Source organism: Lissotriton vulgaris, chromosome 8 (assembly GCF_964263255.1).
Source record: "Lissotriton vulgaris chromosome 8, aLisVul1.2, whole genome shotgun sequence".
NCBI classification, from domain to species: Eukaryota; Metazoa; Chordata; class Amphibia; order Caudata; family Salamandridae; genus Lissotriton; species Lissotriton vulgaris.
In genome coordinates, this window is record NC_141696.1 from 1,150,646,367 (window position 1) to 1,150,718,455 (window position 72,089).

A 72,089-nucleotide genomic window follows, 5' to 3' on the forward strand; every position below is an offset into this window, starting at 1 on the left:
GATTCTTATCAGGAAAAATATCCGTTCTTTCAAGTCTGTATATAGAGGACAGGACTATTTCATGTTGCAGAATAGCATCTTTATTATTTAATGTGGAACATGGACAGCCGACACGTGTTTCGCCCCCTCTTGGCGAATTGCGCCGGGGCTTTCTCAAGGCTGTAGGGGAAGATGAATAGATTGTTTAGATGTGAGATGAGATAGCAGTTGACCCCAAGAGGAAAGAGAAAGTCACCTAGAGTTGAAAAACTATTGGAATATTTTGTGAAAATATTTTAGCGTGAAGGCCTTATCTAAACCGTGCAGTGACAGTGTGTCTTGCCTCAAGTCAGTAGGTTATGACTTACATTCGTAGTGAGTCGAGACAGAAACAGGAGGTGCAAAGGAAAGTGCGAAACATGAAAAGAAAGATCAAGTGATTAAAAACAATTAAAAAAAGAGTGCGCTTAAGGAAATGTCTCGATGTTCAGTGTTCTTTTAGCAACCCGGAAAGTGGCCAAAAGTGCCAGACCAGAATGATGTGATAGGACATAACCAAGAAATAACAGCATAATCAACAATACAAAGTAATCATACCTAATTTAACATGTGTAGGGTATATAATTATGGTTCCCAATTTTTGCAAAATCCAAAATTCAGGGAGTATAATACTCCTGGAGCAGAGGTTCTTCTTTAAGTTCTGATACAAGAATTATATATACAAAATGCTTATAACCAAATTTTGTGTCATAGCATATCATACAGATCATACAAAATAACACAAACAAAATCATTAAAACCTCACAGGTTGTTGTATTAAAAAGGGGAATTATCAAATGGATTCTTTTCCAAGTTAAGCATTTCAAAGTAATCATAATTAACATGGAGGTACGTGTCTTTTTTCTTTTTTCATGTGTATATTCATCTATTGATAAAATAGCGTATGGTCGCATTATGGGCACCCACCTGGTTATGGGTAATTCTCATGTCAAAACGAGAACTGTTTGGGCAAAAAACAGCTATTTAAAGGAACACATCAAATGCAAGACCGGCAGTAACAGACATATCGTCAACTCGTAGTATTCATATCTGTGAAGCCTACATGGGAACATCCGGGTTGCCGGTGTGTTCGGGTCCCACAAAACGGAACCAAAAATAATGCGTGACCTGAGATAAAAACCACCATGGTTCGCGAGAACAAGACGGGACATCCTTGTAGTTCAAATCGTACTTAGCCAAAGACAGATGCATTTAGAACAAGACACTGGTATATTCAAATCAACATGCTTTCTGTCTCGAGCGAGTGGAACGGACCGTAACTTATTCCTCTCTCGACACGCTTATCAAGATATCCAACATACTTTTACTCACATATACGGCTTTATTCCGCGTTCAGTCCCTGCCCATTGCATCTTGCAATTTGTTGCCTAATGTGGTCTATGCTATTGTGATTCACGCCTGACATGATTTAGGTATCCTATATTTTAAGTTACAGGATCTAGGTCTCAGTTCAGTATTTCACCAGTAGTTACTGGTTTTGCTCGACATTTACTACTTGTGCTACATTTACAATTGGTGCTTTGTGATGTTTTGACAGTGGCCCCATTGACCCTGTCGTGTGTAAATAGTCCACTGTAAATACTGCCTGGTGCCCGTTGGCACAGTGTACATTATGTGATTATGATTTAATGTGTTTATTATAATACAAAGGATATTTATATATATAACCTTGTGTGGAGTTCCTTTTGTGGTGTGCCTAGTGTGTTGTTGCTGTGTGTCTGTGTGTTGCAAAAACGCTTTACACATTGCCTCCGGGATAAGCCTGACTGCTTGTGCCAAAGTACCAAGGGGGTGAGCAGGGGTTATCTTTGGCGTGTAACTCCCTTGCCCTGACTAGAGTGGTGCCTGGCTTTGGCGCAAGCCTTAGCCAACCAGAGATCCCATTTCTAACAAATTGTATAAGGCGGTGTCGGCCATTGAGTGAGATCCCCTTGGTGACTTCGCAACAATATGTTCACATGCTGTCATCTATCGTCAGCTCTAGGTCAGCCTACCAATCAAGCCTAGCCTTACTGTAAGTGTATCTCAGCAGCTCCATATACTAGAGTAAATTAGGGATACCAGTTGCTTCGGGGTTCTAGCTCGAATTAAATTTGTGAAGGAGTGTACCTCTGGGGGTTCCTGTAGGTCATCTCTGAGCAATCCCCGCAGTGCACTGCGGGCCCAGAAGTAATGGAAGGTGGTTAAACTGATGGTGAGGGCTCAACCTGTAAAAATCTGTCACCATCCCTACTCACCCCATCCTCAAAGAAGTCACTAATAGTATCCAGTCCCAGGGAATGTAGTGCTGTCACCATTTCTGGGGCAGTGAGGGTCGGGAGCCATTCACCCCAAGCAATAGGGGGGGCCGGGGAGTATAGTATTTGAAAGTGCTTGTCGATCAAAAAGATTATGCCAAGCATGCGTAGTGGCGTTTATCGAGTCTAAGACTCCTGTTGTGCGGCGCGATGCATGGAACAGTGCAGTTGCCAAGTGGGCGGGGCTGGAGACAGTTGCTCTATGAGCAGATGCGGGGTTGCCTGTTGTTGTAGTGAGTAATATGCGTGTGAGGCCTGGGCTGCCTGATAATTTAAATCAAGGTCGGGAGCACCCAGCCCTCCCATAGAGTATGGTAAAGTGAGGACCTTCCAGCTTGCCCGCGGCTGTTTGTCAGCCCAAGCTAATCTAATTAGCAGTGTTCGCAGAGTTTTAAAGAACTGTGCAGGTAATTCCATCGGTATATTTAGAAACAGAAATAAAAATCCGGGAAGAACTACCATTTTCATGAGGGATATTCTGCCCAAGAGGGAGAGGGGTAGGCAGATTCACCTCGCAATATCTTCCTCAAGCTTAGTGATGGCCTGGCCATCATTTTCTCAGAAAACTTGGTCCGGGTCTGTGTGGACCTGAATACCCAAATAGTGTACTGGGTCCGTGATCCATTGTAGAGGAAAGTCTAGTTCATCAGAAAGCATTGCTGGGGTTAGAGGAAATATAACCAATTTCTCCCAATTAATTTTCAGCCCAGAAAGTTCGCCAAATCTCACTACCTTGCGGAGAACAGGAAACACATTTTGGGCAGTGTCGCGAATATAGAGCAATGTATCGTCCACGTACGCGGATATAATGAGATTATATCCTGAGAACCTGATCCCTCTGTGACTATGATATTTGTGCATTGCACAGGCTAACGGCTCCGCCACCAGTGCATATAGTAGTGGGGAGAGTGGGCATCCTTGTCTGTTACCTCGGGATATCTGCAGGGGGAAAGTGACAACATGTCCCACCCGCACTCGGGTCATCGGGTCTGTGTATAATGTGCTGATCAGGTGTATGAAAACTCCTCCCAACCCCATTCTCTCCAGGGTCAATAACATAAAATTCAACTCTACAGAATCAAATGCTTTTTCAGCATCTAGAAAGATTGCAGAGTCCTTGGTGTCCGATTCCAAAGACTGTAGGTAGATTGTGTGTGAGAGTATGTCCTGGTATGAAGCCGGCCTGCTCAGCGCTCACAAGAGTCGGCATTAGGGGACTCAGTCTATTTGCTAGTATTTTATTGAAGATATTCGTGTCCACAGTTTCCCAGGTTTCAGTAGAACGACCAGGAGCGTCTCCCTCATCGAGGGGGGCATAATGCCCTCCTCAGCCATATCCTCGAACAGGAAGAGTAAGTGGGGGGTCAGGAGGTCCTTAAATTCCTTGTATAAACCTACAGTGAGCCCGTCTTGATATTCCTCTTTTTTCTTTTTTTTTCCACAGCATAATCAAAGCAAAAGTACATAATTCTTACTTCATACATGTACATTCATATAATCAACAAAAGGCCCCCATATGTCCATACCAATCTTGCATTTCCTCACCCCTTTTTCCGCATGTAGGCTGAACTCAAGATTAAATAAACTAAACATTCTATTCCTTCATTAAAAGAAAGATGGAGGTTCCACTTGTAGCCAATCAGCAGCAATACATAACTTTGCTACGGTCATAGCAATAAATATTAAGTGACGATGTTTGAAGCAAGGACCACCCCTCCTAAATTGCACATCCGACCCCAACAACATAGTTGCAGAAGATATAGCAATCGGTTTACCAATATTATCACTTAAGAATTTTCCAAGATTAGCTATAAAGATTCTCAACTGGCCACAGCTGAAAAAAATATGTAACATATCTGCATCATCAGCGCTACATCGAAAACATTTCCCATCATGTCCAGTTTTCCACTTAGCCATATATGCCGGGGTATAATATAAATTAAAAAAAGTTTTATAACATTGAACACGCAGATTGGCCGAGAGTAACGATTCCTTTGATAGTGTGATAACATAATCTAATGATAAATTCTCAACCCCCAGAGTTTCAGACCATTTATCAGCTTTTTTATGTAAGTCATCTTTTCTATATGCCAGCAGTAACTGGTACACCTCCCCAATTTTTGCCTGGCGTTGTGTGGTGTTTATAACTGAATTGGAAATAAATACAATCCTTTGCCGCATCATAAAATCGCGCATTTACAAATATTTAAAGAATTGTTGTTTCTGCAAATTAAACAATCGGGACAAATCAACATAAGACATTAATACACCATCTGTTCCTATAAAATCCCCCAATTGCCCAATCCCTTGTACACGCCACCTTACTGCCACCACATCCCAAAAAATAGGAGGTAATAGTTTAATAGCATTAGTTGGGGTGTACAAAGATATTTTCACACATTAAACGCTGAGATTAGAACCTTGAACTTGGTGCGTTTAAAGTAGCTTCCATCTACTTCTTTAAATAATGATTGTTTCGCCCCTGATCCCAACAGCATTTGATAAATTGAAGGAGCTTCTGCCTCTTTAAGTATATCTTCTCCAGTCAACATTATCCGCATCCTTAGCAAAAAACATGTATAAAAATACAGAACAAAATCAGGCAGAGCTAACCCCCCGCTCAATCGGTAAAGTTAGGATTTGCATGGCCCTTCTTGGTTTCCCCGGGGCCCAGATGAATTTTGAACAGATAGACTGTAATTGTTGGAGTTGGAGTGTGGCAAATTCTGAAGGTACTGCTCTGAATGAATACAACACCTTGGCTAACATATTCATCTTAATTACATTCACCCTACCTATGAGTGTAAGGTGTAATTTTGACCATTTGTCCAATGAATTCCGAATATTACCAACCAATGACCCCCAATTAGCATCCAATGTTTCCTGTGTAGATGATCGAATTTTTATACCTAAATATGTCACTTCCTTTTCCACTCGAACATCGTTCATTGTAATGGTCTCCGAAATTAGTATTTGTGTTTTCGTTGCGTTTAATTTATATCCTGAGGCTTGACCAAAAATTATCGACAGTCGTTCTATCTCTTGTAATGCCAGATGGGGATCTGAGGAGGATATCGCAACATCATCCGCATAAGCGAATACTGAATATGGGATATTCTGCACTAAAAAAGGTTTGATCAGAACATTATTAGCCAGTAACTCAATAAACGGATTAATATAAAGTGCAAATAATAATGGTGAACCGGGGCACCCTTGTCTGGTGCCCCTGGTAATGTTGACTGTTTCAGATATTAGAACCATCATGCAAATTGTAGCTACTGGTAAGGTGTATAACACCTGAATGGCTGTGAGAAAGCGCTGACCAACACCTGAGAGTCAAATTAATTCCCGCAAGCATGTCCATTTATTTATTTATTTATTTTGTCAATTTATAGGGCGCAACAGCTACCCAAAAAGGGTTTCCCGGCGCCTAGACACAGCTAGAGACGAAAGACAGAAACGGAGGGAGATTATGAGGGATTATTGTTCGTACAGCCAGGTCTTTACAAGCTTTCTGAAGCTATGGTAGTTATCTTCCTTCCGAATGTTTGGAGGAAGCGTGTTCCACAGGGAGGGTCCAAGATAGGCAAAAGATCTGCCCCCTGATCTTGCACGTTTGAACCTTGGTATACAGAACCATGCTGCTGTCTGGGACCGGAGGTTTCTCTTTGGTGTGTAGAGGCAAGCAAGGGATTGGAGGTATTTTGGGGCTCCTCCTGTTTTTATTTTGAACATGTAGTTCAAGGCCTTGAAGCGAACTCTGTTCTCTATCCTGAGCCAGTGAAGGTCCCGGCGGTGGTTCGAGACTCCAGCGTTCCTAGGAATCTTACACAGGAGTCTGACCGCAGCGTTTTGCGCCACTTGTAGTCGTCCAATGACAGATTTATTTGCGCCTAAATATAGGATGTTGCCGTAGTCAAGCCTTGATGTGATAAGGGCATTGACTACGGTCTTCTGAGTTGACATAGGCAACATCCACAGGATTTTCCTCAACCATCTGGTTATGGTGAGACACAATCCAGTAACTTTACTGGCCTGCTTATCCATGGATAAGGCGTTGTCTAGTACAAAACCCAGATTTCGAGCATGGGACACCGGGGTAGGAAGGATGCCCATCTGTTCTGGCCAATGCGCGGGGTTCCAGAGATCTTTGTCTTTTCCCAAAATCAGAATTTCCGTCTTGTCCCCGTTCAGTTTTAGCTGGTTTGCTGTCATCCAGTTCAGTATTTTTAGTAATCCTTCCTTGAGTAGTGACGGGGAGTGGGGACAAGAATTAGACAAGGAAAAAATGATTTGGGTGTCGTCCGCGTAGTTCATGAGCGTGAGCCCTAGCTTCTCAACAAGTTCTACCATTCCACACGATCAAACGCTTTCTCTGCGTCCAATAGGATCAAACCCAGATCACGTTTCTCAACTTGTGCGATGTCAAATAATGTCACTACCTTATTGATTTGCGAAGTAGTGCTACGACCTGATATAAAACCATGTTGCATTCGCGACACCAATGAAGTAATAACTCTAGAAAGACAAGAGGCCAATATTTTTTAATAGATATTGCTGTCACAATTCAATAATGAAATTGGCCTGTATGACCCTACTAACTCTGGATCTTTACCTTTTTATGAAATATTACTATGGTAGCTTCAGCCCATGACTTTGGTGCCCGTCCCGTTTGTGCAGCCCTAAAAGTATCTAACATATCAATGTTAATCATGCCCCAAAAACCCTTGTAAATCTCCCCGGGTAATCTGTCTGGCCTGAGAGCTTTTCCTGGAGCTAGATCTTTAACCGCTATCTCTAGCTCTTCCATAGAGATTGGCTCTTCCAGTAGTAATATATCGTTGGGGTCTAGGTGTTTCAAAATCCCTTCCACTAGATTGAAAAAATATCTATGATCTTGTGCTTGTCCAGTATATAAATCAGAATAAAATCTATGAAACATTGATAGGATCCCTTCAGGTTCTTGACACGTCACCCCATCTCTATCTTTCAAAGCTTTGATCTTACCCATTGCTTCTTTCCTATGTAACTTCCATGCCAAACAGCGACCCACCGATTCCCCATACTCATGCATTTGTTTTTTATTAACTAAATATTTACGTGCGTTTTCAATATTCCAGATCCCTTGAATTTGAACCCTACCCCGTTCAGCAAATTTTTCACACTCCTCCATATTGCTTGTCCCTAATCTAACACCTTGGACTAGTTTTTCCTCAGCCTCCTTAAGCTTTACATATATCGCCAGATTATCCACCTTTTTCATTCGATTTTGCCCATAGACAAAACTTAACACTTCCCCCCTAAAACTTGCTTTAAATGAATCCCAAACAGTGGAGCAGTGAGTTGAATTTCTATTATTAATAAAAAATTCACTAACCCATCGGGCCAACTGTTCCTTAAAACACTCATTTGCCCAGAGTTTACGGTCAAATGAAAACGGCCTTATAGATGGGCATTGAATTTCAACCTTTAATGTCATTAAGATCGGAGAATGGTCAGACGTGATTCTCGGTAAAACTTGAATTGAAGCCTCATCTTTCAAAAAAGAAGACAAAAAAAATAATCTAAACAAGCAAATTTCTTGTGGGGATACGAATAATAGGTGAACCCAGGAATTACTGGGTTTAAATTGCTCCATAGATCAATAAAAGCATGATCGTTAATGAAATCATAAAGAGCTTTAACCCTTTCGATGCTCATGACAGAACGGTTCCGTCATGAGCATCGGTTGGGCTGTGCTCATGACGGAACCGTTCCGTCATGACCACACCCATTAACATTGGGCCACAGCACTGGCGGTAAACCGGGGCAGCACAAATGAGGTTAAAGACACGAGGTTTCCGCCCTTTATACCTTCGTGGACCTCCTTGCAAATCTAAATTAGTTAAATTAATATTCATATCACCACAAAGTATAAGCGGCGCACCCCATGATGCTAATTCCAAATTTAACTCTTCCAGAATAGGAGCTTCGTCCAAATTGGTTCCATATACAGCACAGATTGTGAACCTAACCCGCCAGAATAATCATTCCGCGATAGCCCACCTTCCACATTTGTCTGTTAGACATCGTGTCATTGTTACCCTATTCTTTTTAACTAAAATTGCTACTCCTCTAATCATAGATGATTGTTGGGAAGCGACTATTAATGAGTAGCCCAGGGTTTCTAGAAGTGCCCTATGTGTCCAGGATATATGTGTCTCCTGGAGACAAAGCACATCAGGTTGGATATTACGAAGCTCAGCTGTCACACTATTACTTTTACTCCAACTGTTTAGACCAGAAACATTCCAAGTACACATTTTTACCCCAGTAACTGGCATGTTAATTAAATAAACAAAATTAATGTGGAGGCCATCTCCCAATATTGAAGGCAGCCAAAACCAAAATGATATATTTGCGTTTGCCAACTATTCGTTTTATTCATTTCTTGATTAGCTGTGGATTTTTCCCCCTTTTTCCCCCACCCTAGTGACCCATCAACCAATCCCACCCACCCTTCTTGACCAGACCCTCCCTTTCCCCCCCCCTCAAACAAGGCTTTAGGACTGATAGTCCTGTAGATGGAGACTAGCGTGTACCCCCTCGCTTATTCCCACGACTCTAACTATATACAGGAGTACAATGGCATACAGAACCAACAAACAACAATAGAATATAGACCGAGGGATAAGCTGTATACCAATGCACACCTATACCTATATAGTCATACACAATATTTTGTTGCAGCCACATAGCACGCCTATTACCCCTCACTACATAGATTGTAGAAAATGTTTAGCTGACCCCTCAGTAGTAAAGAAGTGTGTACGTTCTTTGTAGATTACTTTCAGTTTTGCCGGGTTCAGCAAAAAAGACTGTGCACCCTTGCCTTGAAATTGTAAATGTAAATGTATTGCGACTTATATAGCGCACGTATCACCCGAAGGCATCAAGGCGCTTGCCTTGGGAACCCGTCCTGGCTTTTTCCCTGTGAGATAAACCCTACTGGGCATCCCCAAGGTGAAAGCCAGGTATCCCGCAGTGGGTGGGCCGCCGTAGTGGAGATTAAGCAAGCTATTGCCCAGAGTTGCAGCGTGGGACCCCATGATTAGAGTAGGCACCAAGACGAGAATTATCGAGTCCGTGGACATTTTTGGGCTCAGGACTCTGCCGCGTCGGGAATTGAACCCTGGTCCCGGGCCAGACCTCTGCATCAGGGTCTGCCGCTCTAATCAGTGAGCCACACTCCTCCACTTGCACAAATTGAGCAATTAATTCGCGTAGCTGCCATCTCAATTCCAAAGTGTATCTACAAAAATCAGGTTGAACAAAAAATTCAAAATCCCCCCCAGACCTTTTCTTATAGGGGCGAGCAAGCTGAAGGACCTCTTCCTTTGCCAAGAAGCTATTAAGTGATATAAGAAAAGCCCTGGGTTTTTCCTTTGAAGGATCTGCATTAGGGAGAATACGTCTAAAGAAGAGAAAACGGTGTGCCCTTTCCACCTCACGGTCCCAATCCCATTTTGAGAGTTCCGGGAAAGCTTTTAATAGTTCCACGATGAAGCGACGAGGATCTTGTTCTTCTTTTCCTTCTGGGATCTGCAGGATGCGCAAATTGTCCCGTCTTGCCCGATTCTCTATATCCGCCAACTTCCAAGCTGAATCATCCCTCACGGCCTGCAGAGCGGCGGTTACTGTTTTTTGTTGAAGCAAATCATCCTCTAAAGAGGAAATCTGCGTCTCAACCTCATTGGCCCGAGCAACAAAATCAGCTTGAAATTTTGACATTCTGCGCACTGCCTTCTGAAGTTTCCTACAGATATTCTGTTTTCTTTGATTCTCCTCCCTCATTTCAGTGCGAAATGACATAATGGACTGATAAATTAGGGAGAGAGAAATATCTTCTTCAGAGATTGTGGAATTTGATATCTGACCCAAACCTTCTACATTTGATCCGCCCTCCATCAGTGTCAAATCCAGTTTCCTACGGACAGTGTCAGTTTGATCAGTTTGGTCAGCTAGATCTTCCAGTAGCATGCTACTATGATCACTTCCTTCATTCATACTCATTTGGGCAGTGTACTGGTGTACTAAATCCTCGCATGATGACATAGACTGCTCGGATAATGAATAATAATCCCCGGAGTCTGCATCATGCAATTGAGTCCCAGTCATATTTATTAAATTGCCTCCTGTCCCCTCTATATTAAACAGAGATACTGCAGTTCCATCTTGCCTATCTTGCCTGCTCGTCGCTTGCTCCAAAGAAGCTGAAACTAGTATCTCCTCCAGAGGAGTGTCTGCCTCTTTTACCACTTGGCTTGAAATTTAAGCAACTGCCTGAGCGTTTTGAATTGCAGTTATGTTTTTGGCAACAGGTGGTGGGAGCACGGTCCCTTGCATATGTGTAGCCGAGCCTTCCTCTAGAGGTAGTGGAGGTAAGGACGGAGGTAAGGACAGGAGGGGCTGCTGCTGTTTACCACGTCGTCTCTCTTTACAATAGAGAAAATAGCTGGTATTTTCTTCGCCTATTGCGCGGCTTTCCCCTTTTCAGTATCATCAACAGCTTTACCCTGTTCAGCATTTACAGGAAGTTTTTTTACAGTCCGTTTTGCTCACCTCTGAACTGCCAGCACTGCCAGCACCCCTGCCTGCTCCAACTCCCCTGCTCTCCTCCACGGTCGTTACGCCAGCTGCAACACCTGGCTCTTGAGGAGGAGCCGAATTCTCCGGAGCACGGGATCTCCCTCGTCCACCCTTTGGTGGCATGTTGCTCGTGGCTCGTCACTCCACTCTGCGCTCTGCAGTTGCGACCGCTCGAACTTTCCGAAAAAAAGTCCTTCTTGGATCCCGTGTCCACCTCCTGTACTAATAGTCTTCCTCCCAACAATACTCACTCCACCGCAGCCACCAGGAGCCAAGAAAGGACGCTGAGAATCTCAATCCCAAGTCTCGGAGCGGAAGCTCGGGAGAGGTCGACAAAGTTTGAGGAAGGAAAAAAACACGCCGCCAAAACGCCACAACTCCCGATCTCAAAGCGGGTCTTTGAAAAAAAGAGAACAGGATACAGAGACTTTACACTGCGGTAAGCACACTGGTACATTATACAGCTCGGCTGTCGAGGCAGCAACATTGTATCCACAGGAATCGCTAGATGGGAGCAGCAAGAAACGCCGTCTTACACGTCCGCGGGCGCCATCTTGCCTCTCATCTCTTGATATTCCTCATGTGTTTCTTTAAGAGTAGCCTGCAGTAAGGGGTCATCGGAATCTCGCATGTCTCTCTCAATATCCAAGAGTTTTTATTCTAAGAGTGTTAACAGCACTCTAATTGATTTCAGAACCCCTGAGTGTTTTGAGATGGCCATGCAATAGACATACACATTGAAGGTCTCTCAGATGTAGCAAAGCGCATAACATAGCCCAGGTTTGCTGTAAAAAGGGTCTCCATTGTCTCCACCATTTCTGCCTTAAAGGCTTCATCTAATAACGCGTATGGGGAAAGCGCCATGTATATGGGGGCCGCCTGTCAGAGGTAGCCAATGTGAATAACAAAGAGGAATGATCCGAGTAAGTGCGTGGGAAGACCTCACATTCACGTATTTGTTGTCTAAGAGAGTCAGCCACAAACCAATAATCTATCCGGGTGTGGAGATTGTTGGGTGTCGAGTAATGTGTAAACCCACCTGTTACCCCTGACCGGGTGCGCCAAAGTCCAATTAAAATCTCCCCCATAATTGCGGGATGTTAGGCAGACACCGAGTCAATGTTAGCAAGTCGCGAAAGAACTGAGGACAATTGTGATTGGGACTGTACACATTAACTATTATGCAGTCCAAACCCCACCCCGTACACCTGGACACCACATACCTGCCATTAGTGTCTGTGTGTAACTCTTTGTGTGTGAGGCGGGCCTTGGGGCTGATCCAGGTGAGGACCCCAGTGCATGTGAGGTGAAGCCTGTGGCATGGGTCATGCCACGGATTTTGCCTCTGGTTTTTGGGAGATGTGTCATCGGGAGATGTGTTTCCTGTAAGAGAACGATATCTATAGTGTGTCTAATGAGATACAACATAACTTTCCTTATCTTACGGTGGTCATTGAAGCCTCTAATGTTCCAGGACAAAAATCTTAATTTAGTCTCCATCTCCTATGGTGGTGCAGTAGCGCTGAAGCAGTCCGGAATTTGCGCATATATCTGCAACTTACTTGGTGTTTAATGTGTGGATCCAGTGGGCGAGCTGCCTGGGAACCCATCTGCACAAAGGGCGGGGCAGACCAACCAACCCAGCAGGGCAACTGAGCAAGAGATACAAACATTGAGGAATTATAGGTCAAGATTATACAGAGTGGAAGCATCTTTGTCTGAATATTCTAGTCATTGTTCTCGAGGGAACCTCCTTGTGCACCTTCCACCAACGTCGTTGTGTGCTCTAGTGCAGCCTCCTGCCTTGATTTCTTGAGTATGTTCTTCATGGCCTTTTTCACAGTTTTTGGGTCCGTGAAGATGCGAGAAGAGCCATCTACGTTCACTCTCAGCTTTGCCAGATACAGCATAGTATAGGAGACGTTATGGTCTTGGAGTTGTCTCTTGAGGGGATTGATGAGTCTGCGAGCTCCCTGGTCCTTGGCGGTAAAGTCGGGGTAAAGTGAAATCACTGAGCCTTCATATTGGAGCTCCCCCAGTTCCCTGGTTCATCACAGGGCTGAGTCATGGTCACAATAATTCAAAAGCCTTGCTATCACTGGGCGTGGTGGAGCGTCCGGAGGCGGACGCGGGCCAAGCGAACGGTGCGCTCTTTCAATCACAAAGAGATCTGAGAAAGTGTTGCAACCCAGTAAGGAAATGAGCAGTTTTTTGGTGAATTGTTCAGTGTTGCCCATTGGAGTGGACTCTGGCAGGCCCGTTATACGTATGTTACTATGGCGGGGTCGGCCTCCAAGTCCTTTGCCTTGTCCTGAAGCGCCGCAAGGGTTTTAGCCATTTGTTTTTGCACCTGGTCTGTCTCGGTCTGGGCTTCCTCGACCTGAGTGAGCCTGCATTCGGCCATGTCTGTGCGTTCCGCCTGCTTATCAAGGCGCTCAGACACTAAGGAGTCAATTTTTCCATCCATTGCCAGCAGACTTTTTTGGATGGTGGCGAACATTTGTTTGACCTCAGTGGGATCATCTTCTGAGTGGTCTGCACCAGAATCTGCAGAGCACACCCTCTCTGTCTCTTTAGATTTAGTGCCTTTGAATCGAACGGGAGATGAGTTTGTGTTTTATTAACCCTACCCATGCTGGAAGTTCAGTTGCGAAAAAAGGAAGTTTGAAGAAGTCCACTCAGAGTAATTTTGATGAGCTGGCCATTTCAGCAAGGCGAGCGCCACCAACTCAGCGACACCAGGGGTCAGCGGCTTTTCAGAGAATGACCAGGGATTAGGCGATCAAGCCTCTTGAGGGGGGACCACAGTGTCATCACGCACCACAGACCAGAAGTAGTTAAAATACAGAGCGCACGCCCCAGTCAGGTCTTGCTCCTCCACTACAGGGGAAGTCTCCACCCAGGCTACAGCAGCTCCCCCGGTCAGGCGTGTTCCACGGGACACCGACACCAGGCCAGACACAGCAGGGGAGTCAGTGGTGGGTACAGATATAGGCAATGTTGTAAGGTGGCAGCCCGTTAAGTCCCCTCCTCTGCCCTCCAGCAAAGGCACAAAAATGAATGCATCCTTGTGTAATGTAACTGGTGTTCATATAAAGCACTCCAATACCTTCGGGTCGAGTTAAGGCTATATAAATCTACAAAGGAACAAAAAGACAGTGTGGCTCATTCACCTTCTAAACTCCTGCATGGTTTTGGGGGGAGAGGGCTCCAGGACCCTTGCACGCCTGCTTCCAGCACCTATATCACCAATTTCCCCTCTCAAATTCCTGTGTTTTTTTCTGTTGTCAGTAGAAAATTAAGGGCTTCTGATGATCCACCTTTCTGTTTATTGTCTGCCTTCTCTTACTGGAATGGGCCCTTTGGTGTTTAGTTTTTCTAAACTGAATTAAAAATGAAAAAAGATGGTCCTTCCCTCATGCACATGCCGAATAACTTAAGGTGCTTGCTGTTTCCTCTGACAGGAGATAATCAGCAGTTTTGTTTGATTAAATTTCATCCCAGGTGTTCCTTTCATCTGTGTGTTAATTCAGCCACCACGTTTATTTTTATTTTTTTGAGTTTAGAAAGCTTTATTGAAACATGCAAAAGAGCAGGGTACAGAATTATAATAATAGTCATAAAAAACAGATACAGAGGACAATAAAAAATATACATGAGAAACAAAGGATGAAAGCATGATATATCATACATTATCAAGAACAAATACCAATGTTAAGAGCAGAAGAAGACAAAAGTGTACCATAATAAATTAGCATTTTTACTTCAATTTTTTTAAAAGATTAGAGAGGGAATAAAAGAAAAGAAAAGAAGGAAGAAAGAAAGAAGAGATAAAAAGAAAGAGTGGAAGGAATAAAGAGAAAGGAAGAAGGAAGATAAAAATATCAATAACCTTATCAAATATTGTAATAAAACTTTCCATCTACAAACAATCTAAAATCGCAATAACAATATATTGTCAATAAAATATGAACAGTTGTAAAAAAATGAATGCAGTACTGTTAGAATGAAAGACGAAGCAGTAATCCTTTAAGGTTGTTTATTCAGAATAAACATAGAAGCACAGGCGGAGCCAGGAACACATCTCACAGCAAGGCAGCCAGATAGTAACTGACTCACATAAGAGAACACTGTAGGAGTATGAGCAAACATTCTAGAGGCTCGCTCCAACACGAGCCTTAAAGCTACACATAAAGAATATTCACAACATAACAAGTACTCACGGCGGTTGAAAAACAAACGTAATATTATTGGTACGTAATGCCAAGGAGGATAGGTAATTGGTAAGAGGAGACCAAAAGGCTTCTTTTTAAAGAAGTTGCTGTGGGGTGGTTACCAAGGCTCTATCGAGCCTGTGATGATGGCATAAAAGATTCCACCAAGGCGAAAAAGGGACCTTGGAGGCACCATTCCAATTGAATGGAATTACTTGAATAGCAATTGCAATGGACAAATCAACAAATGAGCCCAATTTGCGAGCACCAAACCAATATCTCACGTTTATTTTAAGCTATTGCCGGCCAGTGCTGCTTGAGTATCTTGTGGGTTATCTGTTGTATCATTGCTTATTTTCACCTGCATCTGCTCGTTCCTAAGCATGGGCGAATTTTGCGAATCTCGCGTTTGCGAATTTTGCGGATTTGCGAACTCGCAATTCGCAAAATCTGCGAATTCTCGCGAATTTGCGGATTTTTTTTTTTTTGTGTTCGCGCGGGTTTCTGCCAGTTCGCGAGGGTTTTGTACAATTTTGCAAACGCGAACTTACCTGTCGGGTCGCAAGTTTTGCGAACTTGTTGTTTCTACGTGTCCAGCCTGTTTGGGACACTCTTCTCCATCACTGCCACTCTCTGTCACCACTGCCACTCTCTGACTACTCATGCCACCCTCTGGCCCACCCATGCCACCCTCTGTTTCATCACAGCACCCTCTGGTTGTCCAGTCAGTGTACATTATTGTGGCAAAGCAAAGCACACCTTCCCTGCCTCAAGTGACCTGAATTAATTTGGGGCTGATTAATGTGTCACAGAATATTTTTTTAGCTGGCACCTGCTTCCTTAGTGCTTCCTGATTAGTGATCTTTTGCACTTGCTAAGTGCTTTCATTGTTGCAAAATTAGTTACAACACCTGCCCTGCCCCAACTGACAATAATGAATTAGGGGCTGATTAATGGATTTGAACTTCCAGCCTGGCTCCTGCTTGTCTCCCTTAGCTGTAATTCAGGACCTTTGTGGCATATGTGTAAGTATTCTGAGGTTCAGAGCAGGGTCACATAATAGTTGCTAGTAGGCAACTGAACTCTGGAGGGGCCCCTCAGGAAGCACTACAGGAAATGGCTACTAATGATGAGCCTGAACTTTTGAACCTGGTAAGTAGTTTCAGTTTTGCTAAGATCGTATTTCTGCAATTTAGCGCTTATTCGCGGGGCGCGAAGTTGTACTGGGAAGCCGCGAACTCACGCGAACAGTGCGAGCAAGCCATAAAATCCGCTGCTCGCGGATTTGCGGGAGATTCGCGAATCTCGCGGATTGTGAATTTACCGAAAATCCGCAAAATCTGCGAGCGAAACGGATTTTCCGCCCATGCTTACTCGTTCCTGACGTAAACAATCAATGGGTAGGCACTACAAGCACATTTTGAGTGTTCTTATACAGTGGCATAACGTAACATGACACCCCCCCCCCCCACACACACACACAGAATGTGAACAGAGGCCCCAGAGTCTCCAATATCTCACAGCTATTCATTGGTCTTGAGGTAGAAGGGGCATCCCCTTGAAGAATTTGGTGGCCCTTGAAAGGTTGGGCCGCCCTGCGCCACAGGGGAGGCAGATGCCTGTGTGATGTCCCTGCTCTCATATAACAAATGTGCTTCAACAGAAGTCTGGAGGATTAGTTTGTTCAGTTTGAGCACTGCTCATGTGTGTGTGACATTCTTAAGTAATTACGTTTCTGTTAATTTATGAATCACAAAAGCACTGTCCACAGAATTAGTCTGTGTCAAAACAGTCTACATCCAGAGGACTGGCCCATAATATTGCGATGCCTAAACTGCTACCAGGGACAAGAGGCTTAAATGTGGTAAAGGACCACTATAACAACATTTTACGTTCATGCTTTTGTTAATTATTGGTATTACCTTTTCTAAAGTGTAGAATTCGCCAGTGGTAAGGTTTTACAAGTGCTACAAATTCCAATTAGACTTTTTAGTATGGTTTCTGAGAATTGTTCCACATGAAATAGGAGACAAGTTGGCACATTAATCTGAACAAACGCTTGCCAAAATCGAGACACTTGCTTCTGCACAAAAGGGACCACAGGGCTTGTACAGTATTTTATTGATTATGATATATAAATGTGTTGTTCCTTTTTGGATTCATTTATGCTTTGTCGAGTGGCACACTTTATTAATTTGCAAAGCACAACATTCTAGTTAGCATGTTTGTCCAAGCCTTTTGTTACATATGCTACACTTGTCGTAAATTATTTTTGGTTACTCCTGCATCGCAAGGCCCCTTTTAGAGTTCCTCCACCTTTTTATCCCAAATAATGCCCTGGTCCAGAGGCAAGACCATACCAGAACTTTCAAGCTTCCCAGCTCATCGAGTCCCAGATTTCACCTTTTGCATTCTCTGAGCTATAGTCCAAATCTTATAAGTATATCAACAGAACTACAAATCACTGAAAGCAAAAGGGAAAGCCTGGACTGAATGAGCTGCTCGCGCATGGAACTGGGAAACACGCAAACTTTGCCTTTCTGCAGTCAACCAACTTCAGTCATTGTAAAGTTCACACATTTGTTCTTTCAAAGTCTGATGTGTCACATAATTCTAAATTTGTTAGAAGTTCATTTTTTAGTTTCTTCTAATCCAAGCTATAACACATTAACATTTTTGTGAAAGAAGATATGTTTTTCATGTTACTAATTTAATTATCCCTTGGCATGCTCAGCACAGACTCTGAATGTGCCAGACTGGCACCGAGCCTCTCTTTGTGCCTTAGTCTGAGTTCTTAGGGTGAACACAGTCAACAAGGTATCTCAGAAACAGTCCTGAGTGCTCGAAGGACAGTCCTCTGGAGTATGGGTCTGGAAGCGAGACATCCCGAGGATGGCTCCCTCCTAGATGGCTACTCACTCTAAGTGTGTCTCACTCTCGGACACTGTCTTACAGATTGCTTTGTCACATTTTCTCAGAATGCCCTATTCTGAGTACTTGGGATCCCACACACACTCACCAGGCAAAGTTCTTTGGATGTCTCTCTCAGACACAGCCCTGATGGGCTGGTCTGTCTGGTAAGACAGTCTCTATGGGAATCCACGTATGAGTTATCAGAATGCCTCATGCATAATCACCAGTGTTTCTTGGAAACAGATATGGATGCCTCATGTGCAGTCATCCTCCAAATGTCTCACTCCCAGGCAACCCTCCCGGCATCTCGTTTTCAGACAGACATTTGATGTCTTAGTTTGAGCCCTTGGGTGCCTAAGACACAATTACCAAGGTGTCACAGAAACAGTGTTTGAGTGTCTCAGACACAGTGCCTCTGGGTGGCCCATTATGACTCATCTAGGTGTCTAAGATGCAGTCATCAGTGTATCTTTGAAGCTGCAATTGGTGTCTTTTGTTTCCTGGATGACTCACTCCCGAAAACAATCCTCTGGAAGTCATTCACTCAGCCTCAGGCCCAGTCCCCTGTTTTGGGTGAGGATATGAATTCTTTGGGTGCCTCAGATACGATTACCTCTGGGACTCGAAAACAGCCCTAGATTTCTCAAGCACAGTCATCCTCTGGGTTCCTCTCTGAGGCACTGTACTTTGGGTAACATTCTCATGCTTTCCCTGGTCTTAGTTGGCAAGGGAAAGGGCCAGGTAGTTCCATAGGAAGATTTCCTCAGAATGACTTGCAACCCCTTTCGGCCCTTCAAAGTTGCCTAGGGGCAGCTGTGCTCTGTCATGCAGGCATATTCAGGAATTGATCTTATTACTCACCACCTTTAACGTTCCCCAGCCATCACTGCAACAAGCCCATTGGGTTCAGTGTGGTAAGGAGTGGAGAACTTGTAGGTTACCCTGACATGAAGTTGGTACCCCGGTTAGATACCACCTCCTGGGGGAACCCACCCAGGTGAAGATCCCCATCAGTGCCCTGGCAACGGCAGGCGCAGTCACAGTCCTTAGAGGAATAGCTTCCAGGTACCGGGGGGCTTGGTCCACCAAGAAAAGAAGTAATCTGTTGTCTGGCTAGCTTGGGGTCCAGGGTCCCAATAATGTTGATGCCCACCCTCTCAAAGGGGGTGCTAATGACAGGAAAATGTTCCAGGGGGGCCTAGTACTCCCCCCTGACTTGCCCCTCACCTAGCAGGTAGGACAGGACCCACAGAACGCTTCTCAGGCCTTCCTCATTTGAGGCTCGTAAAAGTGGCTAACAAGCCTGTCAAAGTTCTTGTCTTGCCCTAAGTGACCTGCTAGGGGTACATCCTGAGCCAGCAACAGTAGCAAGGCCCTTTAGTACTGTAGGGCCACCAATACACAGATTGCACCAGGCTCAGGTGCCTTGGGCTAACTATACAGGAGACCATCCTCACAGTAAATCAGGGGTTTTCCAGAGGCGTCACCAGCTGCCTGGGTCTCAGTGTGCTGCTGAAGTCCCATAAGGTAGGTAATTCCCTCTATTTCTTGCGGAACTCCTCCCTGGTGGGACCCCATTTCTGCTGCCAGTTGGACAGCTCTGGTACGTCCCCCAGTTAAGTCACATCCTCCCCTGTATGTTCCAGGACGTCCCCCTCAAGGCCAGTCTCCTCCTGGACCATTGGAGTTTCAGGAGCGGGTTTCCCAAGCCTCTTGCCCTTTCTCTTTTTGGCAGGCACCTGGGCCATTCTTCCAGGCTCAAAATCCTCTTGACAACCCTATTGGGCTGCCATGAACGGTGTGTTCAGTCACACCCACTTAGGTAACACTAACATCTCCAAGTTTGACCTGAGCTTCAACTCCTTCCAGGCGGTATGTTCCAGGTCATTGCAATGCAGACAATCCATGGGCATAGATGGACTCACAGCTACCCTCAAGGAACCTGAGACCCCCCCATTCAAAGGGAACCAGAGCCACTGAGTAGTGACTCTCACGATTTTCAGCTGCAACAACTTGGTGGAACACATTATGGACTGCCTGCTCTAAGGACTGCAGCTGACACCCGATGGATGTCATGCTGGCTCCAGAGTATCTCAAAGCCGCCACTCTATACCCAATAATGGTGCCCCACTTCCTGTATGTCCTAGTATTATTAGGCATGTGGGTTCTAAGCACCATTTCTTCACCATCCAGGGACTCTTGAGTAACCTCTACTCTGTCTCCCAAGCTATTGGGGCAATCTCCTTCCCAAGCACTACACTAGCCAGCCCCAGTGACTGCCCACCAGTGAGGAGCTGTGTCTGCTTGGAAGACTTGGCATCTCCCTTGAAGTGCACTTCCTGTTGGCACTCAAAGCACTTCAGGGGTGCCTTCCCTGCAGGCTTACTGCCAGGGAACCCTCTCTTTTTCTTCTCAGCAGGGGAATTGGAGTCCTGACCTGAAGAAGTATTTAGGGGCCCATTAGAGAACTCCTTACTTTTGTTTTTATCCCCCACGCTGTTCTTCTTCTTCTGGTGGTGACCCTTCCCACCCTTGTGGTTAGTCACCCTAGATACATTTATGTGGACCCTGGTGCTGACCCAGCAGTCCGCCTCCTTTGGAAGCTATCTGGGGTGAAAGAGCTTATTGTCAATAGGGTATTGGCACAGATCTGGAAAACAAAGACTGAACATGTGCTCCTATGCAATAAAGTTATACAGCTCCCAATAATCGTTTAATTCACTGCCCTTCACCCAACCATCCAGTGCTGTGCAAAAAGAATCAACACAACACACCCAATTCTGTTGGGATAGCTTCTCACTGTCTCTGAACTTGCCTATACTTTTCTAGAGACTCAAAACAACCTTCTTGATCGGGGCTCCTTTCATGTGGATACCTCATCCTGTCCCCCACATCTAGGGCTAGCAGGGTGTCCCTCCCCTCAATAGGGATATGCCTTCACATACTAGCCCCGAATACCCCACAGGGATCTTGTGCATGTGTAGGGTATTCTCATAAGCCTCAAACCATCTAACTATGCCATCTCCCACCACAAAGTCAGGCACCAGACCCTTAGGAAGGTGGACTCTCTTATGTCCAGAGGCAGCGACAAATTACTGCTACCACTGGACTCTACTTGCTTAAATCTGATGTCATGTTCCGTTAGACTTAGCTCACGGGCCATTCTCCTTTCCTCCACTGCTACTCTCTTCTCCTCCAAGACTCTCAGCCTTCTCTTTCTCCAGCTTCCATTGCTCTGTTTCCCTCTCCAACATTGATTCGGCAAGCTTCAATTTTAATTTCCTCTCTTACCTCCTGCCCTCCATCTCCTTTCAGGACTGGCCTCTAGATGACAAACAGCTCCCTGACAGAGGTGGAATCACTACTACAGGTAGGATTTTGTCCCCTACTCCACAGGTAGAAATCCCAAACTCTCCTGCGAGTCTTGCTCTGACTCTTCCTCCTCATCCAGCTGCTCATAATCCTCATCCTCCTCTGGGGCTACATTCAAAGCAGCACAGGCTTCTACTCAGGCCCTCAGCGCTTTTTGCAGCTCCACAAGGAAGCTCTTTGAAGGAAGCCCAAATCCCTTGCAGAAATTCTTGTGGGCCACAGTATAACCTTCAAGGTTGGCGAGTTCAAAGTCCTTTTTTTCAGGGGGCGGTACAGATGTAGTACCATCAGTCAGCTTTAAGAAAAAATTAAAATGCCAATCAGGGAGAACTGAAAAGAGTTTGAATTGGTTTGGATTGGTAGTGTACACTAAATTACTGAATGGCACTTCACAAATACAAGTGCTATCCTCACTGCTGATCACCAATGTTAGAAACTGGGATTCTGGTTGGCATTGGTATTCACCCTGTCCAAGCATGAACCACAGTCGTAGTCAGAGAAAGTCATATACACCATAAATTAACCTGTTCTCACCCTGTGGTAGCTTGGGACAGAGCAGGCAGGCTTAACTTAAGATGCAATGTGCAAAGTATTTGTGCAACACTTCAAACAGCAGCGCAGAGAAAACGCCACAAAAGACTCCACAACAGTTTAGAAAAAGCACTTATATTTTTATGAACAAAATAAGACCAAAATTACAAACATCCAATACGTACAATTGGAGTTATGAATTTTTTAAGAATATCTTGAATCATAGTGCTTAAAAGCATAACATGCCAACTGGGGCTATCTGGTCATGCTAGACCGGTTCAATTCAAACAATCAGGCCAACCGCGATGAAGTGTGAGGTAGATGGCCCAACCTTGTCCCACTGCAAAGTACCTTGGTTACATTACCGACAAAGATCCAATGCATGGAGCAAAGCAGGCAACACATCAAATTTGATCCTTAGGATGTAGGAGAGGTGTTGGTTCCGAGCAATGAAAAATCGAAGATGCATTGGAAAGGCAGGTGATGCATTGTGATGACGTTAATGCGATGTACTTGAGCCTTACAGAGGCTGCAGTGCGTTGTTATTGAGGGAAATGCATCAGCTCCAAACAGCACACAAACGGTGATGAGCGGGTTTTCACTGAAGCAACACTTCATACCCACTTCCAAGAGCATAGGGCTGGGTTGGCACTATTATTTATTTATTTAATTTATTATTTATTTAATGATTTTGTTAAGCGCGTAGTAACTCAAAAGAGCATCCCAGCGCTGACCTGCTTCTTCCGGGGTTTCTGCCGTCTGGTGTGTTTATGTTTGGGGGAAAAGGGAGGTCTTAAGGGATTTTCTGAACTGGAGATAGTTCGATTCTGTCCTGAGTCTTCGTGGGAGAAGGTTCCAATGTTTAGCAGTGTGGACCGAAAACCGACGGCCGCCAGTCTTGGCTTTTTTTCTATACGGCTGGACAAGATTCTCAGATGTCACTGAGACTTCAGACAGGACTCAAGTAGACAAGTCCTTTGAGGCATTTTGGTCCTGGGTTGGAGAGATGCAAGTTAATTGATTAATTGATATACTGTCTAAGAAATACATGAAATTGTATAACGATATGTGCTTTTTTTATATGAAGATTTATGAATTCCGTATAATGAACAATTTTTTATGGTTCTACCAATGTTTAATAACATATTGGTGGCATTCCATTATTAGTCAGTGGTTGTCTTGTGGCTTTGCAAATCCAGGCATATGCGCTTTCTGTATGAATGATATGAATGGTTTATGGTATATTTGAGATGATTGGGTGAACAGTTATTTTATTTGATTACCAAAGGGAATTTATAACTTTGCCATTTAGCAACACTGACTAAGAAGAGCCTAAGAGAGATTTTGAAATCCCAAAATAATTAATGCTTAAAAAATCTTTATTTGACTTCCTTTTTCTTTGAGTGCTGGGTACGTTCACATAGATCTAATATACAACTGGCAGCATGTGACTAAGCTTTAAAGTTGATGTTCTGATTTTTAGAGTATATGAATTTGTGTGCTTTGCTGTGAATATTTATGTTACCATCTTGAAGATAGTGATAGGTGGGAAAAAACCTTTGGTGACCACAGAGATTTAGGATTTTTAGATTATTATACAAAGAATATGTTCTTGTATTTTGGAATGTTGGGTTCTCGTTTTCACTTTGTGTGATCTGCAAGCTTCTCTGTATACTTTGTCTTGGTTTACAGTCGTGTTTTCCTTCGCGTGTAATCGTACCACTACTGTTCCCTTTAGCCTCTGCTCTTTGAAATTAAAATTTGTTCTTGGTGTGACATATTCAAGTAAATAGAATACGTTGATCTTCATGGGTTGTTTGTGAATATGTATAGAATTGGTGCTCCTATGTTCTATTACAGCTTTATTGCACTTCTTGTTAGATGTTTGCTGTTTTGCTCTGATCATATTTTTCCCCTTCTCTCTTATGTTTGTATTGATACTGTGCTAGAAACCTCTAACATGAGCCTTTTTGTGTAATATCTGCGCGTGTGCAATCTTCAGACTTTGAGAAATAAATTAATCTAAAGACAACTGTGGAGTATTGGTCCCCAAATGAATCACACATACAAAATATCACAGGTTGGCACAAAGTTATAAAATTACAGCTGCACCACATAACTATCCTGTAATTTAGGACGAGATAATTAATCAGTCCGTACTTCAAAAATCTGCTCTCTCATTTTGACATAAGCCAGCATCACCGTTCCCCCTGCTTTGTGAGCAGTACTCAGATTTGTTTCATATATTGAAGGAAAAATAATTCAGCAACTAATTGATCTTTTTGTGGTACCACTACATACAATGTAACAACATTGTTGTAAGAAGATTCAGCATTCAATAAAGCCATTGTGCCTGAATGTGACATTATCTCAGAGAAAGGGATGGCAAATTGCAAGTGTCTCTCCAGTTGCAGGTGGCAAGTGCAACTGTTTTAGATGCCTACAAAGATAGTGAATACAAGAATATGATTATGATTGTTATGTGACTTGGAAAACCAAATACCAAGATATTTGATCTTTGTGCTGTTCCAGGCAAAGCCAGTTGAGGAAAAAACATGAGGAAAACAAGACTTGGTCAAAGGGAGAATTTCTGTCTTATCAGAATTGATCTTATATCCTGGGACAAGGGAAAATGCTTCAAATTCAGACAGTAAAGGGGGATACATAATTCTGGGCCTGAGATAAACAAAAGGATATCGTCTGCATATGCAGAAAGTATAAATTGATTATCACCATGGGAAAACCAGATATAGAAGTGTTGTTATGAATGGAGGAGACAAATAGTTCAAGAGCTAAGACAAAAAGAAGTGGGGAAAGAGGGCAGCCTTGACGTACTCCCCTTTGAAGGGTGAAGGTGGAGGAAAGTTTACCATTAACGAGAACTGAGAATTAGGGCGAAGAGTATAACAAAGATTTGAGAGAAATACAGTTGGGACCAAAGCCATGCCATTTGAGGGAAGCAAACAAAAAGAACCAATCTACTCTATCAAAGGTTTTCTCCGCATCTACAGAGATAGCGGCCAAGGGAATTGAGAGAGATGAGGCCTTATTCAAGACATTTAGAAAGAGCCGAGAATTGTCGGAGGTGAGCCTCCCTTTAATAAAGCCACACTGTTCTTTACCAATAAGATGAGGCATAAATGGGTCCAAACGTAAAGCAAATAATTTAGCAAAGAGTTTATAATCAACATTAACCAGTGAAATTGGACGATAATTTTTATAAAATTTGGGGTCACAACCATCTTTTGGGATAAGGCAAATGGTGGCGTCCTGAAAGGAACCATCTGCTTTACCAGAAGAGTAAAATGATTGAAAAAGTGACAGAAGTTTGGGCAATAAGAGGTCAGAGAAATGTAAGTAAAGTTCAACCAGAAAACCATCAGGGCCAGGAGTTTTACCTTTAGTAAGGAAAGACAAAGCCGTTGAAAGTTCATGTAATGAGAGATCAAGTTCAAGGTCTGGAAAATTGAGATGAGAGGTAGAGGGTTTGGCTAGTTTTTCAAAATAAGACTGAATAAGAGAGGGAGATGGAGGAGATTCTGGAGTATATAACTGTAAAACAATTGAAATTGGTCAAGTATGTCTTTGTCTGTATGAAGAAGGGTATTGGCAGAAGAATAAATGGATTCGATAAGAGTGTGTTCTTTACGAGACTTAAGATAGTTAGCTAAGAGTTTTCCAAACTTGTTACGACCACCATATTAACACGCACTTCTACGGAGGAGAATTGAAGATGCATTATCAGTGGTGAGTTTATTGAAATCAATTTTCGCTCGCAAAAGCTCTGGTGACATACACTTATCTGAAGAGGTATAGAATTGATGCTCCAATTTTTTAATATGTGCTAGGGAAAACTTATGTTTCTGAAGAAATTGCTTCTTTTTCCTAGAGACAAAATCGATAATAAATCCCCTTGCAGCAGCTTTAAAGGAATCCCAGAGGATATGAGAAGGAGTATTAGGATCAGAATTAAATTGAAAGAAATCATTAGTGAAAGAGCGAAAAGAAGAGGAGAAGTTAGGGTCAGTGAGAAGTGCACAGTTAAAGCGCCAACAAGAAGGCTTGGGATGAGGTGGAAGTAAGTCAAGATCCGTTACAATGGGGGCATGATCCGAAATAACAATGGGTTTGATAGAAGAAGACAGTAAATTTTGAGATAAGGATTGAGAGAGAAAAATATAGTCTAGTCGAGAGAAAGAAGCATGAGGAAGAGAGAAAAGGAATAATCCAAACTGTCTGGGTGTGTGAGTTTCCAAGAGTCAGTAAGACGCAATTGTAAAATAGTATCCAAAAATAGTTTGTGAGGTTTGTGAGGGATAAAGCGAACTGTGGATTTGCGATCAAGGAATGGATCCTTAATCTGATTGCAGTCTCATCCTAAAGGAATAAATCATCTTTGTGTTGAATACATTTGCTCGTAATTAAGGGCCAAAAAGAACAGTCAGGTTGAGTAAGACCATAGATATTAAAAACATTTGAAGGAATTGAGTTAATTAGTAGTTTAGCCAAAATCCATCTACCATCAGCATCTTTTTCTTCTAATAGAACCTTACACTTCAATTTTTTATGAATTAAAATAGCAACTCCATTTGTTTTGTTGTTAGAGGGGGAAAATAAGACTGTACCATCCCAGTTCCTTTTTAATTTAAGGGATTTAAGTTCAGTAAGGTGAGTCTCTTGTAGAAGGACGATATCTGGGATATAGGAAGATAAATGAGAAAGTACTTACTGCCGTTTAATGGGGTTAATAAAACCTTTTACATTCCAAGAAACAACTCTAAATTTATAAATGAGATAAGTGTAATAACATTAAAAATTGCAAAAAAGTATGCAAACATCATATTGCCGAAAAAAGAAAAGAGTAAGAAAAGGAAAGAAAAGTAGCAAACAGCTTCAAATAGAGGGAAGGGGTGAAAGAGGGAGAAAAGAGAAAAAATTGCATACATGCAAAAAAGGAGAAAAAGAAGAGACAGTACATATCCAAAAGGACAACTGCAAAAAACATACCTGAAGGGGAGATAAGAGAGGGAGGTGGGGTAATGGCGACACTTAACGAGAAGGACCGCTTGAAGAATAGGAATCCAACCGCACCAGGACATCAAAAAACTACAGGAAGGGAGCCACAAGATGGAGGGAACAAACATCACAAATCTATGGAAGGAAATGAAAAGAGATGAGAACAAAGAAGCAACATAAGGAGTACAATATAAGGTATATAACAAACTAATACATATATCAACATATACGAAAATAAATCAGATACATTTGAATACGGAACACCAACAGGAATGCTGTGAAGAGAGACGACAAGAAAACAAACAAATATTAGTGATGAGCTATTCAGCCACTAGGAGAAGAGAAGGTATCCATGCCACTGTTGGACTGAAGAAGGATGCAGTTCTTAAGTTCACCAGGATCCTGAAAAGTCCAAGTTCGATTTTGGTGAGTGACCTTGAAGATGCATGGATGAAACAGACCATATCGAGCGCCAAGAGCACGTAAAGAGGGGCGAAGAGACAGAAATTCTTTCCTCCTTGATGCAGTGGCATTTGAGACATCTTGAGAGAGGAATACTCTTTGGCCAAGCCAGGAAACTTGTCGTTTGGATCTAGCTGCGGAGAGGACTGAGAGCAAATCCGTAAACTTCAAGAAGAGAATGATGACTCTGCGTGGTTTTGTTGAAGCAGCTGAGCTAGGACCAAGTCTGTGGGCTCTTTGGATATTAAGAGTAGTAGTGGGTGACATGTCCAAAAGCTTTGGCAGGAAAGATGTGAAAAAAGTCACCGGGTCGTCACCTTCCAGGGATTCCGGCAAACCATAAATACGAAGGTTATTCCTCCTATTTCTATTTTCTAAATCCTCAGTATGTTGCTGAAGAGAGAGAACTGATTTTTCTAAAGAGGAGATGCGCTGGGAATTGGTTTGTATCTCCGAGACTTGTTGTTCAACAGAAGTAATCCGGGTATCCATAGTCGACCATTTTTCTTTCAAGAGTTGCATGTCCTTATCAGTTTCCTCAATAAATGGACGTAATGCACGTATTTCCTCCAAAATTAACTCCATAGAAATAGGAGATGAAGTCTTGTTAGGAGAGGGAGGATCATGCTTCAGAAGTTTAGTTGAAGTAGTAGGAGGAGAAGATTTATTAGACATAACTTGCATAGCAGAAGAACGGCGAGGTGCTGCCCCAGCCATTGTTAGCACAGCGGTAGAGGCGTGCAAATTTGAGGAAGAAGTCACCTGAACACTTGTAGAAGGCACAAAAATAAATCTTGGCGTGTGCAACTTAACCATAGGAAATAAAATACTTCCAATTCGGTGTAAAGCAGGCCAGAGAAACCTCAGAAACTGTGAAAGGCAATGACATATGTGCGTAAAATCTACAAGGCTGGAGATACTGTTAACGTGCAAATCTGATTTAGCATCCAGTATGAGAGAAACATACCACAAGGAGAGAGTCGAAAGACAACAGCAGGAACTGAGAGGATGTTGTGACTGTGGCAAATGACATAAAGGAAAACTTCCAAAGAGACCATCAATGGAGGAAACATTAATCATCAGCATTCAAGTTGAAAGTCACAAAAATTGTCCATAATGCAAAAAATCAGTCCTGAGAGACACATTAATTATGAGGAAAAAGTTGAAGTACCTCTAAAATGGTGGAGTTGTGAGGTAGCCATTGCGGGTTCCACTTGAGGCAAGTAAAACATCAGTGAGCAAATGACAAGGTCCTTCAAGAGAATTGCCACAATTCCCAACAATTCCTAACCAGAACAGCAACGTCAGGAATGCAGAAACATTGGGCGGTAGGCGGCAGTATGTCAAAAGTGAAGACGGGAGAATGTAGACGCGTGCATCTAAAATGGCGGCGGCCGTCACCGTTGTGAGGGGAAACAGACCGCTGCAGCTGAATGAAAGCAGGCAGACGTTTGTTGTCAGGAAAGGGGCTCACCGGGTGCTCCACACATTCTGATGCACATTACTGGTGTCCGGCGCTAGGAAGAATGCCGGAAAGTGCATTTAGCAGGCAAAACTTGTCCCGGTTCGACAGAGGACTCACTCTAGGTGGCCATCCCGATTGGCGCCTTAGCCACGCCCCTCTCTTTAGATCATTTTGAACTATTGTTCTGTTCCAAAGGGTTTGAGTTCATATTTTCATGGATGAATGTGACATTATTTAAATTAGGTTTATTTTTGAGTTCTTGCCTCTGGCCTGCAGAAAAAAAAGTGTAATTTTGGTCCCAGTACACAGGCTAACCATCCCTCAGTGTTACATAAGCCATTCATGCCAGGTGGTTCAGCTTGGAGGAGGGTTTAGGTTGGGCACTCCCTAGGCAGCTGGGGAACTGGTGTGGTGAAGTTCAGTAAATAGAAACAATCATTCACACAATGTGCTATGTAAAGCGCTCTGATACCCGATATCTAGGCTTTCCTGTTTTCAGTTACTATTTTTGGTAAATTCTGGTGGGGTTTTTTCAGTGTTTTCATGTGATTTCAGTACCTTAAAAAACAGTTGTTATCTGTGGTTACATATTTTCACGCCACTAAAAATAACAGAAAAGGTGTTTTTCCGGTGTTTATGGAACATTTTGCTTTTATTATTGCTTGCTTACTGCACTGATGGAACATGGTATATAGACGGTGTGTGTACAGTGTATATGAGGTCCAAATAGATTTTTACAGATAAAACCTTTTGTAGTACATCATACAATACTTCTTTAGTGAATCTTTGGTCATGTGCGCTCGATCTTTCCTTCTCATGTAAACTTCTGTGAAAAGGCCCTCTCACCATTGGCACTTGAGACGGGCAATGCCAAAACAGCCAGTACACAATTTGTTAACTCTGGCCACTGACAGCTTTTCATGCCAATACAGGTAATCTTGAAGATTGCAATTCTCAGGACAGGTTCTGCAACATTTGCATTGAGCTGGGCGCTTATGCCCCCAGAGTTATTGAAGTGGTCAAAATTGAAGCAACACACTAAAACTAGGGAGGAAATTCCCCTTACTGAAGGGATCTAGAACTTGTACAGAGTACCACCATGAGGTTTCATTGACTTCAAATGCCATTGGTGGAGAAGGGACATTTCTATGCATCATTGCAAGCCATTTCTCATACATTCAAGCACTCTGACATGGAACATGTTGCAGTGCCAAAGTCACTAAAGGTGTCGCCCAGCCTACTCTCAAGGAGAGGTTTCACATCTACACCAATTACGCTGAACGCTTGGCAGACAAGGGTTTTTTCAGACTCTAGTTTTTTTATTATGCCCACTACAGCAATTATGTTTTCCTGTAAAAATCTAATAATGCAGTAGAGTGCACTTTTTCACATCACTATCTTTATGCGACCAAAGAGCCTCACATTTCTTGCCTTTGGCATCATCACTCAGCAAAAATTCTGTAATTGGATGCCACATGCATAATATAGCATTTATAGCCCAGTTTAGATGACTCTTTCTTTGATGCCACACCAAGCACAAAATTATAAATATTTGCGTTTTAGTTCCTGTGTATAAGAAAACAGTGCACCAGCATGGACTAAAAGGTCAATAGCATCCCTCATTAACTCTGAATAATTGTAAAGATGCTTTCAGCATACCATCTAACAAGTAGCACGGATTTCCTACACGGAATCACTTCAGCTCGAGTATCAATTTTGACAGGTCATCACACAACTTTTTCATATACGTAGCTGAATCACTGCAAATACAAACAATATCACTCCAATCTTTGTTGAACTTGGAAAGTTCCTTTTTTGCAGAGCATTCCAAGTGACACTGCGTTCCTGGTTTTCACCACTATCCCAAGTGCTTGGTGATAGCACTCTTTATACATATACTTGTCACTATACCTTGCATTGAATGTTTAAAGCCTGAGGTGTTGGCAATTCACCTACTATCAATACTGACTCACTAGAAACTGTGGGGTGATGTATTAAGGATGTTTACCTATTCTCTGTGGGAAAATCTGATGACACATATTAGGAAAGATTCTTATCAAATCAGCCATTTTACCTATCAGTGAAAGAATCAAATGCAGCCAAATATCAAATATGATTTTGATATTTCTGGATTATCTACAGTTTATAAAATAATTAAACGAGACATAAAACATGCTCCTAAACCCTGCATCTTTAGACCAAAGACCACAAAACAGTAAAAAGCAAAAGGAAGAAGAAACAATATTTCAGTGGCATCCCTAAACAACAAACGTCAAGGAGAATATTGTTAGCCCAGTCTTTCTTACTACTAGCTTGCATAACCAAGTTCCATTGTGTTGACCCCTTCAGGGAGAAAAACAAGACTCTTTCACTCTCTTTGTCCTTTCTTTGAATGTCATTTAGTTTGTGGTTGTGCAGGTATTTTTTCAGTGTTTATATGTTTTCACTGGTGAGGGCTATTTCTCTTTCATTGGGGGTTTATTAGTAAATATAGGTTTAGACCGAAAACCCCACAGCCTACCGATATGTATGGGTATAGTACGCGCTGTATAAAACTCTAAAAAAAAAAAGAGATAAAACTCTAAAAATAAAAAAATAAAAAAATTATAAAGGGGAGGGCTACTGAGTTGGGCATGCAAAGTAAATACATTTTATGTCTGTCACGATCCATTATACGAATGCAGCAAAGGACGGAGACCACATGGAATAAAGGGAGGAGGAACGGACAGGGGGCCCGATTCACAGAACTAACTTAAGACAAAATCCTAAACTTAATACTTTTGGTATTCACAGAAGGCATTTAGTAGTCTTAAGTTAGGATTTTGTCTTAAGATAGGATTTTGTCCTAATTTAGGATTTTGTCCTAAATTAGAATGTTGTCCTAAATTAGGATTTTGTCTTAAATTAGGATTTTGTATTAAGTTAGGATTAAGCTGGTGTCCCTCCAGTGGCAAGAGCACCAATCTGCCACCTGGTTGGACGACACCAGCAGATACTCCGCCGATAGGCATATGTGGTTGGATAGGCAATATTCCCAAAGATCGTGTGCCAGATTCGACAAAGCTTTGAACCGTGTCCTTCCGAGATGATTGACGTAGCGCACTGCTGCTAGGTTGTCCATTTTGAGTAGAACACAACTTTGGACCCTGGCCTTTGTCCAACACTTTACCTTGAACGAGCCCGCCATCAATTCCAGGCAATTGATGTGAAGGGACTGCTAGGAAGAGGACCATCTTCCTCAGGTAGATACTTCTCCGCAACGGGCACCCCAACCGGAACAGCTGGCATCCGACTCAATCACCAGATCTGGTTGTGAGCCAAAAATTGCTTGGCCATTCCAAGCCTCCATATGATCGACCCACCATTGCAGTTCTATCTTTGCCTCCTCCGTGAGGGGCACAACCTGAGAGTAGCTGAGGCCTTTGCACAAATGATAGGCCTTGAGACGCTGAAGGACCCTGTAATGCAGGGGCCCCAGAAATATGGCCTTAATCCATGATGAGAGAAGGCCTACCACTCTGGCTTAATGGCGTAGGAAAATCATGGGCCCTTGACAACGTACGCTTCAGCTCCTGCCTGATCTTGGCTAACTTCCGAGAGGGCAGGGACAATGCCGCCGCAACCGAGTCTATCATGAAGCCCAGAAACAGCATCCTCTTAGAGGGGCTCAAGTCTAACTTGGTCTCGTTGATGACAAAACCCAGGGACTCCAGGAGGGACACTGCATGTTGCAGCTGAGCCCTTAGACGTTGGGGACATTGACTCATAATGAGGATGCCATCCAGATAAGTTATCAGCCAGACGCCCTTCGATCTGAGATGCTCCACCACAGGTTTTTTCACCTTGGTGAAACACCACAGAGTGGAAGACAGTCCGAAAGGAAGGGAGGTGAACTTGAAAATCTGAAAACCCCACTGAAACTGCAGAAAACGTCTGTGAGGGGAAAAAAACAGGATCGTAAGGTAAGCGTCCTTGAGGTCCAGACGGACCATTAAGTCTCGAGCCTGCAACAGATCCCTTATGAGGTGAATGCCCTTCATTTTGAAATGTCGGTAAATGAGCTAGCCATTGAACTCTCATAGAATTATTACGGGGCGGTAGCCTCCGTCCTGTTTCTCCACTAAGAAGATGTTGCTGAGAAACCCCCGGGGATGAAGAGTGGAGGGTGTATCTGCCCCTTTGCACACTAACTCTGAAATCTCCCTGTTGATAAGCTCCCTCCGCTCCAGCATGAATGTGAGAGGTTTGGGGTGAAAGGGTTGGGTTGGAAGTCTGGAATATTCTATTTGAAACCCTCTGACGGTTTGCAAAACCCAAGCGTCAGAAGTGAGCAAAGACCAATTGTGAAGAAAACACCGTAGTCTGCCTCCCAACTTCATCTCCCTTAAACTCTGGAGTCTTACCTCGTTGGTTGTTATAGGAACCATCTCCACGTCCTCTGCCTCCCCTGTGGCGGGGAAGGTTCTTGGTCAGATAGAAATTTCCGAATGTGTCCGGGTCCTGATACTGCCCTCTATGGGACTCGCCCTGCTTGAAGGAGTCTCTGTTATAAGGACGTCCGGCCGAGCGCCCCCTGCCACGACCGGCTGCACCAAAAACACGCGGGGTGAAGATCCACTTAACTTGCATTTGGGCCTTGTCCAGAGAGTTAAATGTGTTCACGAACTTGCCAAACTTTTTTACGAAGGGGTCTCTGAACCGGTTACCCTCCGCAACTGGACCCGCTTCTGAGGTGGCCAACTCCCCAAGTTTAGGATTGATTTTTATAAGGAGTGACCTGCGCCATTCAGTTGAGATTGCCACGTTGGCATTCCCCAAAAAGATGATAGCCCTCTGCCCCCAACCGGGAAGGGTATCTGGGGAAATCGGGGTACCCGAAGCCTTGGCATCCTCCGCCATTTTTGCTGAATTTTTACCAAGGGACCAGCCTTGTCCAAAAGTTTATCCTGACACGCTCTCCTCGAGCGGTCGATACCCTTCTTGGGATCGCGGATACATTTTGCCAAGAAGGTGAATATCTTCGGGTCCACTTCGGGGGTCACTGTGACCTTACCCTCTAGGGAAGGTTGTTATCACTCCGCGCGGAGGCAAGTCCCTACCTCCTGGTCCAGGGGCTTACGCAGTCTGGACGCCATGTAGGCTGCCACCTTGGGGACAGGGGTCCATTACAATGAATGTGGGTGCAATACGTCATCGGGGTTAAGCATGTCTGCTTTTGGGTCCGGAGACGGTGAGGGGGCAGGTTTAGTTGGGTGCCATGGTCGCTCCGTCTGAACCACGTTAAATTTTGACCTGCCAGAAACAGACGACTTGCCACCGCGGGAGTTAGCTGCACTATCAGTGCGCACAGATTAGGCAGACGCACAGTCCCCTAGCGGTGGGAGGCCGCACTGTGCAGAGAGCTTGACAGCAATGCTGCGGTCGGGTAGAAGCGCACTACGCTCCTGCGGCCGATCTAAAAAGGAAAAAAACAGTGTTAGCACTACAAACTCAAATACAAAAACAATCCCAAACATAAAGGAAAGAGAAAGACACTCATCTCAATGCTGCTGGAGCAGCAAAGAAAGAGGGAGACAGAGCGTCCGCAGGGGAAGTTATGACAGATAACTCGCGCTGGATTGGCTATCTCCATTGGACTTTCTTTATTTCCATTTTCCCTGTGTTCATCGGAAAAGTTAGGGCATATTACCAAGCAATAGCGATAATTATAGCTATTGCTTGGTTAGCGTGAAAAAATTAACGCCGATCTGCGGCGATTTTTATCGCAGATAAACCTTGGTATTACCAAGGTTTATCGCAAATGCGATAAAAATCGGCCGCAATGCATGAATATCGCTGAAAAGTCAGCGATATTCATGCATTAGCGAGCTAATGCTCTTAGCCATGTTATCCACCTCCCATTGGATAACATGGCTAAGAACTGCTCATGGCAGGTGTTAGCTTTTGGATATATTCGCGCTTAGCGCGAATATCTCCAAACGTTGGTAATAGGAGATGGCGATGTTAGCAACTGTTTCCAGTCGCTAACATCTTGGCACGCCCACTTTGCATGTCATTAGTGATAAATATCACTGACATGCAAAGTGGGGCCCAAGATGGTCGCTATCCCCTACTAGCTGTCGCTAAGTGGTGTTAGCGACAGCTAGGTAATAGGGAGATAATTTTATCTCCGCTTTCTTGGCTTTTAAAGCCAAAAAAGCGGAGATAAACTCCTTTGATAATATGCCCCGTTGTTATTTCTTGTGGATTGTGTTTCTTGGAAAGGGTGCTGGAGCTAATGTATTGTAATAAATAGAAGAAAGATACAGCCTAATCTGAAGCCTCCTGTCCTGCCATAGAATTCTTTACCATATTTATCTCAGAGATATACTGCATTCTAATATGGGTGCCCTTCTTGCAAACATCACAAAACTAATGCAAGATTGGTCCCTGCTATTTTTGTCATGGTGGGGTCACCATGACACTACCAAAATCATGGTACCTCCAATCATTAAGTTCAATCTCATCATTTCACCTATTAAAGAACTGTGAAAACACTTTACAGCTATTCATAAACACATTTTCATGGAATGGGAAACCATCTCATACTTCATGACACCACTTAAGATGACCAAAACTGTCTGGAGTGGTCAACGTCCCTGACTTCCCTTGCTATCACACAGCCTTTGCTATAAAACAATGCCAATTTTATTTTCTTGACCTACCAGACTCTCCATCCAAACTGTGGCTCCAGCTGGAATAAGCCCTTATCTCTCCATTCTCTCATACTCCACAGTTATATCTCACTCTTGTTCTCTTTTCAAGTCTTACTTAGTTGCTAATCTCTCCTCATATGAACAATTTCTTCAGAGTCCTATTTGGTGTAAGAAAAGGCTAGCCGCAAACAGTAAACTGATACTGTGGAGGAATTGGTTAAATAAGACCATATTCACGGTTTCTCAATTGCTTCTCCACAATGATATATTCATACCATTTACAACTCTTTTTTCTTCCTTTAACCTTTCCTTGAAATATCTCAAACAAAACCAGCTCTGAAAAGCACTGTTGGTCCCTTATTGGAATCCATCCCTACCTCTTCTATTCAGAGGTGTGTTTCGAATACCTCCCTAAGCCATATCATTCATACTCCCAAGGTTGTATTAATATATAGAACACTGATACTCTGCCTCCAGATTTGAACTCCTATGGGAATCAGACAAACTCTCTATTTGCCCTGTATTAATTTGGAAGAAAAAAATAGGAGAAAAATCATTCCACAGCATATCCTGCCAACCTCACCCAAACGCTTTATTATTTCTACAATAGACTCTACCATAGACCAGAACACATGCTTAAAATCAAGTTGCTCAAAAGTGATGTTTGCTGGTGATGTAATATTAATCCCAGTACCTATCTTCAGATGTTCTTCCTCTGTCCTAAACTGTCTCTGTTTTGGGAGCAGTTGTGGACAAGAATAGGGGACATCACTGAGGCTCATGCTCCATTTTCCATTGTTGTTTTGATTCTGGGTGGGTAAAGTAATATTTGGCCTCAGAATAAATTAATCCCCAGGGGCCTGGTTTCAACGCCAACCAAGATGGTGGCGTAACTCCGGTGCTCCACGCCGATGCTTGGATCGGAGCTCCGGGTTTTGCGATAATTGGACCGCTATGAGCTTCAGGATGTGAGTGCTAGGAACCTTTTTGACATTTTTGCTGCCTTTTTCCTCTAATCGTTGGTACATTACTGCTGCGAGTACTTTTTTCTTCATTACGATTGCCATTTTGAATTTGAAACGTCATTATGCTTGTTTTCTTCTGGTTGCCTCAAGATTGCTTCCTTGGATTGCCTGATATCTGCTACCCTGACTGGGCATCTTTTTCTCTCTCCTACCTGTTTTAATGTGTTTTCAGCTTTTTTTGAGGAGTTGTTGAGAGAGTTTTGTCATTGCCCAACATTTTGTGATTCCTTTGTTTCTCCTCTCACAGCTATTACCTAAGCTTCAGAGGTGCGCTAATTGATTGTTTTTCATACTGGATAAACAGCATAATTGTTCTGAAGCTTCTGATTGATTCATGGGAAATGGTGTGAGTTGTTCATTATTGGCAGCCTATGCGAGTTTCCTTCACCGCTCTTCTTGGCTTCTCAGTATGGAATGATGGTCTTCTAAATCTCGTCTTTGGAGTGCTCTACCTGCAGCTTTTCTGTCGGCGTTACAAATCCTGTGAATACCTTTATTGTCGTAACTGGCTTGGACAATAAAAAGCTAATATTACTCACTAAAATTCTTTTGTCTCTTTTATGGGGAGACTAAGAAACTTTAAGCTTAATGCGTCTTCTAAGCCTTCTGTACAATCAGATTCTGACTCTGTTCTTAACGGTATGGAGGACGTTTCTTCTCAGAAATCTGACCACCCTTCAGGGACTATTCCAATATCTTATCTTTCAAGCAAACTACCAGACATTTTCCACAAAACGACTGAAAAAAGATACTCCTTTCCCAATGAACTCGTCCTCAGCATCTACGGATAAAATCCTCGAGGAAATCCGTGCCTTGAAGCCCTTCATGGAAGAAACCACCAAAACTCTACAACATTTGGATGACAAATAGTCTTTGTTAGAGTCCCGTATGCTTGTTTTAGAACGAAAAACAGACTTTCTTCAGACCTCCTGCTCTCGTATTTCTCTTCTAGAATCTGAAATATTGCTGCTTAAAAAGCAATCAGAGGAATTAGAAAATCAAATCGTAATCGCAGAAATAAGCTACAGATTTATGGTCTTCCTGAAAATATTGAAGGTTCCACCCCAACCGTGTTGTTTCAAACATTCTTGCCTAAGCTATTGGAACTGTCCTCAACTTATTCTTTCAGCATCCAAAGGGCTCATAGACTGGGTTCCAAGATTTCTACTAAACCTCGTGGAGTTATAATATTTTTCTTACAATATACTGACCTTTTGCAAGTACTGTCCGTAGTAAAGTCCAAAAAACAGATCTTTTGAGAAGGTCATCGAATATTTTTCTCTCAGGATATCGCCAAGGTTACAGCTGACCATCGTAAGAAATTTCTAGATCTTCGCCCACAACTCCGCTCTTTAAATGCCAAATTTGGACTAATCCATCCCTCCATCTTCAAGGTTACGTATACGGAAAAGACTTACACATTCGACGATCCAGCAATATTGCAGGAATTTCTTTGTCAACATGGAGCTGTGGTTATGGACACTTCAAGACCTAGTTGATGTGTTACTTTGATTTGTCTCGTTCCGCAGTTTCTTGATATTGCCACTCTTTGTTTGCTGTTGTACCTTTATTTATGTAATGGGCTCAGCACTGGCGTGTTTTATCTGTTTATCTATGTTCTCTCTTTATACAGATGTAATTCTCGTCCAACTGCATTTCTTTCCTTTGTGGTCCCTGATTTATGTTTGATGTCTTAACCCTGGTCCTTCCTCTGAGGTTCGGTGGAGTTCCGGAGGGGTCGTCGTCATCTTTCGGTGTTTCCATCCCCCAATTCGTCTTGTGTTGTAGGTATGTCGCTCAGCCGTCACTTCTGTGACATATATTGTCTTTTTCTTCTATTTTGTGACTTGTACTGTCTTTTCGTTTTTTGTCATGCTCCTCTTCTCTCTCAATTTTTCTGCACTTGTATTCTTTTCCTCCTCTTTCCTAATGTTGCTCTCCCTTTCCTTTCTTTCCATCCTACCCTACATAATCACCACTTTTATCTATATACTTTTTTCTTTTGCTTTTCCTCAATTTTAAGGTTGATTATTGCATTGTTTGCCTAGTGAATGTTTATTCTCCTGCTTTCTGAACAAATTCCGAGTTACTATATGAATGTTAAGGGACTAGGCAATCCCAATTAAAGACAAAAAGTGCTGTCACATTCAGCCAAGTTTAAAACTGGCATTGGACTTCTCCAAGAGTCACACCTATCCGACATGGAAGCTTCCAAGTTAAAGAAATGCTGGGTGGGCATTGTCTTTTCTTCTCCGGCCTTGGATAAGAAAAATTGTGTTTTGATTCTCTGACATAGAAAATTTCATGTTTCAGTTTTTCACCAAGATTCTGACTCTGATGGTCGCTGGGTTATCGTTAGACTACTTATTGATAAAGTACCGTTAATTTAATGTATACAGCCCTGTTTCTGTTGATAAAACATTCTTGGCACATATTTCTGATAAATTAATTTCATTTGGTGATGATTATATTGTTTTTGGTGGCTATTGCAATTAAATTCATGAGCCTATATTGGATAGACATTCTCCAGGCAAATTTGTAAATACTAAAATGCATACACAATTTTCCTCCACTATACGTCTTAAATCTCAAGTTGACATCCGGAGACTTTGTCACCCAGATCTTCTAGAATATACTTACTTCTCACCCCCACACAAATTACAATCCCACATTAACTATCATTTTTTAATAAATCCTTAACTCACCATGTTCTTCACTCTGAGATAGGTTCTATTTTAAAATAAGACCACGCCGCGGTTTTTGTTGACTTTCATTTAATACCTTTTGTCCCACATGCTGGTAGATGGTGTTTTAATAATTCCTCGCTTACTGACCCTAATTTCTCTAGCTAGTTCAGCTCATTTGCTTCTGAATTTTTTACTATTAATACCACCCCAGAGTCTTCTTCTGTTATGATTAGGGACTCTTTCAAGGCGGCTGCAAGGGTTTACATAATGAATACACGAGAACTAGAATACACTTATTATCACTCCAAATCTGAATCTTCTTTAAAAGAGCTCATTGACGCTAAGATTACTTTTAATAAAATTTCCACGGAGGCTCCCTCCTCCTACCTTCTGCTGAAAAGCAGTTCTTGCTACTATGGAGGTCAGAATAAGATGGATAATTACTATCTAACTACTTAAAAACAAGATGAGACAGGACAAGAATAGAATCTTTACAAACTATTACTGGGGCTACTCTTTTTAAAGATGATGATATCTTAAATTAATGTGTCTCTTTTTATAAAAATCCTTATCCTCCTGAGACCCAACCTATTCAGTCAGATCAATCCTCTTATTTTCAATCTTTAAATTCTCCTCGTTCTCAACATGTTGACTTTGATTTTTTTAGAAACTGACATAACTTTGGCAGAAATTTCCCACCCTGTTTCGGTATTACGACGAGGTAAAGCTCCTGGACATGATGGGCCCGATTCACAGAATGAACTTACTACTTTTGGCATTCACAGAATGCACTTACTACTGTTGGTATTCACAGAATGAACTTACTCATTTCGGTATTCACAGAAGTTAGGACTACTAACTTTAGGACTCCTAAATGCCTTCTGTGAATACCGAAAGTCTTAAAATTAGGATTTTTCTCAATTTAGTAGTAGTAAAGTTAGGACTCCTAACTTTAGGACTGCTAAATGCCTTCTGTGAATACCAAAAGTCCTAAAATTACGATTTTTCTCAATTTAGTAGTAGTAAAGTTAGGACTCCTAACTTTACTACTACTAAATTGAGAAAAATCATAATTTTAAGACTTTCGGTATTCACAGAAGGCATTTAGGCATCCTAAAGTTAGTAGTCCTAACTTTACTACTACTAAATTGCGAAAAATCATAATTTTAAGACTTTCGGTATTCACAGAAGGCATTTAGGCGTCCTAAAGTTAGTAGTCCTAACTTTACTACTACTAAATTGAGAAAATCGTAATTTTAGGACTTTTGGTATTCACAGAAGGCATTTAGGAGTCCTAAAGTTAGGAGTCTTAACTTCTGTGAATACCGAAATGAGTAAGTTCATTCTGTGAATACCAAAAGTAGTAAGTGCCTTCTGTGAATGCCAAAAGTGGTAAGTTCATTCTGTGAATCGGGCCCGTAGGGTTCACTGTTGAATTTTATTACATTTTTTCTAAACTCCTTCTTCCAAAACTCCTTCTTTAATTTAACTTCTTTATTACTAATGGCTCGTCTCAGAGCACCTTTCAAGATGATATGAATTGTGTAATCTCAAAAGACATTAAAGATCCCATTTCATGTAAAAACTATCATCCCATCTCCTTAGTTAATACAGATTATACGATCTTTGTACAAATGTTAGCATTACGCATTGCCCCTATTCTACCTGAGCCTATTGGACCAGAACAATCCGGATTTGTAAAGGGTCGACTGTCCTCTGACAATTCCAGAGTCTTTTTTAATGTTCTTAGCAAGGCTTATTGCTTGGATTACCCTCTCGCCGCTATAGCATTGGATGTTGAGAAGGCAATTGACAAAATGGTTGGGATTTTATGTTTTCTGCCTTACGATGGATAGGTTTTCCTCCCAAATTGATTTCCTTGATTTCCCTACTATACGCTGGTCGTAGGGCTTCTATTTTCGCCAATTGCAAAACCTCGGATTATTTTTCGCTCTCTAGAGGGGTACAACAGGGATGTCCCCTTTCTCCTTTGTTGTTTGTAGTTGCTTTGGAACCCTTTTTAACTAAAATTAAGCAGGGCGCTCAGATCACAGGTTTCCAACTTGGCCCTAAGCAAATTAAAATGTCTGTTTATGCAGATGATATCCTTCGGTATTGTTCCAATCCAGACACTTCTCTTCCCCCTTTTCTCCATCAGGTAGATTTTTTTTCTCGCTTATCAGGGTATTTTCTTAACCGGGATAAATGTGAAGTTTTGCCCCTAAATGTTCTATGTCTGAAACACCATTTCCCCCATACAGGTTTTTCCTGGCAACCCTTTAAGTTAAAATACTTAGGTCTATGGTTATCCTTGACTATCTCAGAGACTCTCAAATTTTACAAGATTACATTAGCAAAACTTTAAATGATAACATTACAAGATGGCACCCTCTTTTACTTTCTTGGTGGGGAAGATTGGATTTGATTAAGATGATGCTAACCCCCTTGATTTTATATACTCTCTTTATGATTCCCGTACACATTCCGGGATATTATTTCAAGAAAATTGATTTGCCTACTAAAGTTCCTCTGGAAAGACAAATCCCCTCGAATAGCTTTGTCTTATTTGGAAAAAGACAAAGTTAATGGGGGCCTTAAATTCCCTGACTTCTTATCACTATGCCTTCTCCTTGAAACAAAGTCCTCGTTGGATTTCCTCCAATCACTCTACTCATCCCCCGGTGTGGCTGTCTATAGAAAAATGTCTTTCCTCCCCTCTTTATCTTCAAGAAACTCTTGCCTTCACTAGTAACATTTCCTCTATACGCACCTCCATTATTTCTCTCACTCGTAAACTTTCAGCTCATTTGTTACCATCGTCTTATCTCGTTATCTCAGCAACCCATTTGGTACAACAAACGTTTACATATCAAAAATAGCTCCATTTACTGGAAGTCTTGGCAAGTCAAGGGTTTGATATGGATTTCTCATCTTTTGAAGAATAACGATCCTTTATCTTTTACGGAATTCCAATTTAAATTTTCACTTCCTAACTCTTCTAAAGGACAATATAATCTCCTTTTTCCTTCTCTTAATCAATATCTCCTTACCTTCCAGCTATCCCCATATTTCCTCATTCTCGTTCTGCACTCTTTCCTTTATTGGATACTCTTCCTTCGGCGTCTTCTATTTACAAAAGTTTATTAATACCTTTAGATCGGTGCAAGTTAAAGACTGAGTTGGCACGGGGAAAAAGATTTAGCACAGTGCTGGCCTGCCTCCGTGTGGGATAATCTGTGGATGAAACCCCATAAGACATCAAGGGCTGCTAATACTGCCCAAACTCTATATTTTGTTTATCAGCGTCTACTGTATTCCCCTATCACATTAGCTTCTTTCTCATCTGACACTCCTTCCTCCTGCTGGTCCTGTCCCTGTACAAATGCTGATTTAAAAACACATGCTATTTTAATGCCGCTGCATTTCTCAATTTTGGCAATTAGTTTGGTACCAAATTAATAAGATTTTTAAAGTTAATATTCCCTTTTCTTTATCCAATATTTTCTTAGGTTCACTGTCACCTCATTGGCCTCAATCACCAGCAAATTATAAGTTATTAGATTTATTATTAGCCATAGCTTTGCACTTAATAACCTCAAACTGGAAGCAAGCGGATGAAGTCATTTTTAAAGCTTGGTGGAATGCCATTTGTTTTCACCATAGACTAGATACTAATTATGTCACCCCTATTTCTCTAGCAATTAAAAAAGATCTGTTATGGCTTCCTCTTACCACTTAACTTTCTAGTTGCGCTTCTTTGACTATTTTTACTGTTAATGTTATAAATACCTCAAATGATATCCAGAAACCGCTGTAAACATAACTTGTTGTCTTTTTCTTGAAATATTAGGTTATTATTGTGTTTCGCCTATTTTATTATATTGCAATATGTTTTCCACTGAATTATTTCTTATGTACATAGTTTTTCCTCTCAACGTTTGAATGACATAATATATTGCTCCCTCCTTCCCCCTCCTCCTTATTCCACTCTTACTCATAGTTATATTTATTGTAACCATTACATTTAACTTATTTTTATATAACTTTGTTACATAATCGAGATGTATTTTATTTACTATATTGCTGTTCTTTTTCCTATTATTTTCAATAAACTCAAATAAAAAAAAAGAATGAATGAATACCCAAATTTGTAGATCTGTTGATTGCTATTGGCTTCCAGGTGCTCACCTCAAAGTGGAAAAGTACGGACAATATCACATTATAACCGTGGTGGAATTTTGTTTGTTGAAACCACCATCTGGATCGTTACAATTTACATTCTCCATCTGTGGCCGCAAAACAAGATAAACTTTGTGAGACACTGTCCAAAACTTAATTACATAAAGCTTTTCAACATACTGATTGCAGATAGATGTTTGTGCATTTTTTTGTTCCTTAAAGGATTCTTGTTTGTTAGAAATGGGGGTCTCTAGTTGGCAGAGGGAGGTACCTTTGTCCTAATAGGGGTCCTTGCTTCTAGTCAGGGTAAGGGGGATACACTTCTAAAATAACTCCTGCTCACTGCCTTGGTAGCTTTACCCAAGCAGACAGGCTTATCTCAGAAGCAGTGTAGAAAGCATTTGAGAACACATACAGTAATGCAGTGAAAACATTACAAATGAACACCACACCAGTTTAGAAAATCAAGTAATCTTTACCTAAACCAAAACAAGACCAAAGAACAAAAATCGACAATAAAGTCATAAAAATATCCTAAACAATAGGTTATTCACTCCATTAAAGTTTGTAGAAACAAATAACTCCACCTGGAGTTATTACCACGTCATGACAGATGAAAATCTCAAAGACAGCACCGACCGCGAAGTGCGTGGCGTCAGGCGCGGATTCAAGCAGACCCCCAAAAAACAGTACCTTGGAATTGATGAAAGCAAAGACGATGCATGGCGTCAGAGAGGTGATGCTTCATTGGCGCCGGGCGGCGCCAGTTCCTTACGGCGCCGAGGGAGGTGAAGCCTCGGTTCCAAACTACGGTGCAGGGGAAGTAAGACATCGGTTCCTAACTGTGTCGGGGTGGTGGCGTCACGGTGGCGGCGAGGCAGCGGTTTCTTACAATGGTGCGGTGTTTATGGATTCAGGTGTCACCCACGTTGAGTATCGGCTCCACGTTGATGAAGTACCGGCGTGGGTAAAGTCAGGGCTGCGGTGAGAGTCGGGAAGTGGATATCACAAGTGGTGTCCTCAGCTCCGGTGCAGGCAGAGGCCTCGTGGCAGCTTCGAAGTCGATGTGGCAAGGCATCAGCAGGCATCAGGCCTATGGTGCAAGTTGTGTGGTGCATCATGCTTTCACAAGTGGTGGCCATCGCTCCTGTGCAGATAACCGTGTTGCTTGCCGGCATCAGTGCTGAAATTTCCTTCTGTGGCAGCTGAAATGGCAGTTCCAGATGCAGATAGACAGACGAACTGAAGTTGTTGTCACCTCGAGATTTCACAATAGGAGGCAAGCTCCATTTCAAGCTCTTGGAGATGTTTTACTCAAGCTGGTGACTAAGCAAACACAAAGTCACGTTCTCCTTTCCTTGACAGCAAGTAGCCACTGCAGGCTAACCCCAGACAGCAAACAGCACAGGGGCAGTATTCCTCCTCAGCTTCTCTGGCATTTCTCCTTGGTAAAGGTTCCTCTTGATTACCAGAAGTGATTTAAAAGTCTGGGATCTGGGCCCCTCTTTTTATACAAAAATGATTTGTTGTCTGAAGGCAGAGTGTCCGTGATCAGCCCAAACTAGTTATGTCCTCACTGGTGCAGCTTCCTGGCAGGAGGTGGAGACAGCATTATTAAAGGAAGACCAGGCCCATTCAGGTTGAAAGGAAATCTCCTCCCCCTACTCTAAATTCAGCCCAGGTCTATTCAGCCCAGCCCTGACTAATCAGGCTCTCTGAAGTCATTGCCCCTCTCCAGCCCATGACATCCAAAAGCCAGACATGCAATACAAAAACCTGGCAGAGGCACACTGTATGGATTAGCAAGAAAATACCTACTTTCTAAAAGTGGTATTTTCAAACACAGCATGGAAAAATCACCCTAGCTAAAAGATGCATTTTAACATTCTTATTTCAGGCATACTAAACTTTATTTTCCAACCTTTTTCCCAGGGGAAGTTGTGTTTATAAGATATTATGAGCAATGTTTACAAGATGTTATGAGCAAACTCCCCTTTCTGTCCTATGGGAACAGGTAGCCTTGCAATAGTGAAAAACAAAATTGGCAGTAATTACCAGGACATGCCACATACATCAGGGCATGTCCTACCTTTCACATACACTGCACCCTGCCCACAGGATTACCTTGGGCCTACCTTAGAGGTGACTGATATGTACGAAAAGGGAATGTTCGGGCCTGGCAAGTGGGTGCACTTGCCAAGTCGACATGGCAGTACCAGACTGCACACAGGCTCTGCAATTGCAGGCCAGAGTTACATTTTACAGTCTGCTCCTGTGGGTGGCACAATCAGTGCTGCAGCCCACTAGCAGTATTTGAGTGCAGGCCCTGGGCACACACCGTGCACTGTTCTAGGGTCTGACTGGTAAATCCAATATGCCAATCATGGGATCACTAATCCAAAACAACAATTTACAAAGGGGGCACTTGTACTTTGGCACTGAACAGCAGTGGCAACGGCAAAGTGCCCAAAGCATCTAGACCAGCAAAATGGAGTTCAACCCACAGCAAAAAAACACAGGAGGCAAAGGCAAAAAAATTTAGTGGAGACCCACGCCAATGGTGCCAGATATAACATTGTTTATCCTACAATGTATATTTGCAAGGTGTTTGTTTTTTTGAAGTTTTCTTATTAAGGTTTCAGAATGTACAGTTTTCCTCTCTTCTTCTAACTCTCTTCTCTTTTTCATCTCTGTTCCTTTACTTTTCTTTATGTACACTATTTTACTCTCACCCTTCAATTTTTCTATACATTATACTCAGTTTAATCCAGTTACCAGTTTAATGTGGTTAGTTGTACTCCTGATGTTGGCATGAGTCTTTGTATTTCGTTTCTTTAGTGTATCTCATTTCTCTTGGTGTACTGATTTGCTGGAATTAATGTTCATTTTCCATCATGTAAATAAAAATACTAAATTAATGTATATTCATTGTATATATTTATTTAAATGTAAAACAACATTTTTTAAATCTAATCTTAACCACAGTGATTCCCAAAACAATTAATAGTACTCATTTGTATATGAAAGTGCAGGGGACCAGAAGATAACATAGAACCATCAACTACCTTCTCCTCCTTTGGAACCTTTTTCTCGATCACTGGAAGTTTTAAAGATTGCACAAAATGTATATTCATAGGTTTAAATGAAGCTCCAGAAACTGAATGCCCTGAGATTGTCTTTTCCGTCCATCAAACAAAATCATTTTAATGCTAAATATCATTTGTGCTACTGAAGAACATAGGATATTAAACGCCATCTAGGAACAGATCTAATGTCTGCATTCAATAGGGCAGCCATTTCATTTTCAATGAATCTAGGTTTTTGTTAGCTCTTTTTTTCTGTAAGAAGTTACAAATGCTTTGCTCCTGAATGATGCATTATCTGTGGAAAGAATAGGTGATTTCCTGTCAAAGAATTTTCACATCACAAAAACCTGAACAATTTTACAGGACTGGGTAATTTATTTCAACCAAGATAATTATCCATCTGGTAGCATTCCCACTTGTATATGGCAAAACAATGCCACCTTAATTTGATAATCTGTGAAGGTGGTAAGGTTGCATACAAATTTAACTGGCACTGAATGAGGACTAATATTACTTTCTTTGTATCTCTGAATAGTCTTCCTGGAAGTGCCAAGAACATGGTGGGAGTCATTACTGAATAGGAATCCACATGGGTCCTAATATCTTGTATTGGAGGTAGTGGTGCCGCGGGATCAGTAGACAAAGGCAATTGAGTAGCAACTGCTTTTCAGATGGTGCCAATCTCTTGTTTAACTGTGATAAATGTTTTCCTTACTGAACCAACCTCATGCGGAAACTTGGTTAGAATATCAAATATCTGACACTGTGTGGCTTTAGATCTACCCTAAGCTTGGACATCAGTGTAGGCTAGGCAATTTGCCAGATATCATTAACCTTGTGTCTTGAATTCAACTGATGCAATGCACTCTTCTATCTTTCACCACAACCACTATTGACCACCCACAGCATAGTATTTGAGACAAATAGTAGAGTCAGTTAAAGGGGAAAAAGGATAAATGACAAAACAGAGACCCAGGATATCATACTCTGTCTCACGCCTCTTGGACATCTAAAGTCATAAAGAAGTATTTATTAACCTGTCATTAACCTCTGACTTCACATTTCAACAGTGAAAAGATAAACCCTTTAAATATAACTGTGTAACAAACTCTCTATTCAACATATGAAACATGTTCCTATAACTGAACTAAAACAACATATAATTGGCCAATGGAATGCTCACTGAACTCCCTCCCTAACAGTGGGATAACTACCTCTCATGTCATACACATGTGCCTTCTATGATAGCTAGATCTTTCCTGATAGCCTCCATACAATTGGAAAGTATTGAAACATGTGTTAATGTTTTGTAAGTTGCTATCCAGGAACTCATGCATCACTTACTAAACATAAAGAATACCATAATGCCCATACCATAAACATAATAATATCAAAGGTGCACAATGAAAGAATTTCTATTGTTGCTTCACAAAAGGTTTCTAGGACAAAGTCTGTCAAAGTTCCAAAAGTCTTTGGTGCTAAGAGCTAAACAACCAGTTGAAGAGTTCAATAAATTAATTACCTTAGTTCAAAGTTTGTACATCAACTTCCATGATATGTCTCTCTAATTATGTTGTACTCTGAAACTTCAAAGTAGATAAGTTCTAAAAAATGAATTCATGAAGCAAAGGTCCTGGCTGCAACAACATAGATGCTTGATTCCCTAGTAAGAACACTAAGAAAGTTATGCTCAGTGTAGGAAATTAAATTATTATTAGATTAGGTCATTCACCCTCAAATAGTTACAATATCACAATCACTACTAGTTCCAGTCAAGACTTAGTAAATGAATCCTTGCAAAACCCTTGGAGGCTTGGCAAACGAGCAATCAGGCTTAACTTAGGATATAGGCATGTGTAAAGCATTTAATACCACCAATACAGTGAATAAGTAAAAGGCACTATACAATGAAAATACAAAATCACTTTATGAAAATGGAAAATATTTTTAGTTTTGAAAGGAGTGGACACCAAAAGAACAGAAATGAAATGTAGACTACGACAGATATGAATTTCTAAAGAATTAGGTAAAAATAGCACCAAAAATGCCAACTGAGGGCATTCTAGTTGCGCTGGACCAGGAGAAAGTCACAAGTTCAGGCCAACCATGATAGAGCTCCGGACGTGCACAGGACCAGGATAGGCCAGCTGAGTATTGTTCCTTCTGTCTTTAGTGCCCAGTCAGCGCGGTGTTGTTTTGCAAGACTTTGAATCCTTCATCATCATTTCTGAGTATCTGCGATGTAAGGTCCTGCATTGAGCTGCATCGAGCTGCATCTTGTTGCATCGGTCTGATGAAACTGTTCGGTGAGGCCTTGTGAGGCTTCGTGTTGACTTGCTTCTGTTCTTTTGGATCTGGCAGCTGAGCAATGAGGCTTTGTAAGGCTTCACGTTGACTTGCATCACGCTGCATCAGTTCCAATGAAGCTGTGCGGTGAGGCTTCGTGAGGCTTCACATTGACTTGGATGGTTCCTTTGGAATTGCCACCTGAGCAGCGAAGCATAGCGTTGCTTGAATCGCGCTGCGTTGGTTCTGATGAAGCTTTGAGGGGAGGCTTTTTGTTGATTTGCGATGGTTCTGTTGAGGCTGCCAGCTGTTTTTTGTTTCCTTTGGGGATTTGAGCATCCTATAGCACCGGCCAAAAGCTCTGGGTTGCGATTTGGGTGCTAGGACTCAATCTCCCACAATGCCCTTATGCAGTCCAAGACAAGTCCAGCTACAACTGGTCAGCTAGGGTGTTCACTCCTAGGCTTGGCAAGTGACTTCTTCAGCTCATTTATACCTGTTGCAGGTCAGGGAGTCTACTCCTCTCCTTTTGGAGTCAGGCACTGTCCATTGTTTGTGGTGCCTTGTGGGTGCAGCAGGTGAAGTCTTTCATCATGCAAACCTCTCTTTGGTGCAGTCCAGCGGTTCAGGAGGACAGTCCTGCTTCTCTTCTTCTTTTCCAAGCAGTGATCTGGTGAGCTCTGCAGCGCAGACTTAGTTATCCTTTATTTCTCGGCTTGAGGGAGGGGGGCTCCCACACCAATAGGAACTAAGGTTCCTGAACGGTCGCTCCCTCCCTCCCTCGCTGATCTCATGCACTGTGGGCGCTGCTGGTCTCACTTGGGTATCGTTACTTGCGTTGTGCTCGTTCATCGAGAGCTTCTGAAACTGACTAGCACTGTGATTGTTTACCGAGAGCTTCTGAAACTGAGCAGCGCTGTGCCTGTTTACCGAGAGCTTCTGAAACTGACTAGCGCTGTGCTGGTTTACCGAGAGCTTCTGAAACTGACTAGCGCTGTGCTTGTTTACCGAGAGCTTCTGAAACTGACTAGCGCTGTGCTCGTTTACCGAGAGCTTCTGAAATTGACTAGCGCTGTGCTTGTTTACTGTGTACTTCCTGTATAGCGCTGTGTTTGCCCGCTTGGCAGCTCGTTCTTAGAGAGCTTGAAAACCGACCTGGAATTGCCTTTGGCGCCGCTCTTTCAGCTCTGCATTGTAGCGCGACATTTGCTCTCTGTGCCTGCTGGCGCTTTACTGGACAGTAGGCGCGCTGGTCCATTTGCTGCCCCTGCCTCACTTTCCCTTTGACCCTCCATTTTGTTTGTTGCAGTTCCCTGGCCCGCCCCTCCTCCCCGCTACCGCCTCCCAGCTGCTGACCCTCCCACGCTCCGCCCCCTCCACTTTCCATTGAATGTCAGATGTCCCAACGCGCAGCGTCCACGCGCTGCAGCCGCGCCGAAGGTGCGCCAAAGGTAAGCCCGTGTACGCCCGTCCGCGCCTGGCCCGCGCCCAGCGCCAGACCCCCTGGCCCCCGTCCCACCCACCCCACCTGCATTACTTACGCCGCATCCACCCTCCTAGCCCTTAACCCCGGCCGCCTCTCCGACTGCGCTCAAGCCGCCCCCGGACACACCCATGGACCCTTCACGTGCAACTCCTGCAAGTTTGACGGCACCAAGACCAACTCCACATCCACTAACACTAAACAGAGACCTGACGCCAACCACCTAAAATGCATCCTACTCAATACCCGCTCAGTCCACAGACACGCCATCGACCTCTGGAATCTACTAGACACCTTCTCTCCAGATGTCGCCTTCCTAACAGAAACATGGATGAACTCTACTTCAGCCCCAGACATCACCATTGCCATCCCGGAAGGTTACAAGATCATCCGTAAGGACCGGACCGACCAAACAGGAGGAGGCATCGCTATCGTCCACAAGAAATCCATCCGCATCTCAACCAGCTCAGACGTCAATCTCGCAAACACTGAACACCCCACTTCCAGATCCACATCGACCCTAAGACCACACTCAGAGGCACCCTCCTCTACAGGCCACCAGGACCCCGTGCACAATTCAGTGACGACATCACGGACTTCATCACCCCACACGCCCTCCCCTCCGAGGATTACATTCTTTTGGGAGACCTCAACTTTCATCTCGAAAAGAACAACGACCGCAACGCCACCACCCTCCTGGACAATCTCGCCAACCTCGGACTTAAACAACTTGTCACTACCCCGACCCACATCGCAGGTCACACACTCGACCCTATCTTCACCTCCAGCAAACATGTCTCCTTCAGCCACACCACAGCTCTCCTCTGGACGGACCACAGCTGCGTTCACTTTGCCTACACCAAGACCACAACCAACAACCATCCTCAACCCACTCTGCGAAGAAACTGGAACAAAATCACCATCGACCAGATCTCCTCATCGCTTCTTCAAAACCCCCCTGCCCACTCCACAAACCCCGACCAAGCAGCCATTAACCCCACCCAATGGCTATCCAACAGCGCCGACATCCTAGCACCGTTGAAAAAACGTCAAATCAATCTAGGCAGCAAGAAGGCCTCCTGGTTCAACGATGATCTTAAGAAATCTAAGAAACTCTGGGGCATATTACCAACGACTAGCGATAATTTTTGTCTCTAACTTGTTTAGAGACATAAATTATCGCCGCACATCGGCGATTTTTATCGCAGATAAACCTTGCTATTAGCAAGGTTTATCGCAAATGCGATAAAAAACGGCCGCAATGCATGAATATCGCTGAAAAGTCAGCAATATTCATGCATTATCGCGCAAATGCTCTTAGCCATGTTATCCACCTCCCATTGGATAACATGGCTAAGAACTGCTCAGGGCAGGTGTTAGCTTTTGGAGATATTCGCGCTTAGCGCGAATATCTCCAAAAGTTGGTAATAGGAGATAGCGATGTTAGCGACTGTTTCCAGTCTCTAACATCTTGGCACGCCCACTTTGCATCTCATTAGTGATAAATATCACTGACATGCAAAGCGGGGCCCAAGATGGTCGCTATCTCCTTTTAGCTGTCACTAACTGGTGTTAGCGACAGCTTGGTAATAGGGAGATAATTTTATCTCCGCTTTCTTGGCTTTTAAAGCCAAAAAAGCGGAGATAAACCCCCTTGATAATATGCCCCTCTGTCGCTCCCTTGAGAAGGCCTGGAAAAAAGACCCAAACACCAGCACCAGGGACGCCTTCAAAAACGCCACCCGCATACACCACCAACTAATCCAGTCTGCCAAGAAAGCCGCTTTCAAGGACCGACTAGATAACAACGCCCACAACCGCAAGGAATTATTCAACATCGTCAAGGAATTTACCAACCCCTCAGCCAACTCCAACGACATCACCCCCTCTCAAGCCCTCTGCGACTCCCTAGCCTCATTCTTCCACAACAAGATTGCAGAAATCCACAACAGCTTCGGCAACCGACCCGAAGACCAACCCACCCAACCCTCTGCAGGACCCCCACCCCCCTTGAACATCCTCAACGACTGGAACCCAATCTCCACTGAGGACACCATCCGCCTGATGAACTCCATCCACTCAGGATCCCCCACAGACCCATGCCCTCACCACATCTTTAACAAAGCAGACTCCATTATAGCACAGCACCTCCGAGACGTCATCAACTGCTCCCTCAACTCCGCTATCTTCCCGGAAAGTTGGAAACATGCCGAACTCAGCGCCCTTCTGAAGAAACCTACAGCTGACCCCACCGAACTCAAAAACTACCGCCCCATCTCGCTCCTTCCATTCCCGGCCAAAGTCATCGAGAAAGCTGTCAACAACCAACTCGCCGCCTTCCTCGAAACCAACAAGTCCCTCGACTCCTCACAGTCCGGCTTCCGAGCCAAACACAGCACTGAGACCGCACTCATCGCAGCAACTGACGACATTCGAACTCTGCTAGACAACGGAGACACAGTCGCCCTCATCCTCCTCGACCTCTCCGCAGCCTTTGACACAGTTTGTCATAGCACCTTAATACAACGCCTCAGAAACATCGGAATCCAAGGAAAAGCACTGGAATGGATCACCTCGTTCCTTGCCGGAAGAACTCAGAGAGTCCGCCTTCCACCATTCAAATCAGAAGCTACAGAAGTCATCTGCGGCGTGCCACAAGGATCTTCACTCAGTCCCACCCTCTTCAACGTATATATGAGCCCCCTCGCGGCCATCGCACGCCAACACAACCTCAACATCATCTCCTACCCTGATGACACCCAACTGATACTATCACTCACCAAAGACCCCAACACCGCCAAAACCAACCTACATGAAGGAATGAAAGAAGTAGCCGAGTGGATGAAGTACAGCCGTCTAAAACTGAACTCCGACAAAACTGAAGTCCTCATCCTTGGTACCTCCCCCTCCGCCTGGGATGACTCTTGGTGGCCAGAGGCCCCTGGAAAAGCACCCATCCCGACGGACCACGCACGGAACTTAGGTGTCATCCTGGACTCCTCACTTTCTATGAACAGACAAGTCAACGCCGTCTCATCTTCTTGCTTCAATATTCTTCGCATGCTCAAAAAAACATTCCGCTGGATCCCCACCGAAACTAGAAAAACGGTCACCCACGCACTGGTCACGAGTCGCCTGGACTACGGAAACACCCTATACGCCGGTACCACCGCAAAACTCCAGAAAAAACTCCAACGCATCCAGAACGCGTCAGCCAGACTCATACTAGACATCCTATGTAAAGACCACATCTCTGGGCACCTGAAAAACCTCCACTGGCTCCCCGTTAACAAGAGGATTACTTTCCGCCTCCTAACCCACGCACACAAAGCACTCTACGAACTTGGGCCCGAATGCCTCAATTCACGACTTTCTTTCTACACCACCTCCCGCCACCTACGATCCTCCAACCAAGCCCTTGCAACTGTACCTCGCATCAACAAAACCACCATGGGAGGCAGATCCTTCTCCTACCTGGCAGCTAAAACCTTGGACTCACTTCCAACTCACCTTCGCCTCACTCAGAACCACCTTACATTCAGAAAGCAACTTAAAACCTGGATATTCGACAAGTAACTCCTCACCCTCCTCAAGCGCCTTGAGACCCTCTGGGTATGTAGCGCACTATATAAATCTCTTGACTTGACTTGACTTTCTAGTATGACCACTTCATGTGAAGTGTGGCAAACCTTTAGCCCAGAATTCAAAAGTCTCAAAAAACTAAAATGGAGAAACTCTCTCCTTGGTGTGTGTGTAACCCAACATAGAGGTTTGACTACACTCCCCTTCTAGCCCCTTTCCTAATCTAATTTGGGGGCCCATCTGGCAAGAAACACAGAAAATGGGGGTGGCCTGACTCCTGTGATATCTGTTTTCTTTGAAGTCCAGCTTATCTACTCAGTCCTCTTCTTCGTCCTCTCCCTGGCTTTCCCAGGAACAAGATTGTCTCCCACCAAATGGCTGTATTGTTGCAGCACCAGACCTGTTCACATCTACTCAGGGAGCAGCTTGGTTCAGGCTGTCAAAGGATGACCAATCAGAAGAGTCTGCTTTAGGTAACTCCAGGATAGTAAGTTCCAAAACTACTTTCCTATAATAGCTATGTTAAGTCTCACATCACCAAGTTATGGCTTTTAATGTAACTAATAATTTGATAATTGGAGTATGTCTAGCTAGCTCCAATCCGCAGTTAGACTTCATTATATTTAATAAAGCCTTCTCCATGTTAGCCTATGGTGCTACCACCACTACAATTGGGTGAAATAACTTTGGCTGTTTTCCCTATCAGGGCATATGAAATATCTTTTCTATTAACCCTGCTTTTTTAAACAATGCACCCTACTCTTGTACTCTTGGCACACCGAGGGCAGACCTGAGGGGTGCCTTATAAGTAATAAAAAGGTAGTTTTAGATATTGAAAGTGATTTGAATTCCAAAGTTCAATTTAGACACAGTTTTATTGTTCAACCAGCCTGCTTGGCGGGCCTGCCAATAATATGACACCAGGCACCACAGCAGTTCACACGTAAATGCATAAAGGCCACTTGGTTCTCTACACCTATATGCCCAAGCATATACTAGGGCTTACAGGTAGACTGTCCTTACCAATTAGAATTTAATCAATCAGCATAAACCTTTAGAGGATAGAGCACTGGCTCTAGGTCTTGTTAGCACAGCCCAGGACACTTTCAGAGTCAGTAACCACCAGCATCAGTTCAAAACTGGGGGCTGATCAGGACAAAAAGGATTACTTTTCTGCACCCAGTAATACAAAATGGGCACCGCTATCTGCAAAGGTCAGGGAATTCTAGGTTTTTCAGTTCACAACCAAGATGCCATCACACATTGCACTCTCCACAAGTGCACAGCCATTATGTAAATGCTGCAACCTTTTCTTGACTGTAATAACCTTGATGGAAATGGGTTCTAAGCACTGCACCTCCATGCTTGCTGATGCAAGAGCCTCATGTTATGCTTCCTGACAGTTGGGTACACACAGGAGTGCACTAGAGAATGAATGCAAAGGTTAGTGGGACCCTGAGGTACAACACTGTTGGATACCAAGTCTTAACAGGTTTAAAAACCGTTCTACAAACCTGCAGGTTGCGTTGCACTATTCAAATCGAAGTCACAAAAATGAATCCTCTGCACAAAGGTAACAATGCTCTCATGGGCGCCTTCCCAAAAATGGGAAAAGTCCCGCAAAAATTTCTGCCCTTTCTTTTAGAGGTCAGGAGACGTGCCCCTATTAAAGATCAGGATGACCCACCTGTAGTACTGCAAGCCTCTAAAATTGGCCATGCAGGCACCTCTCGACTGGGTGTCTTGTGCCACTGACAACAACACCAGGACACATGTGGTTGCAGCAGTTTGAGCCTAAGGGTCATATCCTACAAAAGCTGGCAAAACCAATCCCATGTAGTTTAAGAGACAAGGGTACCCCATAAAGTGAACCTGGGGTTGTAGCGTATTTTAGGACAAACAATGGTTCGACGGTGGCCTAAATAGGTCCTGAATAACAAAAACTTAAGTGTAGTATTAAGTCAATCTTTGGATCAGAACATGTAGGGTAACATGTGAAAAAATATATTTAAGCCACCCTCGAACCATTGTTTGTCCCAAAAAAACCAATCCCATGGGCCTCAGATTGCAAGCCGATCCTTCTCCCTGTCCTTTTATCACATTTGTAGCGCCTGAAGCCTAGTGTCACGTTCACTACCCTTGTCCTATTTGATTAATATTTAAGATGTTTTATTCATGTTTCTCTAAACAGTTGGGATATTTCATCAATTGTAATGTGTTTTATTAGAGTGATGCAAAGTGCTTTTTTATAGAAGTTTCATCTCTGGTAAACCTGTCAGCGACGCTGAGCTATCAAAATGTTTTCATGTAGCCTTGTACCTAAGCAGAGTATGTGATTATTTTTCTATACCATCAGATTCATTGAAATTTGGGAAAAACGTTTCATAGAGTCTAAGGGCCAGATTTCGGAGCCCTAATACCGGTCGGTAACGTCCGAATTCGGCCGTTACCGACCGGTATTAGGGTTTTCTAATGTAGGGGGTCTATATTTTACTGATTCTGTAAATTTACCGAATCGGTAAATTTACCGAATCGGTAAAATACCGAATCGGTATATTTACCGATTCGGTAAATCCAGATGTAGCTGGCACTTCAAAGAGTGCCACAGGCCCTTCAGGAGTCGGTATTTACCACCCAATCCTATTGGGTGGTAAAATACTGAATTCAGGTGTACATGCACATCTGTGCATTTACACCTGTGCCATGTGACACTCAGACATGCCCTTAGGGAATGTATATGTGCCACATGGCACACAAGCCTGGAATTGGGGTGCTTCAGGGTGTCAAATTGACACCCTGTTCCCCCTTGCAGCATTCGGTATTTACCGATTCGGTAAATACCGAATCGGTATTTCCCATTGATTCCTATGGGTTTCAAGGCCCATAGGAATCAATGGGAATACCGATTCGGTATTTACCGAATCGGTAAATACCGAATATTACAGATTCGGTAATTGTAAAATAATAATTACCTACATCTGCCTCCTTCCTATTTACCTACTCTTAAATACCGAATCGGTAAAATTCGGTATTTAAGAGTAGGTAAATCGGAATTACCTACATCTAGCCCTAAGAGACTTTTGACACAGCAGCTGCTTTAAGAAAAGCATTGGCAGAGTATTGGAGGAGGGATATGATCCCGCTAAGTATAAAATATGTACGTTTGAGAGCTAATGACTGTGTACTGTATATATCTCGAGAAAAGCCATTGAGCGGGGTTTGGATCCAGACAACTCTTCCAGCTAGAATCAAATATGACAGGAGCAGGAGTCATCCTTCGGCTTGTTAGTGTTGGAGCGGCTTCTGCGTACTTCCACGTCTAATACATTCATTTTGTTGAGTTATTGTTTCATGGATAAACATTTCATGGCCTAGTGTGATGACATCTTTATGATTGAGCAAGGCAGGATCTAGTTCCCAATTCTTGTTATTTGGCTCATTCAGTTATCACAGTGGGTTCCTCTGCATTCATTTATACTCCAAAATACACATCCTCAGCTGTATTTTCAATGGCGGCTCCTCCGTTGCTTTTAAGCAGTGTAACATAGGAAAATAAAATGATAATGACGGAATGTTATTATCATTTTATTTGTTCGTGCGGCTGGGACAGGAGGGACTGTTCTGATGACAGAGCAGGGCAGAGGAGGAGTAGTTTGCCCACTCCTAAGTGCACATGACTCCCTGTTCTCCACCCAAGTTGCATTGCAGCTTGCATGGAGAACATGCCCAGGCTCCCTGTTATTGGCTGAGCGTCGAACCACAATGATCAGACCAATCATTTGTCTGGGGAGCTTGGGTGCTTACTAATCACAGCGCTGCATTGCAGCGTTGTAATTGGTCAGGGAAGCCTGGGTGCTTCCTGGTTCCCAAGTCCTAACAGAGGAGAGACGCGGCAGCAATATGGCAAGTATTTCTCCTTTTTTTTACATCCCCTGCCACCCCAGATCTGTGCCGTCCCCTGCTGCGTATTGTTGTGCCCTCTTGACATTTGAACAGCCACATCTTACACACATTGCTTCATGTAAACTCTTGTTTTGGTTCACCAAATGGGCTTCATCTTTTGAAGACACCTGCCTATCAACCTTGGGTTCATTGGCACCTTTCCCACCATGAACAAGTGATTGTTTACTGGAGATGGCTTTTATATTTTTGTTGTACATTGTCCATTTTCCAGTTATTGCTTGATTTTTTTTCTAACATATTTAACCTCACACGTTTTCGGCCCTCTTGGTGTGAAGTGTCTTACCTGGGTGTTTGAGGTTCATCACCTGCTTATCTTCATACCTTACCAAGGGGATCTGCTTATGGGCCTGATTACGAGTTGGATCGCGGAACCCATGATGGAGGTGCGGTGGCAGTCGGGGACCACTATACAGTGGTCTGACCGCTGTATTACAAGTTTGGTGGTAAGACCATTTTGGGGTCCCTGGAACCACCAGGGAACCCTGTTCCCTGGCGTGGAGTGCCAGTCTGTGCCAGTAATATACTTGGCGGTGCCGCTACGGTACTGCCAATCAGATTATGAATTTCCCTTGCGGTGTCAGCGCTGTACCGCCAAGCATATTATGAGTTTTCCCACCGCCAGCCTCTTTATGGTGCTGAGCCCGCCATGAAAAGGCTGATAGTGGGGAAACAAAGGGGCCCTACAGGGCACTCTTTTTCCCCAGTATACTGGGATGCATGTAGGGAAGCACATAGTGTGCTCTCCTGTGTGCTTGCATTCCCAGTTCCTGCATGGCTGAACTAGACAGTATATGCCGTGCAAGAACTTGTTTTGGTGTTCCTATTGCTGTGCCTTTTTCAATTACACCACTGGTGGAACATCAAAGTACCGCCAGCCACACCAAGAGAACAATGGGAATTGGATTGTACTAGTGATTGACGCTTTATCAGATACATCCCTACTTTGATCGAAACACCTCTAAAGCAATCAAAAAATGGAGTGCAGGGTTTAGAAATGGAATATATGTACTATTTGACACTATATAAGAGCTACTCTTAAAGCCATGTCCTCTTTACAAATAATGCAAAACCATCCCAGGCAACACATTCCCATCCACAGCAACAGACCACCAGCTCAGTCCAGGCAGGGGCATCTACTGCATGTGGGGCTCAGATTGGGACTGATGTTGGACATCAGCACTGCTATCAGGCAGTGACTGGTTCGTTAATCAGCCGCAATGACTGTGCTGGCATGTACATGCTCTGAATGCTGCAATGGATCTGGACCAGGCTGCAGTTATACACTTGTGCTGGAATTAAACATTTCATTGGCGCATTGCCTTGTGATGCTTTGTGATTACAATCACTATTCTGATGTTTGATCTAAGTATTCTCTTGTACCCCTTTCCTCCCCATACCCTGCCACCTATTTCTGAACCTCTGGTTTCTCTTCTAATTAAGGTTTGGCTCAATGTTTTCTGTATGCATATTATCTTCCCAATATGCAGTTATTGTTATAATGTACTGTGCTCTAATACCACTCAATGAAGAATCGTCTCGAAAACCACTGTAATAAATAATTACATTGCCTGATGCCTATCTGAAGGAGCATGCATCAGGCACGTTGCTTGCCTTCAATAAAAAATTGCACAAATCAATTTCTCAAGTCAAAACACACACATCGGCAACCCATGCCTCTGAATGTTTTTCTACTGTCTGCTTCATTTCTCAATATCTTAATCGCAATTGTTTCTGCTCACGAGCCAGGGTAATGGGTATCTCCCTTTTCTAGGGTTTCCTCAATTCATGTGGTGGATTTAGCTACTATTTTCAAGTCATAGAATGACGTTCATGGTAGGTAACCATCATGGTTCATAAAGCCATGATGGTTACCTCCTATGTACTTTCTGCAAACTTCAAATTTTTCCATGAAAATTGTCTAATGTGAGGTATGGACTCCAGGGCCTGTATCACACTTTATGCCCAGGGGGCACAGCGGGTGTGTGTACCCACTTTTAGCGCCCCCTGGGCACAATGGTTTTATTAAAGGAGCCGCAGACGATTGTGTGTCCACTACAGATAGTGGTGCTACACACATTGCACCAGCTTTATCATGAGAGGGAGCTCCCTCATTTTCATGGGGGCGTGTCCCCATGCAAGTGAGGGAATCACTTTGCCTCTGCGACGTATTTCTAACGTGGGCGTGAAGGCAAACATCCCTTGAAGAGGCACACTGAAGTGTGCCACAAAAAGGTGGCACACTTTCAGTTTGCCTCCTAAAGGCCCTCTGGAAGGAGAAACAGTGTCCAATAGACCCTCAGACAACACTCTGCAGGCGGGTGACGTCACTCACTGCATCCACCTGCAAAAGGATCTCTAATCCCCCTTAAAAGAGCAGGTGAGTTGCCGTCTTTGCAGTAAAACACAGAGCAGCTTTTAAACAACTGTTCTTTATTTCACTTGAATGTGCTGCCCCAGGGGAGTGCATGTTCGCGACTGCCCTAGGGGTGGCGTATTCATTCCAATACGGCGCACTTTCCTTGTATGCGCAGGGTGCACCCCTAGAAAGTTGCGCCATGGCGCTGAAAAAGAAAGTGCGCCCTATTCTGAATATGTCCCCGAGTGTTAGTTTCTGGTCCTCTGTTGTGTTTTTATGTGAAGACGAGTTTAGACTTTGCAATAAGGCCTTACCTTTAGCTAAATATAAACTCCAGCTGATAGGGATAACATTTAGCATTTGCCCTTTATTGAGTTAGACACATAATCGTTGGTATCTGCAGAGAAGGGTTTCTCTATCCTAATTTATGCTAAGGGCTCCTTAAACACGTTTGCTTATTCTTTATAAAACCTCGCCTCATATAAAGTTATAAAATGAGACTTTTTTTAAAAACACACAAGACATGGTCAAATAAGAGATACTTATGACACAGTACACGTGCCTCCTGAACTTCTTGGTGGGTTAATGTGAATGCGATGTTGAGATTGATCTGTCTGGCGTCCGCAATCACTGCAGAATGAATTGAGATCAATTTCAAAAAGAATGGTTATGATTAAGGTCAGACATAGTGTTATTACACATTGTAGAAATGTGCAAGCTGCTATGGTAACCTGTGCAATGAATCAGAGGATTTTGGCTTGAAACTAAGCTAAATTAATCCATATAATGCTGAGATATTTCAAACTGCACAGTCAATAGGAATTGAGCAGTGGTCTGCTATTAGGTGTTCTAGCATAAAATACTCTGTTCGCTTAAAAGAAAATCACATGTTTCCAATTGTTGCGCTTATTCAGTTTCTCTATATCCCTCTGAAACAAAGGAGTTGGAAAATACCTCTGGGATCTATACAATCCCAAGCAAGAAAACATTTAGGGGCATATTATTTAAGACCGTAGTTAACATTTTTGCCGTTTTATCGGCAGGAAACTGCAGATAAAACAGCGATAATGGGCTTGATAATACGCCCTTGTTAATTCCCATAGAAGCCTATGTTCTGATGTTAACATGGGCTTCTATGGGAATTAACAAGGGCATATTATCAAGCCCATTATCGCCGTTTTATCGGCAGTTTCCTGCCGATCAAACAGCGATCATTTTAACACCGGTCCTTGATAATATGCCCCTTTATTTTTAATTTAACGCCTGAATTCGGTTAGTGGTTTAAGTGGAAGCATGGTGATTCCAAAGTAAAAAGAGGCAGCGCTAAATAAAGCCCTGATTTTATGGTCTGGCTTGACAGCACAGCTGTCACCAGACAATTATGTGAGCATCACTAGAGATGGGCTTTCGCTCCGCCCACATATTGGGAGCCAGGAATATTTGTTTTGATTGGGCAGAAGTTCTGTGCTTTAGTTTATTATCCAGCTGCATAAGCTTCAACTTTCAGGGGCACTCACACGAAGGAATACTATTAAATTGTCTTACATAACTAGGTAATTTATGTTAATTTTTGTGGCAGTAGCACATATGGCAGTAAGGCAACCATTAACCTACATGGCTATATAGGTCTGGCTTGACAGTGCAACTGACACCTGAATGAATGAATGAATGAATGAAAGCCGTCTTATATTGCGCAACTTAGCCCGGAAGGTATCAAGGCGCCTAACAAAAAAGGGAAAAGGGACCCAGATGCCAGATTACAGATATGCCTCGGCAAAGAGCCATGTTTTTAATGATTTCCTGAACAGCAAGATAGAGGGTTGGGTCTTTAATTCCTGGGGGAGGGAGTTCCACAAGTTAGGAGCCATGAAAGGGAAAGCTCTTCCTCCCCACCTGACTTTACGAACTCGGGTCACCGATAGCAGGTTCTTGCTGGAGGAGCGAAGATCTCTGCTGGGGACGTAAGGAACAAGTAGGGCTCTCACGCCCTCAGAGCTCTCGCCATACAGGGCCCCAAAAACCAGGCACAGGATCTTAAAAGAGATCCTGGCCTGGATCGGGACCCAGTGCAAGTTCTTCTTAGCTGCTATGGCGGATGAGAGCCTGGGGACATCCAGCACAAACCTGGCGGCCGCGTTTTGGATGGTCTGCAGGTGTTGTATCAGGCCCTTATTTATGCCAGAGTAGAGCGTGTTGCAGTAGTCAAACCGCGAGGCGACCAGTGCAACCACGATCTGTTTGCGGGCTTGCAGAGATAGATAATGAGTGATTTTCCTAAGGGTTCTGATAACGCTCCAGCAAGTAGCGACCGTCCTATTAACCTGCTGTGTCATGGCGAGCACGGGGTCAATCATCATGCCCAGATTTCGGGCTAATTTTGTGGGCGAGGGGCAGGCTCCAAGCGAAGGAGGCCACCACTCGCTTGACCAAATGCCCTGATCTTCACCGAAGATCAGGACCTCGGTTTTCTCTCCGTTCAGCTTCAGTGAACCTAACCTTTTAAACTGCATCAATATTATTCTACAGTTCTTGGCTTCCCCACAACTATGTATCTATTGCCATGCTATTTACTTGTAATGCTACAAATTATCATGCAAGATTCCTATAAAGCCAGACCAATTTTCATTGACAATACTTGTAATCTCTTTGGACCTTTTAATTGCAATCAATTGAGCCAGGCATGGCACCACCTACAGAAGTATTTATAAGACTGCACTCATACGCTATCATGAGCAAATCAGGGGCACCAAGAAAAAAGCATTAGTGGACTGCATCAATGGAATCTCCAACAGTTGCGAGGAGATCTTCTCAGTTGGTAAGGATTTCCCCTCACCCTCAGCCGCTGTCACCAACATCCCTGCATCCCAACAACTCCGCGACAACCTATTCAACTTCTTCCACAGCAAAATCTCCATAATCAACAGCAACTTTTGCACAACAACATAACCCTAGAGAACTTGTTGCTATGCTACCCACCACCAACCAAGAAGACCACCTGACCGAATGGACAACGCTCACCAGAAACGAGGCAGTGGCTATCATTCAGGCCATCAACTCAGAGGCCCCAATGGACCCATGGCATTATCACATCTAAAACCTGGAAACATCACCAATCAGCACCACCCTGACCCACATTATCAACACCTCATCACGCCTACCACTTTCCGGATGAAAGAAAACTTTCAAAAATCGACGCCATCCTCAAGAAGCCCGCAGCTAACCCGAATCAACTGAGCATCTTCTGACCCTACTTCCTTCTTCCCTATTTAGCCAAAGTGATTGATAAGGCCTTCAACAACCAACTCACAACCTACCTCAAACTTCACCATCTTCTAGACAACACTCAATCAGGATTCAGAAAGAACCACAGCCCCAAAATAGCACTGAGGACATTTGTATCATCTTAGACCGAGGAGAAACAGCAGCCCTCATCCTACTCAACCTCTCTGCGGCCTTTGATACCGTTTCCTATAACACCCTCATCAGAAGACTCCACAAGACTGGCATGTAAGGATCCACTCCCAAATTGATCTGTTCCTTCCTCATGGGAAGAATCTACAGGGTCAGGCTTCCACCCTTCACATCACATACCAGGAAATTGATATGGGGAGTCCCACAGGGCTCATCCCTCAGCCATACCCTTTTCATCATATACATAACACAACTCACCAACATCATCTGATCACAAGGCTGATGATCTGCTACACTGATGACACCCAAGTCATCCTCTCCCTGACGGACAAAACAACCACTTCCAGAACCATCTCACCAACTGCATGGCCAAGGTAGCAAACAAGATGCAAACCAACTGCCTATAGCTCAACTTCGACAAGCACCTCAGAACACCAGGCAGGCCATCACGTAAGCACTCCTCACCAGTAGACTGGACTATGGCAACACTCTGTATTCTTGAATCTCCAAACAACTCTTACAGATACCCCGAACCATCCAGAGTCCCACTGCAAGACTCGTACTCCACCTCCCATGCAGCACCCACATAACACCCCAACTCAGTAAGCTTCACTGGCTCCCCATGTACAATCACAGCCAGTTCAAACTAACCACAAACACATACAAAGCTGTACACAACACAGGACCAGAATACACTTTCACTAACCCATCAGACACCTATGCTCTGCCTCACTGTCACTCGGACACCTTGCTCATTTTCTTCAAAGCAATGCTGGAGGTAATTTATTCTCCTACATTGCAACCAAGATTTGGAACAACCTCCCTCAACACATCAGAGTCTCCTCCTCACTTCTTGAGCTCTGCAAGAAGCTGAAGATATGGCGTTTCGTATAAGGACTTTGAGTACCACAAACCTACACACCTGCCCCGGCTCAATTTTATCTGAAGTGGAGGAGGTTTTTGTAGTATCATCTGCATCACCCTGAATTTTAGGAAGGTTTTCAGAGAAAGCAAATTAAGTTTTATGCAATGAAATAAGCAATTAAATGTTGGTAGACATTATCAGTGGTTTGAGGTAATGTGAACAAGACGAGTGATAACGAATAGCCATGTTGTGTACCCCATTGAATATTAAAGTGTCCAAATAGTTTGATTAATAAATAATGCTGGAGTCAGTGATAGAGTGCTCTAATCACACAAATTAAAAGATTAGAGAATGTATATTTCTTTTTGATAACCCAGAGAAACTTCCAGTTCACCAAGTTGAAGTCTTTTCTGCTTCACAAAAACATGCTCCTAGAGGAATTTTACGTGTTTGTTCTTCGACCTATAATAAGGTTTGTGTGAACAGTTTTCTGCTAACGCATCTCCGCAGAGTGTCAGCTGACATGAGAACTACAGAATAACATCAAAGAGTTATATGTCTGAGTTTTAGTCAGTCGAGAGGCAGGCATCAGGAGGCCCTTCAACCAAAAATTGCTGAGGTAAATAATGACGGGTCACGTTTTTTTCTTCATTTGACTTAGAGAGATGAGCTCTCTGTATTTAGTGGTCATAGTTCCACGCCCTTAGCTAAGTTTCTCCATTTATTGCAGAGCACTATCTCCCTCCTGATGCTCGACAATTCCATACTCCTACAGATTGGACTTGTAACTCTGATCTTCAAGACAAAAAATTTTAAGAGATGTAATATTCATCAAATCTATCAATAAACTCTGTGACTTTTTACAGTTGACACCACAAAGACTGTATTTGAACATCAATAGAGGAACAATACTTTTGTAATAATGTTTTAATTAAGAAATTAGATAGACTTGTTACCTGTTTCTACCTTATTAGAAAATCGGTTCAATATTTTAAATGGCTACTTGGCTCCAGAGAGTGTGCTTTTTTCTCAAATCTGGCCTCACCTGCTGGTATTGATCCATCCTCTTTAAGGTTAGCTTGAGTTCCTGATTTACATGGTGTAGGCACTAAAAGGTTTGAAGTAGACACTTCTTTCTACGGGCCTTTCGTGGCCAGGCAATTTCATGCTATTATTGGTGCTCAGAATAAGATCTTAAATACGACTCAAGCGTATTGGTTCGTGGTTTAATGGACTAGCCCTGTTGCATTGCGCAACATATTTCTTATAAATGCTGACCTTCCACTACCTTTTCTGTGGACCAAGGATGTGATGACAGGGGTACTTGAGATAGTCTCAAGGCATCTCTGAGACACCCATAAATTGCCCCACTTCAAACGATAGTCTAGAGCAAAGGTTTGTATCCTACAAGTTGAGGTAAAGTTTCTAAGTGGCTGTAGAGGAAACTTGGAAAATACTGAGGGCCTGATTACGATTAAGGTTTTCCCGCATCCTCTGGGCCGGCGGAAGCCACCGCCGGCCCGGAGGATGCGGGAAAACCGCTGCAGACTGAAAAAGACCCCCCGCCAGATTAGGATGGCTGGGGGATCGTTTTTCAGTCTGCAGCTTTTCCGCCGCGGTCGCCTTCCGACCACGGCGGAAAAGCTTTAACATGGCTGGCGGTGTCTATCAGACACCGCCAGCCATATTAGGATGTCTGCGGAAAGATGCCTTTACACAGTGGCATTTCCGCCATGTAAAGGCATACAGATTTGTGTTTGGGGGCCCATTGCGGGCCCCCATGGGTGAAGGGGGGGTGGGGGGTGCACATGGGGGGTACCTATGGTACCCCCCTGCATTTGCCTGCACAAAGCGGCAGGCACCGCGAGGTGCCTGCCGCTTTGTGCATGCAAATGCACAACTTACATTTTTATGATTGCGGTGGGTTCTGCTTCAAGCAGCACCCTCCACAATGATAAAAATACAGGATGTGACCGCCAGGGTGGCGGTCACATCCTAATTTGCACGGAGGGACCGCCGCAACCCCTGCGGACGGTCCCTCCTACTCTATGGTGGTGGACGGACTCAGGTCCGTCCGCCATCATAATCGGCCCCTTAGTTGGGAAAGTAGCCTGAAGTCTCAGGCTTGTGCTGTGCAGAAGCGGTAAGATCCAGGAGGAGCATGTCATGAATTGATGCATCTTCATTCAGATTACAAGTGAATTTGAAGTAACATCTAACTCTAATACCAGTGCTGGGGCCAGCGTCCAGGATGGCCAAAAATCCAAGATTGAGGTGAGCTGAGTGGGAAGGACTTGCTAAGGACCTCCTTCTAGTTTCCCAACACCACTGTCTTTGTGGGAAATGTGTCCTTCCTGGAGGGTCATCATAGAATTTTGCCTTCTGTTGCTGAACTTGTTTTTTGTTGGCCCTAGAACTCTGCAACCAGTAGTAAAGTGTCTGTGCTCTCCTTTCGAAATATGTTAAAATTGACATACATCTAATAGATGGTATGAAATGTACTCAGGGCCTTTAAATTACTTGCCACTAGTGAATGGCAGCACTCATTGTGTCACCTACCAAAGTAGCACTGTAAATCTGGTCTCCGGGCCTGCCCCTGCAACATGAGTGTGCAGTTTCAGACTGCCATTTCAACCTGGCAAAATAATCTTTTGACAGACCTAAACCTTCATTTGTTATTCTTAGAGGTCAGCCATAAAATAGGCCCTACATGTCAATAAGGCAGTGTGCACTGCAAGTATGGCATTTAGATTTAATGTTTTACTGGCCCTGGGTGGGAAAAATCTCCAAAGTCTGGCATGGCTGGTTCTCCCATAGGTTAACATTGGTTTACACTGTTTTGTTTCGGAGTAGCTATGGAAATGGTTTAAGGACTCACTTTAATATTAATTTAAAATCCAACTCAATGTAAAGATCAAGGTCAAGTCGGAAGTTATAGTACTATTTTGGAAATGACACTTTTAGAAAGTTGTCATTTTCTTGCCTAAGACAAAAGGGGCTATTTTGCCAGTGTCCAGTGTCCCCTGACTGCTGATTACTCTCCTGTGGTGAGATGATTTTTTATCCCTAACAGTAGAAAAAAGGCCTTTGGTTTGGGGAGGTGTTTTCAGGATGGCATGTGGCTGTGGCTGTGCCCGCCCCTTCCTGAGCTTCAAATCATGCCTACACTGTCACTGGTAGATACGGCTCACAGCTAGACCTGCCTCCCTTTTGTCTTGCTAGTCAGTTGGGCTCCAAACCGACTGGGAGGGAGCAGCTGCTCCATATCTATTTTGAAGTGACCACAAGGGATGGTTTGCCCATTATCGCAGTGACACATTTGAGTGAGCACAGGGTGCTCTGACCAGGAGATGAAAGGTTCTACGATATTGGATTTAGCTAGAGGGACATATTGGGAAGGTTTACAGTAAAGTATACAGGAATTCTGTGAAAGTGGAGAGGGACAGCCGAGGGAGTTCTTGCCCCATTAATTGGGGGAATGGCCAGGAGTTCCCCCATGTACGTATGCAGGATCTAAAGAAGGACTGACCTGCTGTCTGGAAAACCTGAAGGTATACTGGGCCTGCTTGCCTTCAATATAGGACCCCAGAAGTGACTTCAATGGTCAATTGGATGCCCTCCTGTTTGACCAACAGGGATACAACAAGTTTCCAGAGAATGCTCTCCCTGAAACTACCCAGCTGACCAGTTCCAACAGGACCTGTCCTGGACTCTGCCACTGACCTCTGTTTGTTAGTCTTAGCCCCCAAGCTGCGTCCCTCCCAAGGATCTGGACCTATTGGTCGGCATTAAAGTGTACTCCTCCTGTCTACAGTGGAAAAGCTGAGACTTAGAAGCTTTTTGAAATGTTCTGCCTGGAGAACCCCCAGGGATAGCGATTGCCATTGAATCTGCAGCTGTCTAATCGCCAGTCGGCCTCAGCTTGATGGTTTACTCCTCTGAAGGAGATCCAACTTCCACAAAAGTCCAAACCCAGAGAGCTTTATCAGGACCAATCATGAACAACAACACATTTACTGTGAGGTTTTTCTAGGCACAAGCTTTAGACTTCACCTGCTCCGGGCTTTCTCTCCTTCATCGATGACTGCACCAAACCCCTCTCTTTACCAACCCACCGTCATCAAGCCCGGCTTCAGATCCAGCTTACAGTTCTGCTTAAAGTAAGCCCTCCACTGAGATGAACCTGGTCACTGTATATGACACGCGATCTATAGCAACAGACCTTAACTTTTTACTTTGTCTCAGTCTAGCGTGACCAGATAATTGCAGTTGGCGCTAGTTTTAATTCAAACTTTAAAAATTCATATCTCCAGTTCTACTTATTGGGTTTTTGTTGCATTGATGTTGTTGTATTCATTTCAATGTTCTCTATTTTTGTAAATTGGTTTCGAATTTTTCTTGTATGATGCTTTCACTTTATAAATGTATAGATAATTAAAACATTGGCTCTAAGTTAAACCTGAATGCTTAGTGGCAAGCGATACCAACCTGGGCAGGTTGACAGATGAGTTCCGTCTACACAAGACAGTACATCGTCTTGAACCCTATCTGGATTTCATTAGGAAACCCAGAGATAGGGCTCTATATATTCAGTTCAGACTGGGAACTCTTCCGGTTCGTGAACGCACCTGTAAGTGGAAACCCCCCAACCAAACACCTGACAATTGCCCATTTTGTACAGATGCATCTGAAACCATTCCACATTTTTTCTTTGTATGTCGTGCTTATAATAAACCTAGGTCGAAATGGTTAAAACCTGTTTGCCGTCAGCTTGAGACCAAGAATCATGCCTCTGCCCTTAGAATCTTGCAGACAGATCCTAACACCACCCTAGCTTGTGGGGTGGCCAAATTTCTTAGTTGGGCGTGGGTGATCAGACTGAAAGTCCTAAGATAATTTTATAAGGCGACTACTTTTTAATTATGTCCAAAGCTGTAATTGGTTTAATGATTTTTTATTGTTGTATCCCCGTTTAAGTGCTTATTTAATGTTTTTTACAAATTAATTGTATTTTTACTGCCATGTGCTTTTTAAGATATTTCATATCGAAATAAAGCTTTGTACTACTCGTGGCAAGCTACTGGAGGGTTAAGTACAGGTTTATTTACTGATTTTAGTAGGTCATCCTAACAAGGATTGTGATTATTATTTGAAGTAATTAACACACCCTTAACTAATACCACAATTACTTACAGCCTTTATAGCCTGTTAGCTTTTTTTTTTTTTAAGATCTTTATTAAATGTAGTTGCAGAGGTGAAAAATACAGTTCAGGGCCTACAACCGCCTTAGATACATTTGTCATCAAAATTGTTCGCCTATGCACAGCCGTATGACCGACAACCCTGGGGTCCGGCAGCGTACCATAAAATCGTATCTTACTTTTCACACTCTAATCTGTGTTTATCCGTTGTTAGGTCTATCATTTTATTTTTTCTGTGTCAAGAACCATAACTCGAAACTGCGGCTAATATGAACATTCACACTCAATAGCTATTTCCATGTATGCTTCTGTCCACTGATTAATGCCATTCGTATACAGGGATGTAACCACGGGCTATGTCACAAGTACGGTTCAACACTTAGTTCCTTTTTTGAGCTGTTCCACCCACCCACGCCCTCTAAACATCCTCCTCTTCTTCATCTGAGCTTACATCGTTCTCCTCCGGTAGGGGGTCACACAACTCACCTCTGTACACATTCCATGCGGACCATATTTTGTTCCATTTACGGGGGCAGGCCCTAAGCACATACACCGTCCTCTCTGTGAACATTGATAAGTCCATGTTCCTACTCCATATGGATACCATGGGTAGTTCTGAAGAGTCCCATTTTTGCGCAATGTCTCTTTTGGCCACCATGACGGCTAAAGTGGCCCAGATGAGTCCATACCTAGTTAGATCGTTCGGTTCCCAGATATTTAATAGACATTTGCGTGGTTCAGGTATGAGGGAAATTTGAAGTGTTTGTGAGATAGTGCGCATGACTTGTCGCCAAAATTCTAGTATGTGGGGGCAGTCCCAAAGCGAATGGAACTGAAGGACTGGGTTCTTTTGGACCCAGCGGTGCCAGGGCACAACACCTGAAACCTTCGTGGGTAACCTGCTCCGGCGTACAAGTCACAGAGACACGGGACACTTCCTTCGGCGTCAAAGATTCAAGGTTTATTTACTGCAGGGAACACAGAGATCACAGGAAGTACATCAAGTGTAGTTCGGGGAGACTGCTTCAAATTGGTTCTGTGGATCGCTCCTTTTATACAGTTTTTACCCATAGGATAACATTGAACACAAAAGTTTACAACCTGGTTCCCACAATTAGCCCCCAGAGGGGTCGCTTTGGTCACTTTGAAACACATCAGGTCCGGAACATAAGTGCGGAAACATTTGGCGGTTCCCAACTGTAAAAACCATCTTCCCACCATTAGCAAATTCCAATCAGCAGTAAAATAGATCGAAATAGGAACGAAGACAGGTGTAGAGGAAGACAGAGACAGTGGGGAGATCGGAAAGGGTGTAAAAGGGGAGGTAACGGGAAACACGAGATACAGGCATCAAAGGGACGTGCCTAATGAGATGCACGGCTGAGACAATAAGTCCGTGCGGCAAGATGAGCCTCGAGCGGCACCATCTGCCTTACAGCAGCAACCCCCTCGTCATAAAGACACTTACAAAGGACATGTGTCTTCCGCAAATATCTTGGGAGTCCCAGGGTCGCGAAGCGGACAGCGTCCGTTCGCTGGCTACTTGAGGGCAAGAGACAAAATGGATGCCGTATCTAAGATGGAACCCGTGGGTACAGATGAAAAACCCACATAACAAACGAACGGTTTAAGTTAGCACAGCGAAACTGCGCACACTTACTAAACTCGTCATTTGCGGTTCATAGATACCAGACTCGACCATATTCGTACGAGTCGAAAACACCACTTACAATTGTCACGGAACCTCAGACGCTCCTTTTGCCCTCATGTAGGCAAGCACTAGTCGGAATCATATTCGATATTCATCAGACCATCGAGATGTTGTTGCAGCATAGCTCTGTCCAACCGAGTCCCCTTGGCAGCAGATGGTTGTCTCATACACGTTGTAGCACAGAGGCCACATAAGGCAGGACCACACTGCACACAAAGGCAACACGTGAACAGGAACACTACCACAACTCCGATGATCATCAGAATTTTCCAACCCCAAGTCGACATCAGGCCCCAAAACCATCCAAGTAGCGTCCAATCCCCTACATCCACGTGTATGGATTCGGAGATCTTATGCAACCTCGAGATGGCTTGATAGACAGTAGGAGCATTATCTGGGATGAAAATGCAGCAGCTCGAATGGATTACCTTACATACCCCACCGCGATCTGCTAGAATGACATCTAAAACCATACGGTTTTGTAACGTCATAAGTCTCTCCGCCTGAAGTTCCGTGGTGATATTACCAAGGGCACTGGCAGTAATATTAGCTGTCGATTCTACCACTCGAGTCAACTGTCTCAGGTTCCTACTATTGACCATAGGTCCCCAAAACGGGAGGA